We start from the raw sequence: 72,089 nt of genomic DNA on the forward strand, positions 1-72,089 counted from the left end.
TTGGAAATGCCATCATCAAGAAAAGGAACAGAAGGGAAGAGGATAGTGTTGTGTCCTGTTATTACAATGATGATGCACATAAATGCTCATGAGTCTGGACAAGAGAGGGCACTTGTAAAGAGGTGGAGAAAACAGCATAGAGAGAGGGATATGGTGGATTGAATAAAGGCTGTTAGCTCATTCCTGTAATGAGGATCATTGGCTAAGTGACACAACAAAAAGGAATGGAGGTACCTCTTTATTATGCATGTACAGTACCGATAGAAAGTCTACACCCCCTTTCAAAAATTTCACCTTTTGTTGCCTTATAGCCTGGAATTAAATTGCGTTAAAATCAGACTCTTTCTTAATTCACACATTCTTAAACAAATTTCAGAAAATTAATTTAAAATACAAAACTAGAATATGTTGGTTGGTGGTTGGACAAGTGTCCACCCCCTTCTAATAACAATTGTACATTGTCTCTGGTGTAACCAGTCACCTTCAAAATCGCACGCCAAGTTAATTGGCCTCCACCTGTGTTAAATTGTAGTGATTCTGAAATAATCAGAATAGAATCAGCTGTTGCTACAGGTTTCCTCTGCTGGGTTGTGCATTTCCCAGCAAAGACTCAATCATGAGCACCAAGGAGCTTTCAAAAGACCTCTGGGATAAACTTGTGGAAAGGAACAGATCACTTGGAAGTTGGGGGTTACGGTGTGTAAATAAAGGTGGAAAAAGTCTGATTTAATGAAATCTAATTCCAGGCAATAAGGCAACAAAAGGTGAAAATTTTGAAAGGGGATGTAGACTTTCTCTGGGCACTGTATAGGTAAGGAGTAAATGAAGTTAAAATTGAGAAAATGAAATTAATATTGAGGAAAATAAAAGAATGTATGATGGAAGGAGAAGGAATGGAGCTGAGGAGTTTGGGAGAGAATGGAAGATTGGGAGGAGAGAGGAGTATGGGTTTCCAATAAAAGGGAAGGAACAGAGAAAGGAGAGAGGGTAAAGAAAAATTCTGCCATGTTGGCATACAAAATAGATGACTCCAAAAGTGAAGGACAACAGGGTAGCAGAATGTCTGAATGGAGACTGAAGGGATGGGAATATTGGACGGGAAATTAAGGGAACTCGGAAAGGGATTTGTACGAGATATATCGTTGAGAGGGGAGGAGTGGGCGTCAGTGGTTCCCTGTGTAAATGCCCCTCAAAAAAAATTCTGGATGCTGAAGTTATTGGCATCCAGATCGGGAAAAATAAAGTTTCACAAGTCAGAAAAAAACATTTTTTCACAAGAATGGCACTCTGACGGTGCAACATCACCAGATATGCCTCTGCCCATATTATTACATCATGATACATACTTGTTCGAAGTTCAATTGAAATTCCCGAACCAAGATTCACAATATTCAATAATTCTGGCTGCCAGACCATGCGTCCGATCAGGTTGAAGTTCAAAACATATATTCCATATGACCGCTACATCATAACTGTGATGTTTCACATTGATTGATGAAGTGGTTCAAGAGAAATAATTTTTTCATTCAAACCAATATGGCTGTCAGAGCATTTGACCTATTAATTATTCATGAACTTTGAAACATGATCTCTGCTCTGAAACCTGGTATCTATTCCGGAATTTTATTAATTTTTGATCAGAGCTCGACTTAATTTGTCGATGTAATGTAATTGTGCATCTTCTATGTTTTTGTGCTGGGTTGATGTATCCTTATCCAGGTCGCATGCTCTTGTGGGTCTCATTTCGGGTCTGTTGCCATTTCCTCATCAAGTTTGCCACATAACTCATCAATTGCCATCCTTTGAAGAAGAGTCAAGCTTGGGTGCCATGGCTGGTATTCACTGGGTGGACATTAACTCTCCCACCATGTCTTTCATAAGAGTAGGCTATTGTGTGCTCCTGGCCAAAATCTAAATTCCTAACCTGACTACAGCTGTGAAAAGGCAACGGTAACCCGTGCCATCTATTTCTTGCTGTGAGACTGCTGCTATAAACAGCTGCCATTATGACAACTTTTTCAATATTGTACACTTCTCAAATTTTCCCTGCATGCCTGTGTCACAGACACACATGTACCCCCACCCCCACTCCCAAAAGTAGGGATAAGCAATTGGTTCACTTTGGCTCGGTCTGTCTGTCCACAAACATCAGTTTATGATCGAGGAACAACTTAATTTCAATTGAATGTTATATTTTGATCAAAAATCGTCTCCGAATTTGTCCTGATCACACATGTGCAGAGGAGTGAGAAAATTTTTTTTTAGTCTGTCTGCCTGTCTGGCAGTCAAACAAAATTGAAAATCATTCCAAACAGGAAACTGTTTTTATAAGGATGTCATAAAGGACACAGAGGCACAAGTAGCTAATTTAACGTGTTAAATAAGGTGGTGTAAAAGATTCTGCATAAACGGCGGTAAACTTCCAAAAAAGTTTTTCTAGAACCTTTAAAAATACCCATTTATTTCAAATGAATTGTATACCTCAACACTGGACCACAAATCACCTTATTGGCACTTTCAAAAACCTTCTGTTTAGCAGCACTAAGACAAAAAAACAATTGGTTAAAAAAATGACTGCCGTCATTTCGTGACCAAAAGCTTATGTATGTACTTGTACGTTGTTCACCTGCAGGTTCGTGACATAATCGTGATGGAGGCCCACATTCGCCACTTCAAAGCCAACATGGTATGACAGTGGACTACCATTTTCATCTGGACCTTTGCATACCTGGTGGCCTTATGATGGATAAGAGAGCTGCGTGTCCTTCAGTGACCACCAAAACCCTGTAGTGCTGCTTGTGAACAAACACACTCAGTGAAAAGATGGCTGCACGCAATATGCTCATGATCCTTAATAAATCCAATAAAATAAATAAATTTTAAAAAGCAACAATATTACTCACTGGCTGTCGTGCCAGAAGTTTTACGGAGTATAACTTACGACCTTTATGAGTATTCTTCATTCAGATTCCATATTCATGTGAAGTACATATTAGAGTTGGCATACAGACCTACCAAGGAGCTTCATCGTTGCCACACACTATCAATTACTCCTCCGACATGGTATGAAACATCCGTGGCCAAACTTGAGGTTTGGTGCCTGATACTGCCCTTTATTTTAACGCATTCACAGAAAGCGGCTGGCATTTGCAGATACAGAAGTGGCATTTCAGTTCTTTGGTCATAAACAATTGAAGCAGTTGCAAATAATTAAATAAATGAATAAAATAAAAGAAAAAACCTCCACAACAGCAGACTTTACACTGATAATCCAAAAATCCAAATCTTCACAATCTTAAAACCAAACCTGAAAACAGACGTAACTAACCTAAGGTCTGTGCATTAACAAACACAAAAAAAAAAGAAAGAAAAGAAGCCGTTTTCCAAGTGTGTCTGAGATTTCCAAAATTTGCAACATATACCTTTTGACTGTGTACGAGTAGTAAATGCAAGTCGTTAGAAAAACGATGACAAAATATGAGCGACCATCAAAAAAATTTGCATTCATCCATTAACATTTCTTGATTGATCCAACTTTTCCAAAAACAAAGGTGGAAATAAACCAAGGTTTACAGAACAGGAAGAACGTGGGAAAGCCCGAAATGATGTGCTTGCTGTTAAATTCATCGTGTTGCTTCATTGATTTCCTGTTGTATTCTGGATAAAAATACGTTTTATTATATCCTAGGACAGGGGTGCTATTTGAAACTAGGTGCTTTTATTAGGATATAATAAAACGTATTTTTCTCCAGAATACAACAGTAAATTAGCAAAGCAAACACACAATGAATTTTAATAGCAAGCACATCATTTTTGGGCTTTCCCACGTTCGGGGAAGTGCAGTTAATTATTGTATTGAATTATATAACAAATAACAAGCTCTCTCTGGAAGCATTTAATTACAAGTAATAATAAAAAAAAACATTTGAAACTAGAATGGCAATCGTGGAGCACATAGTCTCATCTCACTCATTAATTGTTAACAAAAAATACCATCGTTAACTGAACATGCTCCTACTACGATGACTCACCGCTATTATGACCCATATACCCATATCATCCATGCACCCTATTATGTGAGTTTCTTGGGATGGATTATGAACGTCGTAAATATAATTATTCACTCAAATCGGGTCATAGGTCAGATTTTTCGGATAACAATTTCAATTCAACCGATTATGGTTGGCATACAACTTCACCGATAAGGTCATCGTCATCACCCGATATATCCCGTGGGGAGTGGATGATGTACATCAAGTTTCAACTTGTTTTCTTGAGCGGTTTTTGAGAAAATTATGTCCAATATTTTTCCTTTAATCCAATACTGCTGCCATACCATGTGACGTATGACGTTAGAGTTAGCAATAAAATATTCTCCATGGGGAGTCCCTCCTATGTTTAATGTTTCGCATTGATTGGACAAGCAGTTACAGAGAAAACCATTTTAAAAGTGAAAATATATGAGTGGGCATGCACACACACACACCTCGTTGTACAAAAAAAAATTTATCACCCCTGTCCTCCCTTATGTGTATGAATTTCTCAAATTGTAAGACATTTCTTGTAAATTCACCAACTATTATATAGTCGACGCCATCGTGTAATGGAGTAAGTGAAATCACATCGGTGTCTGGGATGAGTGTCGTGGGTTATAATATTGCTCGCAACATGCTTTGGAGACGGCCAATAAAACCGACCCATGAGCACTCGGCACGACGCATGCGTGAAAAGTACGATGGAAGCACAACGTGGCCTCAGGAAGAACGGGGGTGGTACTTTGAAACCTGGTAAGTCTCCGTTCTATCTCCTGAAACCCACTCACATGTGGATATCGCAGTCAACAAGAGCAACATGCATGCATGTGCACGCACGCACTCCAGGGCGAGACTAACAGGGGAGTGACCCCACACAGTGTTCAAGTACAGGGTGAACCAAAAGTTACTGAAGGTTTTCTTTTTTATTTTTGAATTAATTATTCATTTTTTTTAACGGATAAAGAAGACCAGGGAGATTCATTATGAATAAATTTATCAATGAGCAGCACATGAAAATTGTTGAATTTTATTACGAGTGGGAAATCAATAATTCAAACTCAAAGATTGGCCTCCATGTTCACCAAATTTAACGACCACAGATTAATTTTTCTGTGGGGGTACCTTAAAGATTGCATATATGTCAACAAGCCACAGACACTAGAGGAATTGAAAAACAGCATTTCCAAGGAAATTACAGCGATTGATCAGGGAGTTTTGGCCTCTGGAAGGGATCACTGAATCTGAACATTAACCAAAATCTAATCGGCTTGTTCTCGTCACCTAACCAACTCATCCACTGAGTTTTGTCATCACCATTCACAACTTTTTAAATATTGTTTAAAGCCCCATCACTCAATGAAGAATCACTTTAAAAATTCTCGGATCCGCATCCGGATGCAGATCTTCACCAGAATCAAATCAATTATTGCATATCACACCCAACCTGTCCACCAAGTTTCGTCCAAATCCGTCCACAACATTTTGAGACATCTTGTTCATAAACAAACAGATAAAGGGGTAAAAACAACCTCCTCCGCCCACCATCGGCAGGGGAGACAAATAAAATATGGACGATGGTCCAAACAGCAAAATAGCCAAGAATTTGAATTGCACACAGTATAAATGTTTTATTTTTCAAAATGTTCTTCTGAATAAGCATAGAACGAAAGCGTCTGCCCGGATTGCAGCTTTTCAAACAGACCATTCAAAAAGACTTTCATCAGTACTAACATGCATCGCCTTCCTTTTCAACGCTCACAAATATAGAGACTCCATACAGATTGAAGGTCCACCAACTTTAAATGCTTACGTAATGACCTTTCTCAGTCTTCAATTATTCCACTTCAATTCAAAGATACTTCAATTTAAATGAAATAATGACTTTAAAGATCGCTAAAAAAAAATAATCCGTAAGTTTAGTGCTTTTGAAGCAGTCTTATACACCATTCTCTTTAACATGTCCAAATACTGCTAAACGAAAGGGTGCAAGGATGGTGATTTGTGTTTTAGTGTTCAAGTATACAATTCCATTTGGATAAAACTAGCCGAAGTACCCGGCATTGCATGGAGACAAATTGGGGAATGTTGGCCTTATGGTTTCGTATCAATTACCAATCATTTTTTGCAAAATGTGCTTGGACCATTTTCTATTCTTTTTCTTTTGAAATTCAACAAATCACAACAACCTCAATACATGATCTGCATAAAACACATGACTCGATCACTCCTGAGGAAAATCCCAGGCAGTGTTTAAGTCATATTCACTCGAGGCCTGAACACGGAAGTGTTATAATAAGCCTGTGTAAAGCAATCTTTTTATAACAGGGGCACATGTAAACACTAATAATTACCCTCGCCAGAGGAGACGGTATTGCATTCGGGTCCGTTTGTCTGTGTTACTTGACGAAAAAAATATTTTCGCCAAGTAGATTGGTCTGTTGCGTTTCTCTTTGTCTGTCTGTTTGTTTGTCACACGATTTTCAAGCAATCGTTCTGAATTTTTTTGTGTATGTAGATGAGTAACCAAAGACAGCGTCGCATAATTTTGGTGAAGATCCAAATCCAGATCTAGATACAATAATTTTATAAGCGATTCTTCACCATTGAAAGATAGGGCCAAAAACGATATATCGCACAATGTTTCAAAATGTTACGGATGGATTCCGACGAAACTTGGTAGACAGGTTAGGTCTGCGACACGAAATAATCAATTCAATTTTGGTGAAGATCTGAATCCACTGCAACGATTATTTAATTCCAAGTGATTCTTCACCATTGAGAGATGGGGTCAAAAACGATATATAGCACAATATTAAAAAAAAGTTGCGGACGAGTTTTGACAAAACTCGGTGGATGAGTTGGTTTGGTGACAAGAACAAGCAGATTCAATTTTGGTTAAGGTCCGGATTCAGATCCGACCCATCGGTGGGATACCAAATGTAAACTGTTCGGCCTGGCGGAGGTATGCGCTCTACCGAGTGCCATTCCGTTTCACCATGCGTCACTCCACGAGTGATTTTTCATTTGTTTGTTCCTTGCGAAAATCAAAGATTTTTCAAGTTCAGTATATTGGTTGGTCTTGTACGCTATTCTGTTGTCTGTGTTTGTTTGTCAATCTCCTCCAGGTCATAATTTTAAGCCAATCTTCACCACATGGGAGAGTCCTTAATAAGCAAGAAGCATATTGTTTTTTTGAGGTCAAAAGGTAAACATAGGCCAAAGGTCAACAAATTTGTCAAATTTCTAAAATCCCCAATTTTCATCCGATTGACAAGAAATTTGAACAGGATTTGCACATCAGGTGCAAGTCATATGTCATATGTCAAACACCCTACATAAGGTTTGCGTCTGTGAAATATTTAGTGTCCGAGGAAGTATCTGTGCCAACCCAACATAAGAACTCCAGCGACTTCCTGATGTAGATGCATGCATTCGTAATCACGATTACACATTTTATATCTGTATTCCAAACATTTGCATCATAAATTGGGGGCTTGTACTGTTTTCATTCAAAACAAAGTTCAACATTTTGATTTTCATGTGACCAGTAAGCAGTACATTTGGTCATCCTCAAATCAAGTTTCAAACCCCCCCCCCCCCAAAAAAAGCCTTTTCGGATGGCAAAACAGAAAGCATTTCTGCCGCATCTTTTATATTCGGCACCATTCTTGGCTATGATTCAGTTATTGCTCGTAGGTGGAGCACACAATGCAGGGGGGGGGGGTAGAGGGGGAGCAGGAATGTACAAGTTCGGTGTGGCTCTTAGCAATAAAGGTGTTATTTAGGAAATAACAAAAAACTTTTTTGGAATCATTGCACTGATTGCAAAACTTGTAATACTGTACTTTTAGTAAGTTAAAAGGTTTAGGGTTTTCACCATGTATGAGCTATTTACATTCTTTACACTTAAAAAAAGAAAATAACTCCAAAGTAAAAAGACGAAAGTAGACCTCAACGTTTCGGGCAGCATGCTCCACCCATCGACAGGAGTTATCTTTTTTAAAGTATTGTTAAGGATCTGGAAACCATTTGCATTCAACATACAGATGTCCCAAAAGTCAGTTACGTCGTAAAGTATGTGTGTCGTCAGATCCCCTTCCTTTTGCCTCGTGGGAGAATGAAAGGGGTGCGTTGCGATTTCTTTAAGTTAGGTTATTACATCAAACAAGCCATCTCACAACCATCCCATCTGCACGACCCCTTGGCCCATCACGATCCACCACCAACCAGCTGCCTTCTCGCACCCTGTCGTGCCAAGGCAAGATCTCGCAGTTCCGGTTTCTCGGCTCCCACAAACGTTGTAGCTCTTTCACGACGACTTTTTGCAACGTTGATACTGTTACTTGTCAAGTATGAACCCGCGTGTAAGAGTGGCTGGGGTTTCCCGGCAGGGGCAGAAGCCCCACCCCAGAAGGGTGGGCCGTAGGACCCTATCCAATCAAAGGCGGACAGCGAGGTGCGTTTCACCAAGGGCCCCTCCCCGTTGAGGGAGGTCGATAAATCCCTGAGCACTCTCTGAGAGCAGAGTTTTGTTGTGTTTTTGCTGTCACGAAAGGGTTTTTGCTGTCCCAAAGGGGTTTTTTGCTGTTACGAAGGGGTTACGAAGAGGTGGTAACAGTGGTTGTTACGAGGGCTGTCACGAGGGTTGAGCAGAAGGTCGTTGAAGTGGCGAACGTGTGTCTGCTGGCCCTCTACAAGGAAGGAAAGAGCGACCCCGACCCCCCTCCGTGGACCCCGGCCATTCACCACCCGAGCTCCGCCACGAACCTCGAGTCCTACACGTGCGACTGGGGACCAAACCAGCGACCATTGTCAGGTGCCACAGCACGGAGTACCCCCTTTCTCCGACGGCCAGGTACCCATCCAAACTCTGACCCCCAGCTTGTCTCTCTCCCCGGCTACGATGGTCCAATAAATAACTCTGGGTTTATTTTCATTTGTGTGTGTGTGTCTGCGTATGGGCCCATCTGTAAGTAGAACTGAATAAGTGTTTTTGGAACATTGTAAATACTGCTTGCATATTCGCGTTAAATCTTGCCTTTGTCTTTTACTGTAAATAAAACTTGTTAGAAATGTCCCCAGTTCGTTTCCGTCCTTTCTTGAATTGGTCCAGCATGGTTCGGATCTGAGTTTAGGTGGGGTTTTATCCCCGGTAATTGGACAATTGTAGCCGGGATGTCCTGGGCAAGCCTGCCCGACTGCATCCAAGCCGGAAAGGTGGGTGGCAGAGTGGTAGTCGGTAGGTGTAATTTTACCGCTGCCGGAAGACTGGATCCGGTTCGGCCAGGCGTTCGAGGGCGTGGATCCCCGGTAGCCGAGACCGCGTGGTTACTTAGGTACATTGGATCGAGACAAAATAACCCAAAGCCACACGGTTGAAATATTGGCGACCATGGTCGGTTAAACGACCCGCCAGCTCGCGGAGTTATCCGAGCGACAGCCTACAATTCCGGGGAATTTGGTGAGAGACGACGCAAGCTTTCCCCACCTTGTGGTCGTTCTCGCCACCGACCTCCGGCCGACAACAGTATAAAGAATGTAAATAGCTCATTTAAGAGCTCATACATTGTGAAAACCCTAAACCTTTTAAAACTTATTGTTGTTCCACCATGGAAACTTTTAAACAGTACTGGTAATATTTGTTGAAGAAAAATGTAGATTTAGTAACATGATGCCAAAGGCTAATTTGGGATCCAAATACATTTATTTTGTCTTGGAAGGCTAAAAGAAGCATTCAGTTGAAACAAACAAAAATAAATAAAAATAAAAGCATAAAAGGCCAAACAATTAATTTGTTTAAAATACATGAGAAATCTTTACAATTCAAAAGACTGACAATGTACGACATAATTGTAATGACATTTTAAAGTATAAACCTAAGAGGACAATTTTCCAAGAAACGACTGCACATCATTAGAAGAAGAAGAAAAAAAACATGGAAAAGCTGCCATGAGAGCGGATGCAAGCAGGAACAATGTCCAGCAAGACTTAGTTTGTGCAAAACGCTGACTTGTCAAATCGTACAATAGAAGGAAAAAGAAGGATCAATCTGAGGGGAAAAATGTACGTAGATGAATATTAGTAAAAGCAAGAGATTATAAAGTGTGAAACACAAAACAAGCAAAAGTTAGGCAAGTTACATGTCACCGGTTGATGGATCTTGCATCGATCTGTGGAAAAAAATCATTGTAAAACAAGTAGCTCAAAGTTAGCAGCAAGATCGCTTTGATAAGGTGGTGCAGCAGGAACATTCAATTGGTAGCGTGCTTGTCTCTAGATCTCATGAAAAGTGAAATCGGCTAAAAACTGCTGTTCTACTACAATGCAATCATTGGAAAACTGTTTTTTTGGAATGGGCATCAATCCTGATGTCCCATCTTGGGGGGGGGGGGGAAACAATAAAAGCCCATGATATAATTTGCAGGTGTAGTCTTTGAGGGTGGTACCAAAGCAATAAATTGAAATGTGGCTATTGGGTTCTGTTTGCAAATGGGGTGTGGAAATGAAACAAAATAAGAGCGAATAAATGGATAGATTTGGTTAAAAATATAAATTAATGATCAAGTAAACAGAAAATGTCTAAATCATGTACATACAAAGTGGGTGTCATAGGCCACAAGGCTTCTTCTTGTGTCTACGTTTTGACGCACAAAATGCAGATCGGGGGAAATCAAAGTCATCGATTTACAAAATCGAGGATTAAACAAGCACACTTATTGAAGCAAAAACAATGCCCACAGTCATAAAAAATATGCAATTCCAATGTGAAGGAAAGGACGTCAAATGGACATCGCCTGCTCCACGGGAAGAAGAGAAAAGGAAAGGATGCATTCCACAAGCCAAGATGATGGTACTGTCCACACTTTACCACACCTGACCACACCTGCTGATCCGCCCTTATCATAAACTACATAATGAGTACAAAAGGTTGCGTCAGAACCAGGTGGTGCATGATATGCCACTGTATTCTCGCTCTGGGTTACGTCGCTCTCGGGTCTTGGCCGCCGATTAAGCACTTTGCCACTGCCGGCTTTCACCAGAGCTGCCAGTTCATGTTTGTTGTGGGTGTTGAAGACACCAGTGAAAAAGAAGAAGCAGCCATCAAATAGACCAGGAAGCTGTTGGAAAAGAAATGAGACAAATTAAAACAATCACGTGGTAATTAAGCACCCACACAACATTACTGATGTTGGGAAAATTGATTGCATTTTCACAGGGTTGTCCTTCGGGACAGCTTTGTGCAATTCCTATTCACATTGTATTCAGCGTCTAACGACTAACATGTGCAGAACCTGAGAGAGTTTTTATTAAGAGAAAAACAGAAAGTCTTTTCAACATGCCGCAGTTTTGTTTTTCATTCTCACAAGTGATGCCATAATAAAAATGACAAAATAGAGTTGCGAGCAACTCTCAACTTTTCCAAAGCAGTAACACATCCACTCTTTGATATTGTTGCGGACTCGAGGTATGGGGATTACCAAGAGAGGAAGCACTCAGGCTCCTCCTGAGCGCCCATCTCTATAGGCCGACGTGCCACAGACAATTCCGCGATCTGGCGGGTTGCGAAGCAACCATGAACGTCAATTAAATTGTCAACTTAATAAGGTTACCATACGATACAATTTACCTGATGAGACGGCTTAATCAATCGAGGTCCTTGCCCATGGTAGGTACCCGTCTATATATTTAAGTACGGCCAAGCAAGAACCATGGGGAGGTAGTGGCTATTGAGAGCAAATCACGTGGGGTAAAACTTCCCATTTTACAATAATGCGGACTGTGCTGGACCAGTGGAGGAAAGGACATGATGAGCAGGTTAAGATGAACAATTAACATGGCTGTATTCACAAGGTGAAGAGCGAGGAAAAGAATGTGGCACAATGAAGACAGGTTTATTCACAGGGGCATTCATAACAGCAGGGACTTAAAGTATTCATGTGGTGTGGCAAGACATTCATGTAATAACAAATGGATAAAGAGCAGTGTTACCCTGATCTATCTAGCTTCCACAATCTTACTTATATAAACATTGCAGGTGCCATCAGGGTCATTCCGTGGAAGGGTAGATCAGAAATAGAGAGAGAGAGATAAGAGAAGCTGAGGCATTGGCGATGTCCTTGCTTACCTGGCATGAACAGGTGGATATTTGCTGGTCCAAAGTGCGGGGAAGGTGAGGGACTGAGGGTGGTGGCAAATGGAGTAAAGGGGTGTCTGGGTGATTGTTGAAGAGATGCGAGCAGGGTGCAGTGCCAGTGTTTTAGATGAAGAATGGACAGGGTGTGAATCAGTAATCGCTCTGAAAAGAACGCTTGGTCTGGCATTGCCCTCGTTGATACTCTTTGTGCATCCACAGTAAACGAGTCAGAAGAGAGAAAGAACGTGTAAGAAATAGTACCATCTCATGGGTGGCGTGGCTGGTCTCTCACTCCACACTACGCCCGGACTCGATGGTGCTTGGACCACTTGCTCCCCCAGCGTTCCTCTCACCAGTGACCAAACAGCTCACACACCAGCGAACAACCTTACCACCTCTTCAACCAGCACTGCTATTTAAGCATCTCTGGAAGGGTGAGCTTGGCGGGGGTCAGAGTGGATTCCCCGCCTCTCGTAGGCATGGTTGCTGGGAGCAAGGGTCACACGTCGCCTTCTTGGCTCCGAGCACAGCATGCCCATTGGTCCGGACATGTTCTGGTGTGACATCACCCTCTCCACGAGCTTGCTGGTTTGGAAGCATTCCGAGTACATCCCAGAATGTGCCAAGCACGAGCTCCTGACTTAACATGGGGCCGTCATGCAATGGTTCCCATTTGCCACCCAAACACCCAGGAAGGGCGTGGATGGCATGCTGGATAAAACGGTGGTTTTTACTGGTACAGGAACATAATGGAAAGATGAGCTCACACTTGCTCCCATGGGTAACAGGCTCCGTTGCAGCGGAGCTGGGCTTGGGTATGAACATTATCTAAGGGCGTCCTTTCAAAAGGTGAGATCTGGAGGTCTGGAGGTGCAGGAAGGCGATTGCAGTGGTGAGGTATATGGAGATTCGTGTAGTCGTTATTGAAGTGGCACTGTCGGGCAATGGCGATGTGTGCTGGGGGCGAAGGCTGGAAAGGCGAGCTTGAATGGTGGGTTTTGAGTGAGATGGAAATAAAGTCCGATGAGTGTTTGAAGCAGGCAGGGTGATTGCTGCTGGCATTGAGAAATAATTGAACTATGAATAGCCTATTTTGGTCGAAGTGACGGTTTGATTCTTGCGCACAGTTTCAAATGTAGTTTTGGCACGCATATGCAAATGGGGTGGTTAGCAGAGAGTGTTTGATTGTGTATGTGTAGAAGATAGGGGGGGGGGAACCTAACTGATCAATCAATGCATATTCCCTTTGTAACCCATTAGACACAAAGTAGGATCTTATGTGAAACATGTAATAACTGACTTGGGAACTGCTGTATGTTGTGTGCCATTACCTTGGGGGTCTCGGTTCCCAAAACCGTCACACGATAAAAGGAGCTGAGTTTCTCTGTCCACAACGCTTTATTTTAGAGGGTTTCGCAGTCATACAATAATACAAATTGAATGAATTCAAGCACCAATTATTTTTGGTCAAATTTTTCTGGATTTTGTAAGTATCGTGCTCTGCACGACGTCTTCTTCTTTGTTTGTTTGCTTGCTTGTCCACACAGAGCTTTCGTGTTTTTCTCCGCAACCGCTTGTCGGATTGAGACAAAATTTTCACTATTGCTGCGACTATTCATGTACAATGTTTTAATGATAATTATGACGTCATTGGTCACGTAGTGTGGCAGCCATATTGGAAAAACGGAAAATTTTTGGACCTCTATCTCTGAAACAGCAAGAAAAAAAAAAAAACTTAAAACTTGGCACATAGCAAGTTCTCCTCATGGGGAATGAGGGAAATTTTATGATGTCATAGGTTCCCTCGTTATGACGTCATAATTGCATATGTAGAACGCCACATCCGATCATTATGAACATTTTTGAGGGTCATCTGGGGATTAAGGGTCATCGGACACGTGATTCGGCAGCCATATTGCTTCTTTTTTTTTTTTTTTTAACTTCAAAAATCTTCTCTGAAATGGCTGAAAAGATCGAGGCGAAAATTTACACGTGACCAGCTATCCATGAAGAACAAAAGGGTCACACATATGATGTCATAGGTCACACGGTTTCGCAGCCGTAATGGATTTACCCAAAAACCTATAAAAAATACATCACTCAAAAGAAGTCTTGGCGAGGGTTTGCAATCTTTCATTGCTCTTTTTCTTGTTAAAAAAATGTATTTGGGCCGATATGTTCTCGTGGATCAGGCATTACGTGGCGGAGGTATGTGCTCTACTGAGTGCCCTTCTATTTTGATTTGGTACATCACAGGTGATGAAAGTTGTAGTCAAGTTTCATCAAAATCATGTGTAGTTTCAGATAAGAAAGCAAATACCTATTTTGAGGTAGGCAAGTAGGCCCCCTTGAATGAGCGCAGATTTTTATGCAGTTGATACACTTTGGTACATTACGGGTAATGAAAATTGTGTGTAGTTTTGCAGAAGAGAGCAAATACCTATTTTTGTGGGGAGGGGCAACCCCCCCCCCACCCACCCCACATCCCGGAAGAACCCTTTAATAAGCGCAGATTTTGATGCGGTCAATAAGCCTTCGTTAGGCATCAGATATGAAGATTGTGGCCCAGTTTCATCAAAATCATGTGTTTGGTTCAAGCGATGATGACTGAAGTGTTTACGGACTGACGGACTCACTCACTAACTCACCTACAGACACCGCTCGATCGCAAAAGTTTATCTGACTAAAGTCCAGGTGGGCTGGAAAATGGTATGGTTGCAACACGAATGATCAATTTACTGGTGTTGGTCAACTAATAATCTATGTACTTGGAACAAAAATCAGTGTCTGTTTCAACATGACATCAAATTTTTTGCTGTGGACCATTATATCCCTAGATGACCCCCAAAATATTTCATACTGATCAAATGTAACATTCTACATATGCAATTATGACATCATAACGAAGGCACCTATGATGTCATAAAAACACTCATTCCCCATGAGGAGGACTCGCTATGTGCCACGTTCCATTTTTTTTCCTTGGCGTGATTTCAGAGACAGAGGTCCAAAGTTTTTCCAACATGGCTGCAACACCATGTTACCTATGATGTCATAATTATCATTAAAAGATTCTGCATGAGTAGCCGCTCCTGCCTCCTATGGTGAAAATGTTGTTTCAATCCAACAAGTGGTTCTGGATAAAAACACCAAAGTTCTGTGTGGACAAGCAAACAGGCAAACAAACACAAATACAATACCTTCTCCTTCGGGCTTCGGCGAGGGTAAAAATGTAGAATAGAGTACATGGAAGGAGCACACAAATAATAACAGCCACAGCCACCATTGCAGCAGTAGCAGCAATAATGACTTGTTAGAAAAGGTCCTTTTGCATCTTTTACTCCATTTTACATCCTCATTGAGACACAGATAGACATGGAATATGTTTGTGGAATGCAACATGCTGACTTTTGATTAAACACGTCAGTGAAGCGACAGGTAGGCATGGCTAGTATTGGCGATGACAAATATTTATGACAAAGACTAGAAGGGCAACATGGCTGGACAGGGTGATAAAGTCAGCAATAACCTGTTGTGTACAACCTGGCCATTGATTTGATGAAAGTGCGACTCACTTCCTGGATAGCATGCTCAATAACATCAAAGAATTGTCATTGAGGCATGACATGCCATAGCTGTGGAAGGTTGAACAGTGTAACTCGTGAAAGAATACACACGTCCAAGGTAAGCTACAAAAAAAACATAGGTGCAAAAGGTGCAAGGTGCAAAAGAAAGGTAAGATTTTACAAACACTGGATCTCTTATAAACTTCCACTCAATCCCAAAAATGGCATGCGTGTTCACTGCTGCCCAACTCTCCCTCCTCATCACATGTCGTCCAGCTCACCACGAGTCTCGACCTCTAACGTTATGAATAACTTCAACAACAAAAAAACATCTGTGAAAAACTATGACAACACAATGATCCGCTGTCTTGTGGAGAGCCAAGGTCACCCCACATACAAGATCTCACATGTATTTCTTGGGAAATGAATGTTGTTTAGGAATAAGAACAATATTTAAAAAACGATTAACAGTAAACAATGCAGTACCTGATGTAGCTTGTTTAATCGACCCCTCTCTGGGCCTCCAGACAGAAGCATTCCGACACCACGAACCTCATATTCGTCTTCAGGAAGCCTTTTTTTATTTGCGAGGCAGTCCAAAACCCCTGGAACATAAACATACAAGAAAACAAACAAGCCAACCATTCAACTCACCTGTACATAGTCATAAAGAGTGCCAGCAAATACATGTGATATTTAAAAATAAACAAACAAATAAACAAACAAACAAACAAACAAACAAACAAACAAACAAACAAACAAACAAACAAACAAACAAACAAACAAACAAACAAACAAACAAACAAACAAACAAACAAACAAACAAACACACACACACACACACACACACACACACACACACACACACACACACACACACACACACACACACACACACACAAAGTGCTGGTGAACAAATAGAACACCACTTACAAATACAACTTGTCGCTTCGCTGACGAGGGTGTGAAGAGGAGGGGTGGAGAAAAAGAGGGAGAGGGGGGAGGGGAGGCAGAGAGGATGAGGGAGGGGAAGCGAGGAATGGGTGAAGAAGGGGTAGGTGGGAAGGGGAGAAGAGCAAGGAATGGGGGTGGAGGTGGGAAGAGCAACCCCTCACGAAACGTTGCTATACACTGCGGGAGGGAGGGGTGCAAAGAGAAGAGAAGAGAAGAGAAGAGAAGAGAAGAGAAGAGAAGAGAAGAGAAGAGAAGAGAAGAGAAGAGAAGAGAAGAGAAGAGAAGAGAAGAGAAGAGAAGAGAAGAGAAGAGAAGAGAAGAGAAGAGAAGAGAAGAGAAGAGAAGAGAAGAGAGATATATGGACAAACAGAGAGACAGCGGTGTGGGAGGAGAGTAATGCATTTTATTTGGAGGGTGGAGCGAGGAGGGGACAGACAAAGAAAGTTAAAGGAGGGGAGGAGAGGAGGAGAAAAAAAATGGGAGGTGGGAGTTCTATGTTTCACCTCCTGAAACCCACCCACATGTGTGGAGATAGCAGGCAACAGCAACTTGCATGTGCACACACACGCACGCACACATACAGAGGTGGATACTTTGAGACCTGGGATGGCTCCATTCCACTTTCTGAAACCCACATATGGAGATAACAACCAATAACATACACACACACCAGTGCAAAGTGCCATTGTGGTGATGCAGTTTACACACACACACACACACACACACACACACACACACACACACACACACACACACACACACACACACACACACACAGTTACCTTGAAACGGCATTCTTTGAAAGAGGATTTAAAGTGGGTAATTAGCGAAATTCAATTCAAAAATACATCAAGCCACAGAACACAAAATGTCGATCTCCACTCGATGCCTTCACAGCAATACAAGAACAAACGTGGCGAACACCTGGTCGGATGGACCCTATTGGTTTATTTAATATGTATTGATGTCGAAGTGAGAAGTGGATTACAAATGGAGATCACACAAAAAGGTTAAACAAAGTGTTGTCATGAAAAACAAAATTGGACATTTTCAGTGGATGAGACACCTCCCAAGGCACCCACCGCACGGCACCGCGGGACCCAACAAAGGTGGAAACACGTCAAATTGATGTGAGATTGAAAGCACGTGTACTTTTTCCTGAAATAAACAACCAAGCAGCTTGGAGAGCACTCGCCAAGTGGCTGAAGCTTCCAAGCAAGCACTCCAATGAAACAGTCGATCAGAAACGGCTTCCTTAGCACCACAATTGGCAATCACCGAACCGTCACGTTAAACATACACCTCCCGGACACGCCCGAAATGTCACGCATGTCCGAATTGGACAAATGAACACTTTTCTCGGAGTCGGAACTGCTTACAAGTTCGATTCTGGAGCTTAAATTTCATAATTCTTCTTAGTTTAAGATACTCGTGGCGATCACATGTGCGGAAATGAAATAAAACAACAAATGCTGCAATGTCTCCAGGTGTTAATAAGCATTGCAATGTACCCAGCGATTCATAGCTATGATGAACAGATTGTTCCAAGATTCAGCCTGTTCCAAGTAAAGGTGTGGTTGAGCAAGCCAAAAAACATGGAGGCTTCAGACCCCAGCGAGGTTACCCAGGAAACACCGTAAAACCCCAGACAGCGAGGAGGCCGAGGATCACCTGATAAAGGATATAATTAAATAAGGGCATTAATTATCTTGAAAAGGGGTGTTTTAATTAACCCAAACACCCAATTTTCACTCGTGCACTTCCTTGGAGTTTTCTTAGTATGCAGGCAAAGTTTCAGGCTGCTCGGTTTTATAGTTTTGAAGTTATGGAGAGGACACACACACACACACACACACACACACACACACACACACACCCACACACCCTTTTATTAGTAGAGCTGAAGACATGATCACATCCAAAGTAAAAACAAAGAAAAAAAATAAAAAACAATCACTGTTTTTGCTTGCCCATACTTTGTTGGTACTAGTTAATACTTTTTAACCTCCGCCATCAAAGATGGACGGAGGTTACTGTTTTCACCCTTGTTTGTTTGTTTGTGAACAGTATTACGGAAAAACTCCTGGACGGATTTCGATGAAACTTGGTGGGGGGGGGGATTAGCTATGGTCCAAGGATCATGCCATTCGATTTTAGACTTGGTCCAAAGTGCAATATGGCCGCTATGGCGGGCATTTTGAAAAAATATTTGAATTTTTGTTTTTGCATTTCTACATGTTTTAAGTGATTTCCAACCCAAAAAAAAAATTGTTAGAGAAAAAAAAAACAACAAAATATTGCAATTTTTCCAAAAAAAATTCGATTTTCTTTTTTGGGCATTTCTACATGCGCGTTGATTAGTTTAGTTTATTCAATCGTGGTTCAGTAGAGTCTGATCCGTTTTGACCTACAATGAATAGGATATCAGGTTCACTTAAGTGACCTTGCAGTATGGCGGCAGAGGTTTTGCACTCGACCGAGTGCTCCCCCTCTAGTTAATACTGTACCAATCTCAGTCATTCTCAGTTCCTCCAATTTTATCCAACTTAAAACACCCGCTCCCTCTGAGAGCATTGGCAAGGTGACTCTCCCCTCACCTCCCCTCACAGGGGGGTTACCCTGAGTACCAGCAACATGTACGCAATAATTTAGTGGAGATTGGGCGAAAATCGAAAGTCGACGCCCCCTCCCCTCATGGCAGGGGGTTCCTTCTGCCTACGATCTGGCCATGGGTACTACCAACACATATGGTCTTCATCAATGATCTCTCTGACTCTGGAAAATCCTTTGTCTAATTGCTGATGACTCCACACTATGCTGTGGCATCCGCCATCCTTCAGACAGGCATGCTGCAGCCTCTTCCCTATTCAGACCTTGAAAAAAAATCACGAGCTGTTCAAACACTTGGAATGTGTCTTTCAATCTTGACAAATCACACACTCACTTTCTCTCTCCAAAGGGACCATCTTTTCAAACACTCCTTTCTACTTTCTTAACAATCCTCTTGAGGAAGCTCAGTCATTCAAACTTCTGGGTCTCAGTGTCAGCCATGATGTTTTTTGGGCAAACCATATTTCAAAGTTGGCCTCCAAAGCCAGCTGCCATCGAGGCATCTTCCCTCACACAATGTCCTTCCTTGGCATATCTGAACTCCTATCCACCTAAAAAGGCCTTCATCCATAGCTTGATGGAGTACTGCTCTCCCCTCTGGGCTCTCTCCCCTGCCTCACATCTTGCTCAGCTTGATGCCATGGAAACCAAGGTCTTCAAGATTATTGGAATCTCCCATGATGAAGCACAGTCTATGGGGTGATCACTTTGCTGTCACAGACAGGTCGGTGGTCTCTCCATTGTCCACTGTCTCCTTTCTAGTCGTTCTGTGCTTTATCACCAATCAGGTTTTTTCAGGGCTCACACAGTCCACCATCAACCCCATTCTGCTGAAACTACCTAAATCCAGGATCATTGCTCACCTCCACTCATTCGCTACTCTTTTTTCCCCCACGTGTGGAATCAACTTCCACATCCACTTTTCTCCAGGACAAGACAGCTTTTCACCACAATCTCAGATCGTCCCCAATCCAAAACCATGATCATTTCTACCCTTGTTAACCCAACCCAAATCCCCCCTCCTTCCAATATTCCAGTTTTCCCTCCTTGAAGTTTCCTTCTGTATCCATCTTGTCCACCCCATGTGTGCGCGTTTTGTGTCCTGGTCTCTTCTTTTATGTCCTGATTGATTCAGTGTACAAGCTCTTTCAAGAGCCTTGACGAGGCATACAAAAAAACAAAATAAAAGACTAATTTTTTCATCCAATGAATAGATTATCAAAGACAAAGTCACCGTTTTATCCTTTCCACAACAGGATATGCAACAGAACACCTTGACAAAGTTTTTGCCCAATACTCAGAGAGGAAAAAGAAAAAAAAGAAAACGCGCTTGATTGTTGAAACAAGGTTTGAACATGTTCCAAATGAACACATACGTTGCTCCGGCTGAGTTTTGTCATTGGCAAATGGAATGGATTCTCCTTCCAGTTAGGATATCTTTTACCTCCATTGCAGGTACCCCAAGAGAACAATGTTTTTTTCAGCTTTGGTAAACTAACTCCCTCAATAAATGGAAGATTTTTTTGCCAGCTTGGTCACAGAAAAAGAGCCATACTTCATTGTCAACTGAATGAAAGCCTTCCTTGCACAGTTCATGAACTGACACAGCTGAGAAAAGTGTTAGTAAAAAATTAGTTTTATCCATCATGTTTTGTGTGCTTTCAAACACAAAGCCATCAAGCTTTGTCACACATATTCACCATCGAGTAGAGTGTCCTGAGAGATGTTCTTTAAAATCTATCGAAGCAATACATTTATAAAAGTGAATAAAAATAAATATAAGCAAACCATATATAATGGGGTCTCTTAAAATGAAAACAAAATGCATCCCTTACGTACAAAAATGGAAAAAGGTAAAAGGGACAAAAATAGAAGGTAGAAAAATGGAAAAAGGGGGGGGAGGGAAGAAAGTAAATAAGAACTAAACTGAGCCATGAAGGATTTAAAGTGAGAATGTGAAAGGAGAGTAGACCAAGAAAGGATGACAATCCTGGTTGGACTACAGGAGAGGCGATGGCGACACAGGACAGAAGAGAGCAGTCTTTATAATGTCTGATCATGCTAATTAGTTCAAAACATGGAGAAGCAAAGAGATTGTCTGTATACCAATTGGAAAAGGAGCACATGCACAGGTACTGGATAATCATCGACCAGTAGCTCACAATATCGACCAATACCTATTCCCTGCTACATGACCGTTTTAGTTTTAAACAAATAAGCAAACAAACTAAACCTTTACGAGGAACCTCGTACGACAAGTTGCTTAGCTCGTCACCTTCACAAGTGTACAAAAGTAAAAGACAAAATAGTATCACTCACAGTTGTAATTGACAATCCAGGATCCAGCCAGAATTCCCCGCAGGCATTTCAGAGTGCAAGGTGGATGCAAACGTGAGATGACGACGACGTGTGTGACTGCAAAAGAACAATTTGTACATATCACACAAAAAGCAGAGGCAGAGAAGGCCACACAGGCAATCTTAATACGCAATTGAAAGAACAAAGAGATGCAAGTTGGGAACAACAAAGTTTCCAAAAAGTAACACCGAATGATAAAAGAAGGAACCATGAGACATTCATATTTATCATTTTTGAAAACAGAATAACCACACATCAATTAAATACTTTTTTTCTTGTCAAAATAAGCAGGAGTGTCTTGGTTGCCAAGGACACAAGCACATGTATATTATATTTTATATATATATATATATATATATATATATATATATATATATATATATATATATATATATATATATATATATATATATATATTGTTACGGTTGTGGAAATTCGCATTACACCATAAAGGGTCCTCAGGTGAGATATATCGGAAAGTTCATGTGTAGTAAGCCCAAACCCGTTGTATAGAGGGAATATGTGTGATTCATCCGGGCTGCGACGCTTTGAGTTAGTCATTTTTCTTTCTCTATTGTGATTTTGGACCATTAAGCCGCCAACAACTCAAACACCACCACCTTTGCCTCTTTACCTCCACAACTCCATCCCGCAAACATTGCTTCACCGCCATTCCCAAACGACACCCGCCAATCACCAAACCACCACAGCAAACCCCCCACCACCTTCACCTTTCTCCTTCCACAACCATCGACCCCACACCACCAGTCAACACCAAACGTCGTGCTGTCCAGGCCCGTTTGGTAATTGATGCTTAACGCGTCGAGCCACGTGTACGAATGCGTTCCTCTCAGGGAGAAATTCGGATAAGGAAGGGTTCACGCCCCTTTTTCTCCGTCCAGTGGGCGAGCGTCGGGCAGTATGGCCCCGCCTCCGAGCGCGATGAATGTGGATTCTTCACGGGAGAGAATTCGAGTCAAAAGAGGCTCACGTCCCTTTTTGCCACGCCAATGGCTGAACAGAGGGTGGCGTGGCCCCACCTCCAATCGCGTTTTGATCCTAATATTTGCATATAGGCTCCTCTTCTGGTCTATAAAGACGCGAGCACAAGGCGACTCGCGCTGTTGCAGTTGCGGTGGCGGTTCGGGCTGGTCGAGTGAAGACGGAGGTTGTCATCGAGGTTGCAGTGTGGGGGGTCGCTCGTCTCGTCGTTGGTGCCGTCTCGTCGCGGGATTCGAGCCAGCCAGCCATTCCCCTCGCTCGACCCTGAGCATCGACAATTCTCCCCCCCCCCCATCCACGCTGAGATAGTGCCGGTGGCCTCGTTCCTTCCCCACCCTAACCGTGGTGCCGACCCAACCATGCTGGCGCGGAGCACGCCGGAGAGGGCTCACCGACCACGCCAGGGGCACGGAGTAGGGGCACAGCTGCGCGGACATTGCGGCTTGCCCACCATCGAGTCACGAGGACGCGGGCAAGACCTTTTCGGTCTCGTGGACCTGGCCGCTCCTCCAGGCTCCGAGCACATTTGGTCCACAGACCTGTCTACGTCCCTGCCTATGGGCAGGTCTTTCCTGGTTATTTTGAATGCATGATGTGGCGCCGAGTCCCGACAAGTATAATTGTTTAAGTGTTGTAAATAATTATAGTCGGTTGTAGATCTGTTTGCTTTTGTTGCATTTTGTCTTGACTTATATGTGCATTACTGTATGACTGTGAATACGTGTTTGTCTGTGTGTGTGAAATAAACGTGCATTGTGTGAACTGTTTCCCGCTTCGTTGCGTCTTTTCTCCCCTTATTGAAAGCTCCATCTTGCATCACGTAAGGGATTGATAGTGGGTATAAAACACCCGGTAAATAATCTGAACCGTCGAGGTCGACGATAACTCCGCTCGGTTATCCCTGCAGCACGGAACGAGCCGCTTAAGCGGTTCGTGTCCGGAGTCGACCTGCGGCGTGGTACAACGCCTTGGTACGCTACTCGCGCGGGTACTTAGGTATATCGACATTCGGCGATTCACCCTATTTCGCGCGGGTAGAATGCGGACTGGGTTGTGGTGAGGTTAAACCCCCACCCGTAGCTAGCTCCTTGGCGGTAGTTCCAAGAGGGTCACGACTGAATTGTCCGTTCCGGTGGGCGACGTGTCGCGATTTGAGTTACGTGGCCGATCGCATGCCGGCGGGCGCGAATTCGCAACAATATATTGTTGCGGCCACAGGTACCGAGACACCACCTTGTCACTCAGGGGGATTAATCCCCGGTTGTCCTCGGTAGAGCCAGACCTGGGGCCATCGCTCTAATTAACTTTATGGAACGGTTGGTTGTTTTAAAACCACGAACGTCACCCAGTCAACCACGAGTTCCAGTGTCCACCATCTAATTATTCCGTTTAACTAGAGGTCCCGTGGTTACCTGAGCGGGCAGCGCGCCATCGGCAAAGCATCTATGTTATCTCGATGAGATTTTAATTAGAGCGGCCGAGCATTTTAACCGCTGGTGCGTGCCGACAATGTTTGGTCAAATCTGTGGTAATTACTTCCCAGTCTATCTCGGTTCGGACAATGCGAAACCAATAGAAGGAAAGGACAAACACGGACAGGTTGGAAATCGACAAATAATTAATTAATAAAATAAATAAATAAATAACAATTTTATTTGCTGAGGTAAATAAAGAATGAATTTCAAAGCAAAATCAATCAAAATGCCAGGAAAGGGACACAGAGCAGATGCTTATCTGCTCTTTGACGACTTGACTTACAGCTAAACACAGACATGGGTACCCAACAGATCATTCAGGGGGAGGGAAGGGGAAAGAATGGTCTCGCTCACCAGAAAGTCGTCCGTGAAGTGAAAACATCCTAAAGCGTGCGTGCGTGCCACGTCCGTCGCCAGCACCCAGCTTTGCCGTGCACCCACTCACGGGGCAGCCTTGAACACCAGTCGAAGTCTGGAGGGCACCGAGATCATCTGTTGCGGGTTTAGACCCTGGTGTTGTTGGTGATCGACCCGAGCCTCACTTGTTGGCAGTGCTGCTCACACCCACACGCTCGCTTGCCGAAGCACTGGGAAGGGCGAATTGTCTCGTTGGCGCTGGTCAGACACCCACACGCGCACCACATACTCGCTTGCGGAAGCACTGGGAAGGACGAATTGTTTCATCGGCACTGGTCAGACACCCGCTTCTTGCTCGCTTCTCTCGCCCTATGCTTTTTCCTCTCTCCTTTCGTTTTTCCTCTCCAGAACGCTTTTTCCCCCCTTTCTCTCCTCACTTTTTCGCCTCAGAATGTACCTCTCGCTCGTTTTTTTTGTCTTTTTTATTTTTTTTATCTCCGGGCCGTCTCCGTGGGGTGCCGTCCGCCCCAAGCTCACCCCGCCCCACTGGCGCATGGTTACCATGACGACCCGTGAGCTCCCAAAAAGGCGGGTGTCGGAGCTCACTAAAGATTGCCACTGAGGAAGAATGGGGGCGGACTTCAGAGCTCGTGAAAGAAATGTGTGTAAATGTGTGTCGTAAAGAAAAAAGCTTCCCATGAGAGAGAGGATCTATCCTTTATCTTTCTCAACGCATCACATTTAAGATCCCATTAGACATGGGGATGGGGCTAATCTGAACATGCATTGAAGGAAATAACTGTCTGAGGACCTGGATGTGTGGATGCATTCACCAGACTGGATTCTCAAATCCGTAACAATATATATATATATATATATATATATATATATATATATATATATATATATATATATATATATATATATATATATATATATATATATATATATATATATATATATATATATATCTCTTCTTCTTCTTCTTTCAGCTGATCCCGTTAGGGGTCGCCACAGCGGATCATCCATATGATCCGCATAGTGATTTGGCACATGTTTTACACCGGATTTTACAAATACAAACAAGGGAACGGATGTTTTACACCCTTCCTGACGCAACCCTGGTCGCCTCTTGCGACACAGGGATCTGGTGCACCTATTTCAACCGGGGTATACACCGGGCCCAGTACACTGGTACTCATTTCGCCGACCTCGGAAGGATGACAGGCTGAGTCAACCCCTGGTGTATTAATTCAGTGGCCCAACGGGGCTTGAACTCAGGACCTTTTGGATCCCAAGCCGCTGCCCTAACCACTGCGCCAACACCAGGTATATATATACACACACACACACACATATGATCATTGTCTAGGGGGTTTGCCCCTTTCTGGACGGATGGCCAAACAGTTCTCCCTTGGAGGCTTACAGCCAAGATACAAGGAGATTATGGGGCGCGCGGGAAGGAAAGGGCGGCAAAGGATGGAGGCACACGGGTTGTACTCGAACCCACAACAGATACACGGACGCCAGCAAATTAAATAAATAATGATTTAATAAACAGAAAATCAACAGTTGTAATGGAAATAAACCAAGATGTGAAGTAACATAAATCTAATTTTGAGGTGCCTCCACACAGACTTAAATACAAACAAGGGAACAGAATAAAACAAAGAAAGATCCCTCTTTTATTTCGGGACTTAGCTTCGGTCCAGTAGTGAGTTTCGGGATCTTGAAAGTCACCAAACCACTTTGTCACTGCACAGGAAAATGCGCCAAAATGGCACGCAGCTGCTCTCTGGGGGGGGGGGGCGGGGGGGGAGACGTACGGGAGGAAATTCGGGCGGCGATACTCAACGTCAAGGCTCAGAGACCGTCGTGCAGCTTCTTGCGTCGATAGTCCTTGCTTTGCAGAATGGTGCCGTCTCTTTGCCACGACAGCTCAACACGAGGCTTTGGCACTGGTCCTACACGATTCAGCCCAACAGTCGATGGACGGTGTCTTGCTCCTCCAAGTGAGCCAATTCGCCTCAGCACGAACACAAAAATGGTGCTGTCTTATTCACCACCGAGGGGAAGCCAGCAGCAATGCCTTTCTCTTTTGACCGCCGATCCTGCCTCCTCGCTTCTGTCCCGCTCCGAGCCTTCGTCTTGACTCCTTTCTTGTCCCCCCACGTAGGACTGACGAATCTAACTCTTCTCCTGTAAGGAGTAGCCTCCCCGTTCTCTTGCCGAGACACGCTCTTCTTCTTCTTACTAACGTCATGCCCATAAATCATCCACTCCAGGGGCGTGGTTCACCAGCCGTAACCCCTGGAGGCAGGCAGCTCAGTTGTTGCTTTAAGGACGTGATACCCTTCATCGCCAGTCTTGAAATACAAAAACATAGGAAAAGGTCAAAGGGGGCAATTACATACTGGGGGAAATTATCTTTAATCCCTACCCAATTAATACAGCACCACCCCTCGTGTGGTGACACGTAACACTTAAACTCACAGTTTCCCTCCTTAATTTACATTGAGATGTCTCTTACACGTCCACAGACCAAGCAATTCTATACAAACCTATCTTTCTGATGAAATTCCTCAATCTACCCCACAAACATAACACTATATTCGCTTAATACAACAGAATTTAAATATTCATTTCGATAAAATAGACATTATCAAAGCTTTTCGACTTGCACTCCTCGGGATAAAACCGCAAGCAGATGAAGAAGCACGAAACTCACATTTATAAAGTTACAATGTAAAGCCCTCAACGTTGATAGGTTGAGAGAAAGAAAGAATGGGATTACCTGATTGGTAGAACTATAGAGCATCATGAATGAGTAGGCAGAAATGAACCATCATGAATAATGATTAGGTGGGGATGAATCACCAAAGTACTGGTAGAGAGGCTGACTCGGACAGGAGGAACGATTAAGCAGGGACGTTCGACACTCGGTTGAGTTTCCACCGACCATTCCCGTGTTAACTCAGTGCTCAGGATTGGAAATAAAGAAAGAAGAAGAGAGGAGAGAGAGAAAAATGGTGGACCATCTTTTGTTAGTCATAATTGGAGTCGAGTCGTGGTTCGACCGGTAGAGCTACGTGCGACATCTTTGCTGTGTTAAAAGAGCCAGTGTAACACGAGCCGAGAGAGTCGATCTCCAGCTGGGTTCATCTGCCGCCATCGTCGTCCTTCACCTCCCTCCTCGACCAAATGGTACCGGGCTTGTAAAGACGGAAGGAAGAGAAAGGATTCACTGGTGTGTGCGTGCATGTGCGTGTACGTGTGTGTGCGTGGCATGCCATAAAAAGGGGGTTTTCATTTGCTGTACTTCATTTATCATTGATATTTATTTCTTCTGGCCAATTTATCATGAACTGCTTTGTGTACCCTTCACCCCAGAGAAGGTCCCAACATTTGTCCCCCATAGTCCCCCCCCCCTTACCGGGTTTACTTCTTTATTGTTAATAAAAGTTATTGATTCCTCCGTGGACACTACAACATAAAAAAATTGCTAGTATCTGGATCTTTAACAAAATCTAATCAATTCGTCCTTGTCATACACCCAAGCTGTACAACAAGTTTCTACCGAATCAGTCCACAATGTTTTGAGATATTCCACTCACAGACAGACAAACAAAAATGAAAACATATTGTTATGTTTGTGGGTAGATGGAGGAATTTCAAAGGAAAGTTAGGACTGTATAGAGTTGCCTGGCCCGTGGACGTGTAGGATGCATCTTAATGTAATTACGTAGAGAAACTGTGAGCTTAAGTGTTACTTGTCACCACACGGGGAGTGGTGTGGTGTTAATTCGATCGGGATTAAGGACAATGTCCCCTAGAATGTATTCACCACCATATGATTTTTCCCTATGTTTTTGTATTGCAAACCAGCAATGATAGAATTGCGTTTTTGTAACTGCAACGGCCATTGCAAGAGCTGCATGACCAAGTCGGGAGAAGTTCCATCCCCAAGGGGGATGGCAGATGAAGTCATGCCCGGAGGCTGATTGATGGGCGTGACGTTGAAGAAGGGCTGGTTGGCAGCAATTGTGAGATTGGGAGCACACGTCAGAAGTCAGTGCGAAGAGGGGTTGAGTGCAGAGGAAAGGACGCACCTGGTCAAGAGACGAGAATGTAGTTAGGTGATGGCATGAACAATCAGGGCACAATGAAATGGCTTTCCTTCGATGCATGAAGACGATGGCACAATTATCGTATTCGTACCGAGGCGATTTTGGCTTGCATGGTGAAGCAAGACGCGAGCCTTTGGCTCTTGGTTGGGTCGTGAGGAACGGTGCCAGAGCCTCGTGTATGTAACCGAAGGGGACGGCAGCCATTCTGAAAAGCAGCGGGTCAGTGAGGACGATCGACGCACAAGAAAGCTGCAAAGGGGTCTTTGAGCCTTGGTGTTGAATCCCGCTCACGAATTGCCTGACGTACGCTCGTCCCGCTGCGAGAGAGCGGCCGAGCACCATTTTTGAGGATGCGTTTGCACGTGCACGATGAAGCGCCTTGATTCCACGTTCCATTCAGACCATCTCTGGCACACAGATAAATGCCAGGATAAAAGGAGGGATTTTTCTTTTCGCATTCTGTTCCCTTATCTGTATTTAAGACTGTGTGGAGGTGCCTCAATTTAAGATTTAGTTTACCTCACATTTTTCTTTCATTGTGATAATCTGAATTATTGTCATTGTACATATTTGATTATCGTTATTAAATTATTATTTGCTCAATTTCATTTGCTTGTGACCATGTATCTGTTGGGGATTGAGTAAAACTCCTGGGCCAGGCTACCGTCCTGGTGAAGCACCGAGCATTTATTCTCCCGCATGCGCATTAATCTCCGAGATTATCGGCTGTAAGCCTCCAAGAGAGAAACTTGGTCATCTGTCCAGGAAGGAGTTAATTCCACTGGACACGACAATATCCTCCACACACCTTCGGAAGCAGAGGTAATAAGATGTTAAATAAGGCAATCACAAGATTTGCACAATTGTAAAATCCTTCAATGCCCTCTGTCCCTCCTCCCCACCTCCTCCCACCCCCCCCGCCCGCCATTTATAAAAGGTGATAGAATTGATGGAATTCAGGCAAAACAAACCAGATAGCGTAAATTGTCTGAAAACTTGTGCATCAAGAAGCTGCGCAAGAGAGTAGAGGCTGGCACGCTGAGTCAAACTCAATCCGCTGGCCACAAATACCACAGGGCCAGAATCTTGGCTGCAAGGAGTGGATGGAAACTGTGTGGAGGCAGGAGTGATGAATCAATAACAATGACAGGCAACAGGTGAAAAAGCTGCAGTCACAGCTCGTGTGACTGAGGTCCAGATGCAGTAACAATGGCTAATATTTGCACATGCATGTTCTGCACAAGGAATTAAAGTTAAAAAGCAAAAACTGTACTGAGTGGGAAGCTTCCAATTCTGAATGAAGGCATGAAGAACTAGGATTTGAAAATAATACCCCCCCTCCCCCCACACACACACCATATCCTCCCTCCCACAACAGATAAACAAACTACCAGCCAAAACATGTATGTGCATGTACTTGTGAGCCATAAGAGTGAGCCCTCAAAATTACCATTTCAAACAAAGCAGCAAGCAGAATAGGAAGGGCAATCAAAACCACTATTACCATTTCCTCTTTAATGGCTCGAAATATTCCAATATTCTTAAGGGGTCGGCCGAGGAGATCTTTGGTCCAAATCTTTCACAAACCAGCCGACGACTCTAGGCCTGCCGTGACTGAGTCGGACAATTATACGACCACTCACCTGCGTTGGCAACATGTTGTTCTGTGTTGCAACAAGCCGATCCCAGGATGAGTGCAGAGGAAAATGCAGGTGGTTTGCATGCAGAAAAAAAAATGCAGAGATGGTTTGCTGAAAATGTGAAATTATATTTTCCACGACGGTTCCCCTTTTTGTTCTGCCATGAAATGACCCATCACTTCGGCGGAGATAAATACAAATAAAAATTAAAAGTTTCTTCAAACGTTTCGTGCATTGCAAGGTGAAGCCACTTAGCACGTGTTCTTCAAGTTTCAATTGCGATACTGCAGTTCTATAACGGAGGTAAGGTAAAATAAATATGATCACAATGAGGAAAAATATTTTCAGTTATGAAGTAAGGAATCTCCACATCACGGCAGGAAAGCCACGATGTATGCATGATCACTCTGTGTAGCCTGGATTTGAATCCCCACCCAGCTGTAAACTGTCTTCCTGGTGTTTCACAGGCAGGGTGATTCATCAATGTGTGTGCCGTCTCTCAGATGGATGATAAACTTGGCGTCACACCTGCCAGAATCCTTCACCCCTCTCCCTCCCAACCCTTCCCCTTCTCCCCCACCCCGAACCCTCCCTTTCTCTCTCTCAGACCCCTCCTCTCCCCCCCCCTCTTCCCTCCCTCTCTATCTATCGCTCTCCCTCCCAACTCTTCCCCTGGCCCCCCACCCCTCCCCCCCCCCCCCCTCGCGGGGGCTACAACATGTACGAATCAGATTTGGAGTGAGCCGACCGGTAGGATGAAAAAGTCGCTCCATCTATGAGCATGCATGCTTGCAGGCAGACCTTTGCCAGGAATATATTGTGGATTTTAAATACTCCCACCCCAGGTGGCAAAGTGTGTGTGTGTGTGTGTGTGTGTGTGTGTGTGTGTGTGTGTGTGTGTGTGTGTGTGTGTGTGTGTGTGTGTGTGTGTGTGTGTGTGTGTTGAAGTTGCTTGCTATATCCACATGTGGTGGGTGGGTTTCAGGAGGTGAAAGAGACATGCCAAGTCTCAAAGTATCCACCTCCACATGTATGTGTGTTGATTGGTAACTACATATAGTGTTTCATCATGTGGAATGGAGTCCTCTTCGGGAGGGTTCAAAGTATCCACCTTCATTTCAGTAAGGGGTCACGATTCATGGACCAAGCTGTGAAGTTTTTTGTTCTCAATGTTTTGTGCCGAGGGCTCTCTTCAGAATCATCACTGAACCTCGGACAGCTTCCAACTGTCATTCGTTTGTCGTGATATTTCCAGGGATGGTTGTTAACATCTCTGTGAGGTTCTTCGTCAACGTTCCTGTAGCTCCAACTCTCACTGGAGCAACTTTGACATTCTTCAGCTTCCAGAATCTTTCCACTTCATTCTTGAGGTCTTGGTATTTGGTGATTTTCTTGATTTCTGCATTGCTTAATCCAAAATCACTGGTATCAACATCTCAATGAGCAATGCCTTCTCTTTTTTTCTACCCAAGTATGATATCTGGTTGCAATGCTTTGTTTTCGATGTTCACACTCTATGGGATCATTAGGTCGTACGTGAGCGGGAGGTACTTCCATGTATTCAGTGATTGCTTTTGGTTCATGTTCCCACACATCTTCTGGAACTGGGATATCAAAGTTTTTGCAGATGTGCCAGCAGATTACTTTACAAACTCTGTTGTGTCGTCGTATATACAGCTGTTCTAGTGTGTGTGTGTGTGTGTGTGTGTGTGTGTGTGTGTGTGTGTGTGTGTGTGTGTGTGTGTGTGTGTGTGTGTGTGTGTGTGTGTGTGTGTGTGTGTGTGTGTGTGTGTGTGTGTGTGTGTGTTCGGCATACAGTCACGGCCAAAAATATTGGCACCCTTGCACTTTTTTTCAAATAACACAATTTTCTCAAAAAATAACTTGGAATTGACAAAAGTATTTTGTCTCCACAATTCTTGTCACTGCAAATATTACAGAACCTTTTTTTTATTCAGAACTTAATATATCCTTTGAAACCAGAAAATAAAAAGAAATGGCAGACAACATGATTGACACACTCAACTTAATATTTGGTATCACAGTCTTTGGACAAAATAACTGCAGTCAAGCGCTTCCCAGAGCCATGAATGAGTTACCTCCACCTCTCCACTGGCAATTTGGCCCACTCTTCTTGTGCAAACTGCTCCAGTTCTCCCAGATTTGAAGGGTGCCTTCTTCCAACTGTTTTCAGATCTCCCCACAGGTGTTCAATGGGATTTATATCTGGACTCAATGCTGGCCACTTCAGAACAGCCCAGCGTTTTGTCTTGAACCATTCCTGGGTGCATTTTGAAGTGTGTTTGGGGTCATTGTTCTGCTGCAAGAACCATGACCTTTGACGGAAACCCAGCTTTCTGGCACTGGGTTTAACATTGCGCTCCAAAATTCCTTGGTCATCTCCTGATTTCATGATGCCATGCACACACATTCAAGGCACCCAAGTGACAGAGGCAGCACAGAAACCCTAAAACATCGCTGAACCTCTTCCATGTTTGACGGGAGGGAAGGTGTTCTTTTCTTTGAAGGCGTCATTTTGTTTTCTGTAAACATGGAGTTGTGCTTTCCTCAAAAGCTCTAATTTGGTCTCATCTGTCCACAGGACATTCTCCCAGAAGGATTTTGGTTTGTTCAGGAGTGTTTTGGCAAACTCTATCAGGCTTTCTTGTCCTGTCTGTCTGTCTGTCTGTCTGTCTCTCTCTCTCTCTTTCTCTCTCTCGTGGAGTCCTCCTGGGTCTCCTACCATAGAACCCCCTTTCATTGAGTTTGCGACAGATGGTGCAAGTCAAAACTGTCGTACCTTGTGTCTGAAGGTCAGCTTGAATTTCACAGTTGATTGAGGTGCTTTCTCCACCATTCGAACACTCCTTCGCTGAAATCTTCGATCAGGTTTTCTTTGCGGCCAAGTCCAGGGAGTTTGGCGACAGTGCCATGGGCCTTAAACTTCCTGATAGCATTGTGTACGGTGGACACAGGAACATCAAGGTCTCTGGAAATGGACTTTTAGCCTTGAGATTGTCCATGCTTAGCTACAATCTTGTGTCTGACCTCCTCAGACAATTATCTGTTTTTCTTTCTTTTCTCTGTGCTCACACACAGTGACACAAAACAGAATGACTCCTTTTCTCTTTTCAAACTGGTTGAATGAGTGATTTTTAGATTGCTGGCACCTGCAACTCACCACAGGTGAGTTCAATTCCAAAGGAAAGGAGAATCACCTGCTTGAAATCTAATTATTTCTCAACTTCGAAAAGGTGCCAATAATATTGTCTGGGCCATTTTAGGATTTGTGTGTCGAATAAGCGAAGATTTAACAATTTTTTTTAGCCTTTTTGGTTTTGTTCCACTGCACACCAAAGAAATACAATTATAGATACCAAAATATTTTTCAATTTCAACAATTTTCTGGAAGAAATGGTGCATTATTTGAAAAAAATGTGCAAGGGTGCCAATATTTTTGGCCACGACAATAACATATCATTCTCTTTGTGAACGCCACCTCCACCCCCTCACCTTTTTATTTTTGTCTTTGTCCTCCCCACCCCCCACCCCCCACACCCACACCTTTCTCTTTGGCACGGTGTAAAGCAACGTCAGGTGAGGCGTCACTCTCCCCACCTCACTCTTCCTCCTCCCAAGCTTCCCCTCTCTGTGTCTCCGTCTCTCACCCCCCCCCCCCACGCCCTGCCTCCCCGAACCCTCTCTCCCCTTTAATATCCACGTCAGCGAAGTGACAGGTTGTATTTGCCAGTAACTAAATAAGTCCCGAAATTAAATAAGTTAATAAACTAGAATTACGCATCGGAGAAGAAATAAATAATTTGATCTCGAATTTGTCCTCAAACCACTCAGTGCAACAAATGGATACGATGACACCTGCAGGAAGCAAACATGATGGTTTTCCAGTCCACCCTTCTTATTCGGGTTGACACGAGATACAATATTGTTAATTTATATGTAGGGTATATGTCTTGTGCTGGCTTAATGATTAGGGTGGGGAGCCTTTGAATCTTAGGGTCCCGAGTTCAATTCCCGCTCGGCCATTGAATTGATAGCAGGTGGGGTTGACTCAGCCTGTCATCCTTGTGAGCTCGGCAAAATGAGAACCAGCTTGCTGGGATGATTGAGCCATTTGAGTATCCTGTGTCAGAGTGGTGACCAGTCCAGGATTGTGCCCAACAGCCCAGGAGACTTCTTCAGCAGCACCAATGCTCTGTACAGAGTATGGTTGCAATGGATGGAGGGATGGATGTCGGGTATGCGTGGTTATCGAAGCGTAAAACCTGAGCATAGACCGTGTTGTCTGTTCATGTTGATTAGATCATTTTCACCTGAGATCAACATCGGCCAAATTTCTAAAATTGTAAATTTTCATCCAGTTGACTTGAAATTTGAAGATCATGTCACTGAATTCAACTACTAATTTTTTTGAGCCTGAAAAGTCAAAAGCTCAACATAGGCCAAATTCACAAAAAAATAATAATAACAAGTGGTGCCAGGCACAACAAATCCCACCCATTTAAGTCATAAAGTTATTTTGGGGATCAAATTTAAATTTGATACATCCTTAACCTGAATGTTGATTATAAGGAATAGAATAAGGAATATTTTAGTCTTAGTTTGAAGTCAATTAAACCATTTTTTGACGAAGTTATGACCGTAAAATGATTTTGACCTTTCAAGGCCACGTAAGGTCAAAGGTCATGGTGTCAAATGAAAGCCAATAAAGGACTTGATATGTCTTCCATAGTAAACACGCATATTCCTTACCTTTTAAAATTTATAATGGAAAATTTGTAATTTTGACCAATGACCATGACCCCCAAAACTTCGGACCCTACCGATCTTCACAAATATGCATTTTTCACAAAAGGAATAGGTAGGATTATAAGTGACAAATAGAATAGGGTTCACTATAAGCTTAGTTTGAAGTAAATCAGATCATTTTTGACGAAGTTATAAGCGAAAAACGATTTTGATCTTTTCGTGACCTTGACCTTTGATCCAATTGGACCCAAAAGTTAATGGGGTCGTCCAAGGTTCATTGCCCACCTGTTGATTAAATTTGATAGTGTTTGCTAAAGCCGTTTTGCTGTAAAGTTGCTAACAGACAGATAGACAGACAAACAAACAGACAAACAAACCGGACGATTACAATATCCTGCTCCCTCCCTTCGGGGGGGGGGGGGGGATAATAAAATCTATTTTCATCCAATTGATTTGAAATTTGAAGAGGATTTTCATACTGACTCATTGAATTCAACCAACAATTATTTTTATTAAAGGTCAAATTTCTTTTATGGATTTTGCAAGTATAATGCAACGCATGACATTTCTTATCATTATTTATTTTAAATCGCTTCCATGTATATTTATTTTATTTATTTATCATTGAGCTTCAGTGTGTCTGTACCGGTCATAATTTTTTTATTTTTAACCATTTAGGCTTTTGTAATTAAGGTTAGTTTAAAATTTGGTCATGAGAAGATGAAAAACACTCATTAATAAAATGTACATTTTTTTTTGAAGCTGTTATCGAATTTGAAGTACAAAGGACACAAACGGGCTTTGCATTTTGTGACTTTTCTCGTTTACCTCCGCCGCCGAAGGTGTAGGAGGTTATGTTTTCACCCCTTTCTGTCTGTCTGTCTGTGAGCAGGCCAACTCAAAAAGTTGTGAACAGATTCGGACGAAACTTGGTGGACAGGTTGGATGTGTGGCAAGGACGAATTGATTCGATTTTGGTGAAGATCCAAATTCGGATCTGGAGACGAGACTTCGTAAATTTTTTCAATGATTCTTCACCATTGAGAGATAGGGCCAAAAATAATATGGTACTGTATAGCATGATATCTCAAAAATGTATTGGGCCTGATATGTTCTCATGGATCAGGCATTACATGGCGGAGGTATGCGCTCTACCAAGTGCCCTTCTAGTTTGTCTAGGTTATGCATGCCATGTGAAGGTAATGCTCTTTGCGGTGGAGGTTAGCTTGCTTTAAGACATTGCATGATCTCTCCTTTAAATTAGCAAGGGCAGGGTGAAGGGACACCCAAGAGTCATTTATATGAAGTCACCCAACACGGCATGATAATGTGACTGCCTTCTCCCCCTTCCCTCCAAATTTTGCATGGGCCCAAGGGCGTGATATCACCGCAACCATCAATGCCATCACACTGGTGGGAAAGGGAGGGGACGGAGGGATTACCCTCACTGATTTTTGGCTGCAAAGGGTGGGGGTTTTTGGACATTTTATTAAGGAAGCAAATGTAAAGCCTGGCCAGCTAGTTTGAAGAAAATTTAGACCCATCCCAGATACTCTATTGAGCTACCAACCTCAGCTAATAGGAACTTGTGTGGTGAGTTGATGCTGACGACATGAGCCCCTATTAGTTTGTATCCAGCACAAGGCTGTGGGGTAGCATCATTGTTTGAGGGCACGGATGCAATGCCCTCCGCTAGTTATGGCAGGAATTTGTAATTTGGGTATGGTGCCGGTGATAGCTCGCCTTTTCTTCGGGAAGGACACTGTGATATGAGCCTCTATATAAAGTGGACGACACCATATGATCCAAAGTTCAGGCTCCCATATATAGGGTGTCCAAAAAAAAAATACAACTTTTAAAATGCTTCGTTTGATCCTAAAAAAGCAGTAATTTTGTCACTAACACTTCATTTCTTGTTGCAGAGACCCTGAAGTTTATTTTGATACCAAGCAAGCGCCAGAAAAATGCCAAGACTGACCGTACAACAACGGACGAAAATTGTTGAACTTTAGCACCAGACTAAAAGTGTCATACAGGTGCAACGTCTTTACTCAAGACATTTCGGTATCCACTTGCGCCATGGGGGGGGGGGGACAATAAAGTGCACCATCGCAAAGTTTACCAATGTGGGAACCATCTGTGACTTTCGCAAGGGTCACAGTGGTCGGAAGAGGACATGTCGTAGTGAAGAAAATGTGGAAATGGCGAGACAGGCGGTCGTTCAGAGTCCAAAAAAATCGATTCGACTACTTTCTGCCGAGACAAACATTCATAAGAGCACCGTTCAGAGGATCCTTCACCAAGACATTCATGCCTTTCATACAAAATTCAAACGGAAATGGTGCTTACTGATCAACAGAAACGCAAACGAATAGACTTTGCAAATTGGTTCTCAGGAAAGTTGGAGGAAGATGACATCGAGTTGTGTGGTCGGGATGATGAGAATATGACTGAGTAGCTGGAGAAATGGAGAAAAGTGCTGGAATGGAGACTGGAAGATGCAGACTTCCTCAAAAAACTTCACATGACGGATGAATGCCATGCTCACTTGTCTGGGGAGGTAAACAAGCAAAGCTTTCAGTACTGGGGAACTGAAAATCCTGGTAATGCATCAACTGAACTGGTGCCTCGATCTGTTCTCAAAGTCACCATGTGGGTGGCGATTGGTTGGTATGGGATAATTGGTCCATACTTCTTTGACGATGACCAGGGATGCACTTGCACAGAAAACCAGAGGAACTATCACGAAATGATTCAGGAACTCTATCTGCCTGAGCTACTTGCTCAGGCCCGTAAGAGAAACAACCTGATCCAGATGAGAACTCAGTGGTCCCAGCAGGATGGGCCCCATACGGCCAGGGAAACAAGGCGTTTTCTCAACCAACATTTTGAGGGCCGCTTTATCTCCCTCTAGGAAGTCATTGAGTGGCCACCATATTCCCCTGACCTTACTCCTCCAGACTTCTTCTTGTGGGGGTATCTCAAGGACAGGATCTACGGAAACGCAAGGCCTCAGACTCTTGATCAGCTGAAGGAAAACATCCACTGAGAAATCCGGAACATTCCTCAGGAAATGTTTCCCAAAGTGATGGAGAACATGACAACGCGTTTGCAGGCAGTGATCAGACAACATGGAGCCAACGTCGAACATGTGGTCCAAAAGAAAATGACGATTCTCTACTAAAATTTAAATTTTGGTGGCAATTTTGACATTGGTACAATAAACTTCAACCTTTCAGCTTTCTATCCAGCTATATATCTTTTTTTAAAAACATATGTTATGACCATCCTCTTTGCAGATGAAAAGTATATTTTTTTGGGACACCCTGTATAATCCCATTAAACTCCCAAAGAACAAGCATCAGTATCAGATAGACATTTTGTGGAAAACTGCCATCACCACTAAAGGGGTAATGACCTCAAAATATTACTTTAGTACACCCAACTCGATTCACCCTGGGATGTGGGACAGCCTGGTCCACTTCAGAGGTGTCACATTTTCCCCAACAAAAATGAAAAGAGAAAGCATCTCAAAATGCAAAGCCATCCACATCAGTTTAAACTTGACGAAAACAACAGCTTTTAAAAAATAGAAAAAGAAGTAAAAGGATGTACATTTTTTGTTCGTTAATGTTCTCCATATTTTCATAAAGGTCTGTTGAAAATTTGATGGAAAAAGCTCAAATGGTAAAAAAAAAAAAAAAAATTATGCCCGGACACAGATGCGCGTGCGCACGCACGCACACAAAACCACATCTCTCGCTTTGCAAAGGACGGGCTGACTACTGCATTAAAACAAGTATATTTATATATTCATTACCATTTGCAGCGTGGAAAGATGGAGTGGCGTCGGGCTGACTTCAGTGCTGATGGATAAAACTGTTCTCATTTCTTGTGTGACAGCACAATCGATAGGGCGCAGGCCATGGCTGTTTCTAAACAAAATACAGTTAACATTGTATGTTGATGAATAATGATGTAAATAAACTTCTGGGTTGAATTTTCAATAATCTCCATACATTTCCATAATCATCAATAAAATATTAAGCAGGAGTGTCTGCCTGTCCGTAACTGAACTACTCCCTTAGTTTTGGGGCTCGCCCCGGCAACCATTCTGTGGAACGTTTTGGGATCCTAGCGGTTGTCCTAAAGTGGGTGGGAGGTTTCAAAAATTTCTCAATACAATTATGATTTTCCACCTGTACGAAACTGCTCCCTCTCGGCATGTAAACTGCATTCACAGGTTTGGCATTAGCAGTTTTGCCATTTACCGCATTCGCAAACATTCATTGGTTCAGTAATATCGCGATTCAATCGAGATTTATGCGTTTCCTCATGTATGATGCCCAGCTTTCTCCGAGTGCAAACACATTCGCAGCTTCGACAATTTCTCAATACCATCGAGATTCTCGGTTTCCACCAGTCAGATGCCACAATTTTTCGCTGACATTCGCAGATTCAGCATTAGCAGTTTCGCCATTTACCGCATGTGCAAACATTCATTGGTTCAGTAATATCGCGATTCAATCGAGATTTATGCGTTTCCTCATGTATGATGCCCAGCTTTCTCTGAGTGCAAACACATTCGCAGCTTCGACAATTTCTCAATACCATCGAGATTCTCGGTTTCCACCAGTCAGATGCCACAATTTTTCGCTGACATTCGCAGATTCGGCATTTGCAGTTTCGCCATTTATCGTGTATAGAGGCATTAGCAGAGATGCCAACTTTTGGAAATCAGAATTAGGGAGGATTTTCAACCGACACCAAATAATGTGCGCAAAGCGCACATCTCGAGCGCGGAGTGCTCGACCCTTGCGGCGGGGTCCAGGGCCCGCCTTAGGGCCCTGGAAGCTCTGGGGTTCCAGACGCTCTCTCGTGCCCTCTGAGCCCTATTTTGGAGCATTTAACATGTTAAGAATTCCCACTTTTTGAACAAAAAAAGGGGAAAATTGTGCACTTTTTAATGTTACATGTATGTTAATATTAGTAAGTTAGAGGACAATCAAAGATTAACAAAAAGCACAAAAGAAGCAATATTTTTCTTACCTTACTGGCTGGTACTACTGCTGCTTGCTTTTTCCATGGCAGCTTTGCTGAGTGACAGCTGTGTGGCTCTTTTAGCCCTTCTGATTATGTCTTTGCTGTATTCTCTCTGGTAGCAAGGGTGCTATGAGCTAGTGTTTCAATTAAGAGAGCTTCCAGGGTTTTGACTCTCAAATTGGGACGTAGTTCAGTATGATTCGGCCGTACAAGACTGAGTGCCCGCTCACATGATGCGTTCGAATGAGGCATGACCAAGATTCCTTCATCACTTTGCTCAAATTAGGATACTTCTTGGCACCAGTGCAGGGATCTGTGAGCTGTGAAATCCGATGCCACTGCTCATCCACTCTCACTGTCTCAGTAGCAATTGTAGCTATGGAGGCGTCTGCCTGGTAGTGAGCGAATTCACTCTCAAGACTGTCTATGTCACTATCACCGCCACTGAACAGACAGGGGAATTTCTTGATGAAAAACTCCACACAGTCAAACCCCACTTCTTGGTGTAGCTTAACATCCAGCACCTGAGCATGCTTGGCTAATTCATCATCTAGCGGCCAGGTTTTGAAGATATAATTGCAGGCTTTCACATAATATGAGCGAACTGCACTGAAGAAACTTTGGATGTCTGACTCACTCAGAGTGAAGGTGGATTTCTTGAGACTCCTTTGTTCCCTTATATACAGTTTGGCATCGTTCCCAATCATGAGGTCCTCATCATTCTTCTGATGATTTCTGTCAGAGAAGGGTACATTTACCAGAGCAACCGATGACACCGATGGTTTCAAAACCGCAGAAGATATCTTTCAGAAGACCATTCAATTCTCCGTGCAGGAGATGAATACAGGGTCTGGCTCTTTGGAGCAGAAGATTCTCTTCTCAAAAAGCTTGTTAGCATATCGAAGGGAAGAAACGATAGAGTTTTGTTTGTGGAGACAAGAACATCCTGTTGACACGTTTTTCTCTAGATTCCTGCACAGTGTTTGAGGAAGATGCGCTTTTAGTTGTAGAACTCGTAGTACACTTAGCCGCAGGGCGATCACACTTGCGTTTACTGCCAGCAGAAGAGGTCAGACTCGTAGTACCAGATCCAATTTTACGTTTGAGGAGAGAGCTTGAGGTAGGTGCAGCCAAGGAAGAAGACCTCTGATGGGAAGGTTTTGCTGAGCTTCTATCAAGTGATTTGGCAAAAGCAGAACTTAACTTGGGTCCTTCTTTGCCTGCAGATGGGACTATCACAGTCTTTCTCGACTCTGAAGGGATCTGCTTTGTAGATGAACGTGATGAAGGGCCGGTGATGCTACCTGCTCTCAGCATTGGTTTTGGTGCTGTCCCTGCTGTCTTCTTCGCAGCAGATACTGCAGTGGTAGTGGTGAATGCTGCTCCACTAGTGCTTGATCCTGCAGTGCCAGTACTGGCAGTAGATACAGTGCCGTCCTTCTTGCTCGTTGTTAGAGTCTTGGCTACAGTTGGTTGCATTTTTCTTCGTACTTCTTCTTTGAAGAAGAGGCGAAGTGGCTCCCCACTGTTCAATCAGCCTGTCTAGGCACTGACCAAGGGACAGCCACCTTGTTGCGACATGCTTCAGAATCTTGTGTGTCGGGGCATCACAGAGTTCTTGCAGTGCTTTCACTCCTTTGACGCGTTTACTACTTTTGTCCAAGTAGTAGTAAATATCGATGAAAAAGTCATCTAATTCAATGGGGAAGGCCTGAGCCGCCTTCTTGGCCGTATTGCATCATATGGCAAGGGCATCCCATGATGTAGCACTCTGGATTTTGTTTGTGGATATAAGCAGCGACTCCTTTGTGCTTGCCCACCATGACAGAGGCATTATCAGCACAAAAGGAAACACAATTTCCCACGGAATTTTCCTGTCACTGAACTCATGATCAAGCAGTTTGAAAAATGTTTCTCCAGTGGAATCTTGTTTGCACGCAGGCAAACTTAGCAAACCTTGCTTCACAATCCCAGCACTGTTGTCATAGTACGAAATCAGGACAGGATATAGCTGGGCCTCACCACTGTCATTGCTACCGTCTGTAGCTAGGCTAAATGGAGCTAGTCTAGCAATATCGGCAATAGATGAAGCAGTAACATTTGACAACTCACCAATTACACTGGTCAACAACAAATTTGTTGTCTGCATTTTTTAAGCTGATTTAGGACGAATCTGATGCGCTGAATCCAAAACTCACATTAGTTTTGTTCAATCAGGTCAAGTTTTTGAGATATGGCCACATGTCGTTTTTTACATTTTTGTTCACATGTACGCATGTGTGGAGCATTTTAGAAGAAGTTGGTGGGGGTAAAATGTCATGTCAAATAATTGTTTTAATTATTTTAATGACAAGAAGTATTCAGGTACGATAGTTCTAGGTGATTATGTCGAAAAGGGATCAGTTTGAAGTCATAAAACCTCAAAATCTTCCAAAAATTGGTGAGGCAAAGCATAAAGTTCGTGGATCAAAACTAAAGTTAATGGGGCAGATTTTGTAATAATGTGATACAAAAAAGTTGTATTTCTTGAAATAACGAACTCTGAAGAATGTACAATACCTACATGCGCCAATTTATGACATGCGCTTCTGCTCAAGCTTGGAGTGCCACAGTACGAACCCAAAGATTGGAGACTGTTCATTGACAGCAGCAAGCGATCACTGAAATGTGTTCTGCTACACAACGGCAACCAGTTTGCCTCTGTACCCATCGCTCACTCGCCCACACTGACGGAGAAGCAGAAGCGGTGAAGCACGTGCTGGAGAAAATTGGTTATGATCAGCATAAGTGGTTTATTTGTGTTGACCTGAAGATGGTGAACTTTTTGTTGGGACAACAGTCTGGCTTCACCAAGTACCCATGTTTTCTGTGCATGTGGGATAGTAGGGACCGTGCTCAGCATTACACGAAGAAGGACTGGCCTGTGCGGGAGGAATGGTGGCATGCAAAGAAAGGAACGTCATCAACGACCCTCTGGTGGACAGAGACAGAATACTCTTCCCACCGCTGCACATCAAGCTCGGCTTTATCAAGCAGTTCACCAAGGCTCTGGACAAAGATGGTGACTGCTTCACTTACTTGTGCCAGGCTTTTCCAGGATTGACCATGGAGAAGTTGAAAGTTGGCATCTTTGATGGTTCTCAGATCCGTCAGCTCATCAGAGATCCAGAGTTCAAAAACTCAATGAACGAAGTGGAACTGGAAGCGTTGAAGACATTTGTTTTGGTAGTGAAGAACTTTCTTGGCAACAATAAGGCCAGAAACTACGCAGAACTTGTCAACAACATGCTGACTGCTTTCAGAAACCTGGGCTGCAACATGAGCATCAAGATGCACTACCTATTTTCACATATGAACCGGTTTCCTGAGAACCTGGGTTCAATGAGTGACGAGCAGGGGGAGAGATTCCATCAGGACATGAAGGAGATGGAGACCAGGTATCAGGGTCGCTGGGACGCAGTCATGATGGCTGACTACTGTTGGAATCTGAAGAGAGACCTCCCTGCCGCTGAACATTCCAGGAGTTCGAAGAAACGGAAGTTCAAGCCCTGAAGTTTGAACAGTGGTGACGCAACATGCAATTTACTTGTACTTACCTTTATCAATGCCCACCATTCAGATGACAGTAATCGATGTTTCTATCATGTAATCAATAAATGTTGTTGGCAAAACATTTTTTTTTTCTTAAAAACATGTTTAGGATGATATGTGTTGACAAAAATCAGCTGATAATGCCACAAAAATGTAATTGATTTTGTCACAAGATCTGATTTTTTTCAAATCAACTTAGCACAAAACCTGACCTGATGGAGAGAAACGGATGCCATTTCCTGATTCAGCAGTGCCCGAATACCCTAATTCACTTGTAGAAATCTAGACAACATTCAGAAAGTAAAAATTGTTGACCAGTGTTCTTTTTTCTTCTTTGTTCTTTTTTTTTTTCTTTTCTTTTTTTTCTTGCTTTTTGTTCTGCTTTTTTTTTTTTTTTTTTTTTTTTTTTGTTCTTGCACGTCTTGCACATCTTGCAAGTCTTTGTTCTTACACATCCATACTTTGAAGCAACTTTTGAATCTGGAAACATCGTTTGAAATAGAGGTCCAGCATGATCTGAGACTGATATGGGCAAGTTATGTCCCACAATAAATCCACGAAAGAGAAGTTCCGCTCGGGTAACATCCTCTTCCTCGCTTGTCCCTTGTTTGGTGAAATAATTCAGAAGTGTACCGGTACTCGTGCTCGAAGATCTCTCCTTTGCAATGTCTGTGTGCCGTTTGCTTCCAACGTGCTTCCGAATATCATCGCGACCTCCGTGCTCAACTGAAATATCAACGCTGCATACTGTACAATACGCATGATGAATTCCTCTTTCAGTCTTTCAAATACACGGGTATTGGAGAATGTATTCGGTCTTGTACTTCTGAGACCATTTCTTGGTCTTCGTAAGCTTCTTTTCTGCCATTTCGTAATCAACATCGAGGGCTTGAAGCATCGGTAACTTCGAAGTCGATGTTCCACAGCTGCAGCGCGACTCGTAGAACTCTAGCGGCTGTTAAATTAAACACCGCACGGTGGTCGCGACCGCCGGGCTGGTACGGGCCCAGCTGCATACAGTGAGCGTATCGCATGCATATACACTGTGCATACATACCGCATGCACTGTATTGCACACATACCGCATGCATATACACTGTGCATACATACCGCATGCACTGTATTGCACACATACCGCATGCACTGTATTGCACACATACCGCATGCACTAAATCTCAGTGCATGATCGCATAAGCGAGATCCAGACCCAATGTTTCGCTGCTCCTCATTTGAATTTGCAATTTTTTACGTACAATTTGGAAGCAGCGAACGTTATGGAGTTACCACATGCTATACGTAGCAGACGATGCTTTTCATTCAATTCTCATACTAGTACATTCTGATTAGTGAACAGTGCAAAAATATCAAAATTTCGGGAGGATAAGGATAGTGATCGTAAGGGCGGGAGTTTGGGTGAATTTTCGGAAGCCTCCCGATGAAATCGGGAGGGTTGGCATTGCTGCATTAGACACACGTTCTGGTGACGTCAGCTGCAGTAAGTTTTTTGCCGAAGTCCTTCACGAGTTCACAGTTTCTGCATTGTCCGTTTGCTTTCGGGCTCCCACCCGTGCGTAGCACAGGCACCTCACTAGTATCTGATTAAAGGGAATGGGCTGGGTGGGGAGAGGGGTGGATGATTCAAATACCACATGTGTGCCTTTCTTTCCCCACTGCCCTCCCCAAATGATGCATCTTTTCCCTCAATTAAAACAAAAAAGGGTACCATCTACAACATGCAAATCAAATTCAAAACAAAGTACCCCTTTAACCCCGCATCAAATCAAACGCTAATACTTAATCCTTCAGCAAACCATCACTGATGAGAATTGAATTTGTTTGACAATCGAATCCTGCAAAACATGAAATGGCTTCACATTTATTAGTGCAAAATATTCCATTCCAGCAGTGTATATCATGTCAGTCAAAGTTAATCGAAGTGATGAATATAAAGGAGATTTTTTTTTTTTAAAACATGATAAAAAAATAAATTAAGCAACAACAAAATGCGTCGAGACTTACCTGGCCTCGAGGCTGGCGCCGTGCTGCAGCAGAAGGGTGGCAATATGAAGATGACCGTTGGTAACAGCGTCGTGCAGTGGCGAGTCGTTGTTGTAGCCCGGCGTATTGACTCGTGCACCAGCCTCCAGTAGTGCTTTTACAATGCTCATATGACCTAGGTTGCAAGCCTCATGCTGGAACATAAGGAAAGACCACCACGTATGTATTTTTTCGCTTTCCTCACTGCACTCAGCAGGGCAATTCTTAAAGGAGGAATTTCCTCCTCCCCGTGGAGGCCAATCTGTTGGGATTGTCCATGCTCTTAAACTTTCTAAATGCTGGAAATTAAGCAAGGAAGCAGCACATACAAGTTTTAAAGAAAGCTTGAACTGCCGACCTCCCAGACTCGGGAATGGATGCTCGAAACATTACACCACAGAGCCAAATCTTCAGGAAGTAGAGCTAGTCTCAAGAATTGCCACATCCCAACTGGATTGTTGGTAAAATCCAGCAGACTCAACACCAAACTTTGGGGTGGGATAATCGACCTGTTCCACACTTTGTCCAAACTTCCTATGATGCCAAGTCAACTCATTGTGGTTGACTCTTTTTCCCTTCTCCTGTCACAAATTGCTCTAATAACTATGGATCCTCCCCCTTCTCTTGTATTTCTGATATGAAGTAAATTAAGCTGGGGAAAAAAAAATAAAAAATAAAATCGCACACAAGTCCAAAGGAAGCGGTGCAATTTGGCATTTTAAATATGAAATAGTCTAAACCAATAGGTGAATGAAACCCATTAGTATTACCCTTTCGAACCCTCAAGAATTACACACGGTGGGTTAGAAAGTTTCTTCTTCATTTTTGACGACAGACGGACGGAAGGACATACCAAATATTGAAGCGGCTACACTGCATAAAAATGTTGCCATCAACAATGATGACCCTGTGATGGCTACGTACTCGTCATAAAGAATTGTAGACTTCAAGGCACATGAAAGCTTCAACTTCGATGGGGGGGGGGAGTGTGTGTGTGTCCAAAGCTGGAGAACACCTTGAAAGTAATAAAAGTATCGTGTTTGCAATGCAGATATTAGCTTAGTTACCTCCGCCACCGAAAGTGGATGGAGGATACGTTTTCACCGCCGTTTGGCTGTCTGTTTTGCAGGATATCTCACGATCTCAATGGTTTGCAGGATATCTCAAAAAGTTGTGGACGGATTTGGACAAAACTTGGTGGACAGGATGGGTGTGTGACGAGGATGAATCGATTTGATTTTGGTGAAGAGATCCGGATACAATCATTTTTGAAGCGATTCTTTACCATTGGAGAGATAGGGCCAAAACCAAAAATGGATTATAGAGCATGATATTTCAATACGTTGTGGACAGATTGACGAAACTTGGAGGATGAGTTGTGGACGGATTCGGAAAAGGAACAAGCTGATTAGATGTTTTGCAGAACTGGCGGAGGCATGTGCTCTACCGAGTACCATTCGAGTTCCGAGTGTAAATGAATACGAAGGTCAAGTGTGCATGCAATTATGAGCGTGTAAGCATTTACCAGTGGGGTCCAACCAGCATAGTCCTTTACGTTCGGCTCAGCACCATTGCAGAGTAAATCCTTCACCTTCACCAATTCGTTCTGCAAGCAGAACACATGACAATAATCGTGATCATATCAATCTGAATCGCTGAAATCCATGTTAACATGGTGACAGACTAGTGAATTGGTTGTTGAAAGAACAAACAGCACAACTCTTGAAGAGGCACAAGAAACCGCCCACCCTCAACAACAAAAAATACACAAAAGAGAAGTAATGGGCATGACAGGATGAGCATGGCAAGATGAAACACAGGGATAATCCACACTGCAAACCTTTATTGCAGCAACATGCAGAGCAGTCTCTCCATTTTTGTTTCTTTTCGAATCACATTTTCGACCAGATAAATTCAATACTTTCTCAATGCTCCGAGGCGTAAACGGTGACCATCCGGGAGACAAAATCCCTGGCCTTCCTACGCACACTTGTTTCTGCAAAGGATCATTCAAAAGCAAATACAAAACTCAAAATCGTGTATCCGTGCTCGAACAATAAATAATAAAGCCGGGTAATTGAGAGGGAAAAAGGAAAGACAGGGGATATTCAAAATTATTCACAAGCATATTAAATCAACAAAATGCATTTTTAAATTGAGCAATCACAAGAAAAATCCAAGAATCCTTGTACGGTAAACAACAATAAAATAAAACACGAGTTCGACTTCCTGAACATTGGGATCCAAACCCTGAATGCAAATCCGCTGATTGGAAAAGGTCTGGCACTCCTGGGAGCACGGAACACGTGATCAATCGATCATAGTACGTTTCTGAAAGCAGCGACAAAATGTTAAACTTCCAACAAAAATTAACTCGAATGACGAATGACGTATGACGAATGACACAAATTCATCACTCAGAACAAAGTGAAAGCAATGCGACGTGCATTGGCAAAGAACGAGTGGTCAGTGTAACAAATCTCGTCGTGATGCTCACAGTTGGATTTGGCACCGCAAGGGACAAGAAAAGGAGGATGGAGTTCTTGAGGAGAATGGTTGGTATTTTCCAATATATATGTATATTGTTACGGCTGAGCCTGGTGTTGGCGCAGTGGTTAGGGCAGCGGCTTGGGATCCGAAAGGTCCTGAGTTCAAGCCCCGTTGGGCCACTGAATTAATACACCAGGGGGTTGACTCAGCCTGTCATCCTTCCGAGGTCGGCGAAATGAGTACCAGTGTACTGGGCCCGGTGTATACCCCGGTTGAAATAGGTGCACCAGATCCCTGTGTCGCAAGAGGCGACCAGGGTTGCGTCAGGAAGGGCATCCGGCGTAAAACATGTGCCAAATCACTATGTGGATCATACGGATGATCCGCTGTGGCGACCCTTAAAGGGAGGAAGACGAAGACGAAGAAGACGAAGACGAAGAAGACGAAGACGAAGAAGACGAAGACGAAGAAGACGAAGACGAAGAAGACGAAGACGAAGAAGACGAAGACGAAGAAGACGAAGACGAAGAAGACGAAGACGAAGAAGACGAAGACGAAGAAGACGAAGACGAAGAAGACGAAGAAGACGAAGACGAAGAAGACGAAGACGAAGAAGACGAAGACGAAGACGAAGAAGACGAAGACGAAGAAGACGAAGACGAAGAAGACGAAGACGAAGAAGACGAAGAAGACGAAGAAGACGAAGAAGACGAAGAAGACGAAGAAGACGAAGAAGACGAAGAAGACGAAGACGAAGAAGACGAAGACGAAGAAGACGAAGACGAAGAAGACGAAGACGAAGAAGACGAAGACGAAGAAGACGAAGACGAAGAAGACGAAGACGAAGAAGACGAAGACGAAGAAGACGAAGACGAAGAAGACGAAGACGAAGAAGACGAAGACGAAGAAGACGAAGACGAAGAAGACGAAGACGAAGAAGACGAAGACGAAGAAGACGAAGACGAAGAAGACGAAGACGAAGAAGACGAAGACGAAGAAGACGAAGACGAAGAAGACGAAGACGAAGAAGACGAAGACGAAGAAGACGAAGACGAAGAAGACGAAGACGAAGAAGACGAAGACGAAGAAGACGAAGACGAAGAAGACGAAGACGAAGAAGACGAAGACGAAGAAGACGAAGACGAAGAAGACGAAGACGAAGAAGACGAAGACGAAGAAGACGAAGACGAAGAAGACGAAGAAGACGAAGAAGACGAAGACGAAGAAGACGAAGAAGACGAAGAAGACGAAGACGAAGAAGACGAAGAAGACGAAGACGAAGACGAAGACGAAGAAGAAGACGAAGAAGAAGACGAAGAAGAAGACGAAGAAGAAGACGAAGAAGAAGACGAAGACGAAGAAGACGAAGACGAAGACGAAGACGAAGACGAAGAAGAAGACGAAGAAGAAGAAGAAGAAGAAGAAGAAGAAGAAGACGAAGAAGACGAAGAAGACGAAGAAGAAGAAGAAGAAGAAGAAGACGAAGAAGAAGAAGAAGAAGAAGAAGAAGAAGACGAAGAAGAAGAAGAAGAAGACGAAGAAGAAGAAGACGAAGACGAAGAAGAAGACGAAGAAGAAGAAGACGAAGACGAAGACGACGAAGACGAAGAAGATTGTTACGGCTGTGGAAATTCGCATTTCACCATAAAGGGCCCTCAGGTGAGATATTTTCATAGGTACATGTGTAATTAGCCCAAACCCGTTGCATAGAGGGAATTTATGTGATCCATCCGGGCTGCGACGCTTTGAGTTAGTCGTTTTTCTTTTTCTATCTTTTATTTCAAACAAACAGCATTTCAACAACCACGCCAACCCCATCACAGCGCCAACCACGCCACCTCCACCATCTACACTACTACATCTTCGCCACTACGTCTGCTTCCGAACGGCAAACAAGGGCGCCAAGGAAGGAGCTGCGAGGACGCGCGGGTTTTCCCACCTGTTTTTCCCCGCGCTTTGGAGTGGAGGAGGGGCGATGCAGGTCATTGCTTTAAGTGTTGCCGTGTGTATGTGTAAAGTCGATTGTAGCTCTGCATCGTTTCTTTTGTTTTAATTGCTTTATGTGCATTTTGATTCTGTATGGCTGTATATACGTGTGTGTGTGTGTGTGTGTGTGTGTGTGTGTGTGTGTGTGTGTGTGTGTGTGTGTGTGTGTGTGTGTGTGTGTGTGTGTGTGTGTGTGTGTGTGTGTGTGTGAATAAAAATGCTTGCTTGTTGACTGTTCCCGCTCTGCTTCGTCTCTTTTCCTTTTTATTGACCCTCCATCTTGCATCACGGAAAGGGGTTCGTAGTGGGTGCAACATCGCAGTAATTAATCGGAACCGTCAAGGCCGACGATAACACCGCTCGGTTATCACTGTAGCACGGAACGGACCGCTTAAGCGGTTCGTGTCCGGAGTCGGCCTGTGGTGTGGTACGATCGCCCGGTCGACCATTCGCGCAGGTACTTGGGTAGATCAAATTTGGCGAGCAACCCTATCCTGCGTGGGTGGGCAATTGGCACGATCGTGGTGAGGTTAAACCCCCACCTTTGACTAGCTCCCGGCGTTGTTCCGAGAGGGTCACGACAGAATTGTCCGTCCGGTGGGCGACGTGCCGCGATTCGAGTAACGCGGACGTTCGCACGCCGGAGGGCGCGAATTCGCAACAATATTTTTTTCCAACCAGAAATACCAAGTAGAAGCAAGAACAGACTCGTCAAAACAGAATAGGTATACAGAAAATTGTGTAAAGTCAAAACCTTGTAAAACAGGTGTTGACTGCACAACAATCTGCTGTTGCAATACCATTGATCCATCCTCAGAACCTCCCCTGTCCCCACTCCATCCTCCATCCTCCTTTTGTATTTTTCTTCAGTGCCAGACTGTATTTTTCTTCCTCCATCGTGGTGTTGGGTGCACGAAGTGGCACTGCTGCATTGCGGGTGGTAACTGAGACACGTAGTGCATACAGTACTGAGCTGCACCTACGTCTCCACGGCAACACTGCACTCTGTGGAATTGTAATCAATTCCTTTAATTTTGGTTATTATTGCCCTTAGTGATTATTAACCATTACTCCCAAGAGAAAAACTGTTCCAAGCGGTGAACCAAGTGCACAAAAATGTCGAGAAACGCGAGGTCTTTGATACAGACAGTGGAGGTTTTGGATAAGCTTGATCAAGGCGAGAGTGCAGCGCTACTAGGCAGATACTATGCTGTTAACGAGTTGAGTATCCACTCAATAAAGCAATGCGCACAAAATATTTAAGGGTAAGTGAATGCTCTGGTTTTACGCAGCGCACGAGGGTAACTCCCCCCGTAAACATGGTGCGTGAGTTTAAGGCGAGAGGACTGAGCCTGGAACCTAACCCCTTTTTTCCCCATAGACTCATGGTCTTGCTTTACACTAGGGTTTCCAGGAATGTAACCCCCATGTAAAACATGGGTTTCATGTGATCTAATTAGGTTGACGAGATGATTTCATATGCCTGAGCATACATTACAAGCTTGACAAAATGAATGATCCGATTTGTTTCACCAATCAGCCTACTGTATATAATTATCCTTCAGGATTGGGTCATCAACAAAAAAGGGGGGGGGGGGTGGAGCGGGGAAAAAATGTATGGAAAAGACACGTCTCGGCTACACACATAGATAATAAGAATAATAATACTAATAAAAATTGTTAAATTATTAGGAAGGAAGATCTTGAGAATTCAAGTCATTTCAGCTGAAGAAATCATCTTGAATAAAGGAGGGAACAGGGTAAGAGAAGATGTTCTGCTGGTTGCGTGCCTGAAGTCACACGTACCCACAGATCACAGAAAAGGCTCCATTCAATCAAATCAACAACCACATTTCCTTCAAGAAAAGCAACAGGTATGAAGCAAAGGCTCCATTTAATAGTTTGTGTCTAAATCGTTCACATCTTATTCAAGCAAATTGTCACAATTACCCATTGAAGTCGTTCGCGGCTTTCTACACTCAATGGGTTTAGTCTTGGTCATTTTAACACTTTTTTTTTGTCTGTTTAAACACAAAGGCGAAACTTGTGGAAGAGCTAGAACACAGCAGTAAACGGTTTTGCAATTTTGGAAAAGTTTGAGCATTCCTATTTCGACAAAATAAAAAAAATAAAATAAAAGCCATGCTTGGAGGAAATATTTAGTAGGCACTTGGTTCTGGTGAGTGAAAATCCAGTTTGGTCATGAAAGGAGGGGGGGAGAATAAAAGAAGTCAATGTCGAGTCCTGTTGAGACAGCACAGATACGACTCTCTCATCACATCAAATCATTACGGCATGACAGAGTTCTGAGAGTTATTGTGATTTCTGGCAAGCACCAGTGGAGTCGATAAGCTTTGCATTCAAAAGAATACCACAGAATGCCAACTGTGCAACTATCTTATCAGCATGGTTAAGAGCACGGTGTTGTGCAAAAGAAGAGTTATCCGATGGCTTCAAAATGTGAAAACGCGTTTCGTGGCCTGAATAAGCTCTACGCCATTTGGCGAGATAGCACACCTGCATCAAAAGCGGTTGGATACTTAAAAGAATATCAGAGGAAACTCCTGAACATGGTCCAAAGATCCCATATGTCCACTGTCAAGTTAATTTGGTCGAAGCTTCAACACTGTGCAAAATCTCAAAGACGTTCACACACCACCATGCAAGGAAAAAGCCAAGATTACTCGATTTACCTTCGTGCACACATTTTTTGTGTCTTGCAACGGAGCAAATGGCTCAAGGAAATTGGTGTGAGCTTGAGTTGAACAGTTTTCCTTCCCCATTGTTGTCGGTTCCAAGATAACTCCACCAGAAGTTAGGCCTTCTTTCTTTGATGCAGAACCATCCTCAACGAACTCATTACCACCGTGGGTATTTCCGTTTCCATCAATAGCACGCAACATGTCGATGATGAGAACAGAGTCAGAGTCAGACACCAATGAAACAGCCTTGGTCAATCCATCGTCATCATTACCCTTCTTTGCATCAGCATCTTGCCCCTCATATCCACTCGCATTTCCTTTCTTGTTTACATTGCAAGACTTGTTTGCAGAAACCAGCTTTCGTCTGATCGACACGCGTCGGCTTGCAGCAGAGCGACATCGTGTTCTTGCTCGCAAAGGCTTCTGTGGAGAAGGCGAACCTTTGAAGTCAAACACCGATGGTGGTGTTGGTGTTCCCAATTCAGCTGCGCTTGTGCTGTCAGTGGACTCATTCTCTTTGCCTTGAGGAGGGGTCAGTTTGACATAGCATTGCAGTTTGCCCCCCTTTGTGCTGAAGTACTTATGAAATGGCTTATTTTCGGGGCATTTCTGCCCGGTTTCAGTTCCGCAGTTGTCGTGAGAACCGTCTGCATAGGATAAAACAAACAAGCATGTGGGATCAGCAATCTCGTGTTTTTTTTTTTTAAAAACAAAAAGTTTATTGAGGAATAACATTCTGGATTAAACTTGCATGCAAGCAAATATGAGCTGCATGAATATAAGGTTTTCCTTCCACCTATAGGCACAAAGCAAGCATCATAAGAGTATTTGAAAAGGATTGCAAAACAATTTGGGACAAAAAAAAAAAAAAAAATCAGGAAAAGAAGAAATTCATTGATTGATAATGGTATCTCAAAAGTGAAATTCATCAAACAACTCAACAACTTCAGCAGAGTATAGCACAACTGAACGAATGAACAAGGACTCACACCCACAGATTATTTTTTTCCCCTATAAATCTGTTCCTCACAATTCAATCAATTATTATTGACTATCGACAGCCATTTCGAATGGAAGATATTAACATTTAAAACACGCACACGCATGTACGCAAAGTATTAAAGTTAAAATGTGTTTTATTGGGTTTTCTTGATTGCTGCCCCAGTGCACCTTTTTAGGATCTCTTCAAATGAATAGTGAACCTATGAATGATTTATGAACAGCGAAACTTCAGTAAATCCACATAAAGTAAAAATAAAAATAATAATAATTAGAATGGCACTTGGGAGAGAGAGCATATTCCTCCGCCAGACTGAACTGTTTACGTTTTGAAACCCACTGATAGGCTGGATCTGCATCCGGAACTGAACCAAAATCTAGAGTGGTTTTTGTCATCTCCCCGAACATCCACCCACAACTTTTTGAGATAGTGTGCTATATATCGGTTTTTTTTGTCCCAATCTCTCAATGGTGAAGAATCACTTAAAAATAAAATTCGTATCTGGATGTTCAACAAAAATCTAATCAATTCATCCTTGTCACACACCCAACCTGTCCACCAAGTTTAGTCCAAGTCTGTCCTTAACTTTTTGAATATCCTGCTCACAGAGGCAGACAGACAAACAGGGGTGAAAACAACCTCCATCCACTTATGGTGACAACGTAGAAATATGTGCATCATACTCCAGAAGTCAATAATATCCTGAATGGAGCATGGGAGGTGGGGAAGAAGGGGGCGGGGAGTGGGGGTGGTATAAAAATAAAATAGAAAATAAAATAAAATAAATAAAAGGACCACATTTCAAGTATTCCAACAATAATCTTAAAATGCCAATCAAGTGATCACAAACACCCGACAACAAGCAAGCGGTTTCCTTGGCTCTTCAAAGCCACTCAAAACAAGTCTTCACCCACAGTACAAAGATAATTGGCTTCTGAAATCTGGGCAGGGGCTCTTTAATTATACCTGGCCTCCCGAGATGTTGTGGAGTACAAAATATCATGGAACCCAGGTTTAGCACACAACAGCACCTTACCCAAGTTGGCTGGTAGCCAGTGTTCTGGGAAACGACATCACTTTCCCCAAGCTCCACGGCTATGTTTGTGTGAAAGTCAAGTCTAGTGTTGTCTCGTGTGTCTGTCTGCATATGTGCGCAATTTGTGCCACAGCTCCTCCACGAGCATGAGAGACTGCATTCAAAAACAAACAAACAAAAAACCCAGAAACCAAGGCATGATGGCAGACAGGGAACCGGTCTGTCTGTATTTCCTGTCAAAGGCCTTGTTCTTGCTGCTCTGCCATTTTCTCCCATTACAACCCTGTTCGGCCAAACATGCTTTTTAACAAAGCTTTTACCGATCCCTCCCCTCCCCCACCAAATCCAAACTTCACTCATCTCTGCATACTTTTCCCCTATGTTTCAAACAAATTCTGATTCCCACTCCACTGGCAGGATGGTCACCTTCTCTCTCTCCCCCTCTCATCACATCTCTCCTCAATTTGTGATCTGTTTAATTTCAAGAAAAAGCCTCACTTCAACTGCCTATATTACCGTATAACAACCCCCGCTACCATCATGCTACACCCAAACCACTTTTTATTCAGAAGTCTCAAATTTGAATAAAAAGTGCAACAGGTGAAATCTCACCAAACTAATTCTATGTCAGAGCAAAACATACAATTTTGTAACTCGCCTCCGCTCATTAGTTCCTCTTTTGCTCACCTGTGTAACCAACTGCCACATTCTCCTGCATCCAATTATTCGCTCCTTCCCACCCTCCCACTTCCAAATATCAAGTCTTTCCTTCCCAAGTTTGCTTCTGAATCCATTTTGTCCAGTCCCTGCGTTCTCCCCTACCCCTTATGCTTACCCTTATCCCTCCTGTAGTCTGTTTTGTCCCTCAGCTCTGCTGTTGGCAACCCCTGCCCCTCTCTTTCTGCTGTTTCTTTGATGTTGCATACTGATCCGTTGTTCTAGTTCTTCCACAAGCCTCGACTTTGCATACAAAATAGATTTTTTTTTTAATCTAGAGGAAGCTCAAAAAAAAGAAAAAAAGAAAGTGCCAATCCTGATGAAGGTTAATCGAGCTGTTAGGGTCACAATAGCCACCAACCATATCCTTGCTGCACGTCTCAGATACCAGCATCAGGCTCACCTTGCAGTATTCCCCGAAGCTGTACACACAGCTGCACTATGCTATCCACCTGCCGATTTGGGCAGAGATCTCGAACCCAACATGGATTCTGGCACACTGGGCACGTTTTGCCCACATGCTCAGCAACACAGCTCCTGTGAAGTTAAGATTCAGGTGGTTAAATAAAATAAAATAAATTCCAGCCCGATACAATATCAAAAAGGAGGATTCAACAACTACATTCATTATGACAATGTGACAGGGGTGAAAACATAATCTCCTTCCACCTTCGCTGGTGGAGGTAATAAGTGGTAAATTATTTTCAGTCGTCGGAATGCTCAGTTCGGTCAACGAAGATGTATACCGTGTTCGTGTACATGTGCAACTCGCCAGCGCTCACAGCTGCCGGGTCGCACACCGCTCTCCATTTAGATTAAAGGGAGTGTCCACTCTCCAGACAACATAGAGCACACAATGTCCAAGTGACAAGCAGCACTCTCACCAACATAGGAAGCAAAAACTTTATTCAAACCTTGTCATGGACATTCGTGTCAAATTTGGAAAACTTAACGCTGTGCATGTCGTGACCCAATAAAATGATTTTGTGAAGATTTAAATAACATTTGACTGACATTATTTAAACTTGGTCAATAATTGCAAATTACATCACGGCAACAATTGAAGTTAATAAGTTATACGTTTCATTTTCCCCAGCGTCCCCCAATCTTTATTTACGACATGGCCAAAACAATGTGGACACCGGCTCATACAACATCTCATTCCAAAATAATGGGCATAAATATAGAGTTGGTCCCTTTGCTGCTCCAACAGCTCCACTCTTCTAAGACTTTCCACCAGATGTTGAAGCATTGTTGCAGGGATTTACTTCCATTCAGCCACAAGAGCATTAGTGAGGTCGGGTACTGATGTTGGGCGATTAGGTTTGGCTCGTAGTCAGCGTTCCAATTCATCCCAAAGGTGTTTTATGGGGTTGAAGACAGGGCTCTGTACAGGCCAGTCAAGTTCTTCCACACCAATCTCGATAAACCATTTCTGTATGGACCTCACTTTGTGCATGGGAGCATTGTCGTGCTGAAATAGGAAAAGGCCTTCCCCAAACTGTTGCCACAAAGTTGAAAGCACAGAACCGTCTAGCATGTCATTGCATGCTGTAGCATTAAGATTTCCCTTCACTGGAACCAAGGGGCCTCACCTGAACCATGAAATACAGCACCAGATCATTATTCCTCCTCCACGAAACTTTACAGTTGGAACAATTCATTTCGGCAGGTAGCGTTCTCTTGGCATCTGCCAAACCCACATTCATTTGTCAGACTGCCAGATGGTGAAGCGTGATTCATCACTCCAGAGAACACGTTTCCACCGCTCCAGAGTCCAATGGCAGTGAGCTTTACACCACTCCAGCCAACACTTGGCATTGCGCATGGTGATCTTAGGCTTGTGTGCGGCTGCTCGGCTCTGGAAACCCATTTCGTGAAGCTCTTGACGAACAGTGCTTGTACTGACGTTACTTCCAGAGTCAGTTTGGAACTCGGAAGCGAGTGTTGCAACCGACGACACGATTTTTACACGCTACGCGCTTCAGCACTCGGCGGTCCCATTCTGTGAGCTTGTGTGGCCGACCACTTCGTGGCTGAGCTGTTGTGGCTCCGAGACATTTCCCCATAACAGCACTTACAGTTGACCGGGGTAGCTCTAGTTGGGCAGAAATTTGATAAACTGACTTGCTGGAAAGGTGGCATCCTATGATGGTGCCACTTTGAAAGTCACTGAGCTCTTCAGTACGGCCCATTCTTCTGCCATTGTTATCTATGGAGATTGCATGGCTGTGTGCTTCATTTTATACACCTGTCAGCAACGTGTGTGGCTGAAAATGGCTGAATCCACTAATTAAAAGGGGTGTCCGTATTCTTCAACAGCGTCCCGCCCCCTTCCCAATTCTCAGTTTCATTTTAATGGACATAATAAGTATACAAGTGAATTATTAAAATCTCCTTTCCTGTTCCACATTTAATGCTTTGGGTTTACGTATCAACCATTTAAATATAAACTGAGGTTACTGACAAATTTCAAGTACAGCACATGTGTGTTGAAAGTAGGTACACTTGATCCAAGAAGTAAATTTTACATAAATTTATTTTTGTTGGAAACAAAACAAACAAAAAAAATATTCATTGTATGAAGTTGACAAATGAAAACTTCAGTTCAACAGCTTTTCAGAACATATATTGCAATAAATGAAACCCGGTGTCTCAATTCCTTGACAGCTTGTACTTGGGACTTCACAAAAGTTGAAGTGATAAATACTACGGTAACTTGAGACTTGCCCTCAAAGACATGAAACTTGGATGAAGTGACTTGTTGACTTCTCTGGGAATTTGAGCCGCAGAAGTTATGTGGCCAAGGTGCCAACGACAACTCGCTTACTCTTTGTGGAAGATGGTGGGATCTTTGATGTCCACCAACTAAGGCTAGCAGCTGAGTCACATTGCTCAACATCCATCTGAGAGTCGGCACACTTTTTGGAAGCAGCATCAATCCCACAGCATATGTTTTAGGATGATAATTGAACCTTGCTGCTGCTCCTGTCCCATCGTATCAGGAAATATTTTCTACATGCTGTACTCTTATCACGACGTCAACGTTTTGCTTGGGATTTTTGTGTTTTTTTTACCTGCAGAATACGTGTGTACAGCCACCCAAACAACATGGCTCTTGCAGAAGATCGTTGCTGCGGACAGGAGAGATGCAAGTCACACAAGCAGCCATCACATCGATAGAAAATACATTATGATGAATCAAACTACAGGTTTTTTTTACAACAATCACATTTTACATTTTAAATGCCCGTGTGCCGCAATCACTGTTGTAGTCTCAGACATCTCATCAAAAGCGTTGAAATGACGCAACAGAGGTCTTTCAGAGATATCCCATAATGCCGTGCGTGCCGCCATGTTGGTTGTATTCACTTCCCTGGCAACGATAGCATCAGTAGCTCACCAATCTAGCACGGTCACCTCGTTATTCTGACTTACTGCAAATGAAGATGACACCAATTCTCTGGCTTGGTTTACCTTTTCTCGCTTGTTTAGCTTGCCAACCAATATGGCGACCAATATGGTGCCAACCAATATGGCGCCAACCAATATGGTGACCAATATGGTGCCAACCAATATGGCGCCCGAGCGCTGACATCATGAGTTCCGAAACCCCTCGATAATTTCGGAACCTCTCGAATTATTTAGCGAATACGTTATAAGGAAAAAAAAAACTTTGAAAACAAAAATCAATGACCGAAAAGTCGATATTTATCATGTTTAAAATAATAAACAACTAAAACGAGTGCATCGCCTTATCAGGAGAATCTCTCTCTGACCATTCCAGGTACAACCAGCGCTTTTCCTTTACGTTCACGTCTTCATCAATGATCTTCACCACAGAACCCACCACAATCCGCAGGACAAAAGCTTCTCCAACCGCGCCAATGCATCTTTGGTTGCATCCCACTGCAAAGGACGATTTTCCATCGGCTGTGGAACGCAGCTTCCCATGATCACGAATCCCGCCAAAACACCTGAAAAAAGCCCCGGAAGTTGTTTGTTGTTGTTGTTGTTGTTGTTATGAAGTGGGAGGTATAGTTTTGTAGCGTTTACTTTCCATAGGATCAATCTAAACGAGAAAATGTAAACGTCTAAACGTAGGATGTATTTCCAACAATAAACAAAAATAATAAGCTTCAGCGAACGGAACTGAGCCGATACACCGCTCTAATCCTTCGAAACAAAATGGGATGTTCGAAGGATTAACAAAATAAGGCATTAAAATCACCACAAAAAATAATTACCTATAATCGGTAAAAAATAAAAAGGAAATAAGACAAATAATCTGTTTGTAAAACGAACTCTGCGTGTGAAGTGATCACAACAGCTTGCTCATTTCATTGGGTTTCGAGCGACTTCGAAGCGAAGGGTGTGTTTCGTTAGCAAGCGGCTTGCTCGATTCAAAGCGATCAAGCAAGCACTCCAACGGAACGGAATGCTTGGCACTGCTTCATAACATGGCGGTTGTCATCCATAAATATATATATATATATATATATATATATATATATATATATATATATATATATATATATATATATATATATATATATATATATATATATATATATATATATATATATATATATATATATATATATATATATATATATATAGATATACCACTAATAACTAAAACTCTCATCATGTATGTATGTATGTATGTATGTATGTATGTATATATGTATATATGTATGTATGTATATATGTATGTATGTTTATATGTATGTATATAAATTATGTATGTATATATGTATGTATATATATATATATATATATATATATATATATATATATATGTATATATGTACGTATTTATGTATACATGTATATATATATATATATATATATATATATATATATATATATATATATATATATATATATATTACTAAAACTCTCATCATGTATGTATGTATATATGTATGTATGTATATATGTATGTATGTTTATATGTATGTATATAAATTATGTATGTATATATATATGTATATATGTACGTATTTATGTATGCATGTATATATATATATATATATATATATATATATATATATATATATATATATATATATATATATATATTACTAAAACTCTCATCATGTATGTATGTATGTATGTATGTATATATGTATATATATACATATATATATATATATATATATATATATATATATATATATATATATGTATATTTTATATGTATATATATATATATATATATATGTATATATGTATATATATATATATATATATATATATATATATATATATATATATGTATATATGTATATATATATATATATATATATATATATATATATATATATATATATATTACTAATACTCTCATCATGTATGTATGTATGTATATATGTATATATGTATGTATGTATGTATATATGTATGTATGCATGTATATATGTATGTCTATATGTATGTATATATGTGTATATGTATATATGTATGTATATATGTATGTATATATGTATGTATATATGTATGTATATATGTATATATGGATACAGTATATGTATGTATTTAGGTATGCATATATTGTTACGCCTGTGGAAATTCGCAGACCACCATAAAGGTCCTTAGTTCAGTTGGATCGATAAGTCTGTGTTCAGTTAGATTTCCCCACCGTTGTTTAATGGGAAATTATTCGTGTAACAGGGCTGTGATCCTTTGATATACTGTTTTTCTTTTCCTCTCGTTATTTTGGACCAACCACATCTCAACCACCATTACAATAACCAACATCGCTTCCAAATAACCAAACGCCAACCACAATTACACCCATCACCTAACCGCCTTCCCCGCTACGCCAACTGCCGATCCGCTTCTCCACAAACCAAACCATAACTCTCAATCGGTGGCGCGCGGATTTTCCCGCCTGTTTTCCCACGCTTTGGTGTGGGGGAAGTGCGATGCGGGTCAAAGGTCAAAGGTCATGTGAAGGAGGGGCCTGATTTTGGGGGAATGAATCTCCCTGGACCTGTGGCAAGAATGATTCTCTCAGCCCCTGTGAGGCGCGCGGGGAGGGGGGGCGAGAGGGCATGCCCCTTTTTCTGGAAGCTTCCCGCAGGAGCTGGAAGGGGGGCGGAGTGATAAACGGGGAGGAGCGAGGCGTTGGAACTGGGGGGATATAAAGGCGCGCAGGACGCCAAGTTGTTGTTGTTGAGGGCTTTTTGACTTGCTCTTTTTGTCGTCTTCGGGTTGGTGGTCATCTTCGTGGTGGTTCGCTAGTGGTCTTCTTCGTGTGCATTGGTGGTTTCATTGTCGTCAAGGTGGTGCCTTCTCCTTTGGCGCGCCAAGTCATGTGTGTTGTGTGCGGTGGTCCCGGTCGAGGCGCGAAGGACGCGGACGGGAGGTGCCGCTTTGCAGCTCTGCCACGCAGCCTGCGCACCTGGGAGGAGAGCGCCGGAGAGAGCTCGCCCACCATCGCACCACGAGGGTGCAGGTAACCTGCAACGGTCTCGTGGGGTCTGTACGGTCATCCAGGCTCCACGCCATAAAGGTCTATGGACCCTGTCTGGCGCCCTCGGCTTTGGGGGTGGCCTTTTCTTTCCTTTTGAATGAATGTTGGTGGCGCCGTATCCTGTAAGTAAAAACTGTTAAGTGACTAGATGATTGCTTATAGACGGTCGTAGTGCTTTCACGTTGCTCGTGTTTTTGCCCCCGTCCCATGCATGACTGTTTGCCTGTATACGTGTTTTTGAATACCTGCATCGATTGCATGGTCGTATATGTGTGCTGTGAAAATAATAAATGTGTTTGTGTGAATGTTACCCATTCGTCGTGTCTTTTCCCCCCATTGGAACATTATATTGCATCTTGGAATATTAGTTGGGTTTTAAATACCCGTTAAATAGAATCGGATCCGGCGAGGTCGGGCAATAATACCCGCTCGGTTATCACTGAAGAACAGAACGGACAGCTTGAGCAGTTCGTGTCCAACCCCGTGGTGGGGTTGAAGAGCCACCCGTGACAGGGTTCTGGCTTTGTTCCGGAAGGTCTTGACTGAATTGTCCGACCGGTGGGCGAGTGGCTACTATTCGTGAAAAGCGGTCGATCGCACACCGGTGGGCGCGAATTCGTAACAATATGTATATATATATATATATATATATATATATATATATATATATATATATATATATATATATATATATATATATATATATATATATATATATATATATATATTACTAAAACTCTCATCATGTATGTATATATGTATATATGTATGTATATATGTATGTATGTATATATGTATATATGTATGTATATATATATATGTATGTATGTATATATGTATGTATGTATATATGTGTATATATATATATATATATATATATATATATATATGTATGTATGTATATATGTATGTATGTATATATGTGTATATATATATATATATATATGTATGTATGTATATATGTATGTATATATGTATGTATGTATGTATATATGTGTATATATATATATATATATGTATATATATATATATATATATATATATATCTATATATATATATATATATATATATATATATATATATATATATATATATATATATATATATATATATATATATAAATTGTTGCGGTTGTGGAAATTCGCATTACACCATAAAGAGTCCTCAGGTGAGATATATCAGTAAGTTCATGTGGAGTTAGCCCAAACCTGTTGTATAGAGGGAATATGTGTGATTCATCCGGGCTGCGACGCTTTGAGTTAGCCATTTTTCTTTCTCTATTGTTATTTTCAACCATTAAGCCACCAACAACGCAAACAGCCACTACCTTTACCTTCACAACTCCATCCCGCAAACATCGCTTCACCGCCATTCCCAAACGACGCCCGCTAACCACCAAACCACCACAGAAAACCCACCACCTCCGCCTATCTCCTACAACCACCGACCACACCACCAGTCAACACCAAACGTCGTGTTGTCCAGGGCCCATTCGGCGATTGGTGCCGAACGCATCGAGCCGCGAGTGCGAATGGCGGCCGTTCTGAGGGAGAAATTCGGATCAACAAGGCTTCACGCCCCCTTTTTCTCCGTCCAATGGGCGAGCGTCGGGCGGTATGGCCCCGCCTCCAAGCGCGATGAACGTGGATTCTTTACAAGAGGAATTCGGATCAAAAAGGCTTCATGCCCCCTTTTTGTCGCACCAATGGCTGAACAGAGGGTGGCGTGGCCCCGCTTCCAATCGCGTTTTGATCCTGAAATTTGCATATAGGCTCCTTCTGCGGCCTATAAAGACGCGAGCATAAGGCGACTCAAAGAGTTCGCGCGGTTAAGTAGCAGGCGGCGGTTCAGAAAAGTTTGCGCGGTTGAGTTGCAGGCGGCTGGTCGGGGCAAGTGAAGAGTTCAAGTTCGAGTCAAGTAAAGACGGCGATCGGCAACGAGGTTGCGGTGTGGGGGTCGCTCGTCTCGTCGCGGGGTCCAAGCCAGCCAGCCATTTCCCTCTCCCTGAACATCAGCAATTTCCCCCCCCCATCCCCCATCCGCGCTGAGATAGAGCCGGGGGCCCCGTTCCTCCCCCACCCTAAATGTGGTGCCAACCAAACTGCTTGCGCGAAACATGCCGGAGAGGGCTCGCCGACCACGCCAGGGACACGGAGTCGGGGCGCAGCTGCGCGAACATTGCGGCTTGCCCGCCATCGCGTCACGAGGACGCGGGTAAGACATTCTTGGTCTCATGGACCTGGCCGCTCCTCCAGGATCCACTCACATTTGGTCCACGGACCTGTCTGCCTCCTTGCCTGTGAGGGTGGCTTTCTCTCCTTTGCTTTTTGTATGAGTGATGTGGCACCGAGTCCCGACAAGTCGAACTGTATAAGTGTTGTAAATAATTGCCCTTTTATTCGGTCGTATTGCATTTGCTTTTGTTGCATCTTGTCTTGACTGTAATATACGTGCCTTGCGTGTTTCCGTAATAAATGTCATTGCTTGTTGAACTGTTTCCCGCTTTGCTTCGTCTCCTTCCTTTTATTGAATCTCCATCTTGCATCACGTAAGGGATTCGTAGTGGGTTTCAACATCCCGGTAATTAATCGGAACCGTCAAGGCCGACGATAACTCTGCTCGGTTATCCCTGTAGAACGGAACGAGCCGCTTAAGCGGTTCGTGTCCGGAGTCGACCTGTGGCGTGGTTCAACTCCTCAGTACGCTACTCGTGCAAGTACTTAGGTAAATCGACCATTCGGCGATCGGACCCTATTTCGTGCAGGTAGAATGCGGACTGAGTTGAGGTGAGGTTAACCCCCCCCGTGACTCGCTGTAGTTCCCGGAGGGTTACGACTGAATTGTCCATTCCGGTGGGCGAGGCGGCCGCTTTTGGCTACACACGGTCGATCGCTCGCCGACGGGCGCAAATTCGCATCAATTTCTTCTCTTAATTACTAAAACTCTCATCATGTATGTATCTATATATGTATGTTTGTATGTATGTATGTATTATGACGGTTGTGGAAATTCGCATTAAACCATAAAGGGTCCTCAGGTGAGATATATCGGTAAGTTCATGTGTAGTTAGCCCAAACCCGTTGTTTAGAGGGAATATATGTGATCCGTTCGGGCTGCGATTCTTCAGTTAGTCGTTTTTCTTTTGCTGTCGTTAATTTGGTGCAAGAACAACAATGAACATCGCCACAACCAACATCTCAATGATCACGCCATACACTACACGACGCCAACAATCACGCCATTCACACCACGACACCACCTTCCACAACTACGCCACTCCATCTTCGCGACCCGCCATTCAACGAGCACCGTGCGGTCACGATCTCCGGGGGACGGATGGGAGGGGCAGAGTGGCAGCGGCGGCCGGGGTGCGAAGGGGCATCTCCCGCCCGAATATTCCTTCCCTCGTCGTACGGCGCGTGGGGAAGAAAACCAACAACGTCTGTGGGATTTTACATCCTGCTTTTCCCACGCCTTGGCATGGGGGACGTGCGATTTGAGCCGGAGGTCAAAGGTGAAAAAGGTGGGAGCCTGATTTTGGGGGAATAATTCCCTGGCCCCGAGCCAAAACTGACTTTCTTCGTCCCCCGCACGGCGTGGGGAGGGGGGAACAAGCGGGCACGCCCCTTTTTGGGAAGCTTCCAGAAGGCAGGTGGAGCCAATAACGGGGCGGGGCAAAGGGCGGGGCAAAGGGCGGGGCAAAGGGCGGAGCCCCGCGCTACAAAAGGGGCGGACGAGGATGGTTCGTGTGCGTCTTCTGGTTCGGCTCGTCTGTTAGTTCTTCCTGCAAGGTCTTCTTCTTGCTCCTGTTCTTTGCACGAGCCTTTTTGATCCTGGCGAGCTTGTTGTTCCTGCCGAGCCCTCGATCCTCGCGCGAGCCATGGAATCCCATGAGCGAGCGCGGAGATAGCGCAGGAAACCCCCGTCCATCCACTAAAACCCCGTCCGTGCTGTCGAGTGGACCACACGTGCGGCGCGAGGCACGAGCTCGCGGACCACGCCGGAGGAGCTCGGAGTTGTGGTGATTGCTCCTGGTCGGAGGTTCTGTTCGTTCGTCCCTGTCGGGCGGACGACATGTGCAGGCGCGAGGCACGAGCCATTGGACCATGCCGGAGGGACTCAGAGTTACGGTCTCCAAGGACTCGACGTGCTAAGGGAAGTCGCGACTCCCTTTTCTTTTAGGGTTTTGTATAAATATCTGTGGGTGGCGCCAGTCTTGAAAAGTAGAACTGTTATAAGTGTTCCTGTGTAATAATTATATTCGGTTGTAGCTCTGCATTGTGTCCTTACTTTTATATGTGCATTACTGTATGACTGTAATATACGTGCTTTGTGTGTGAAATAAAAGTGTGCTTGTCCAATTGTTCCCCGTTTCGCTGCGTCCTTTCCTCTGTTTGAATCTCCATCTTGCATCATGTAAGGGATTAATAGTGGGTTTTAAAACACCCGGTAACTAATCTGAACCGTCAAGGTCGACGATAACTCCGCTCGGTTATCCCTGTAGTACGGAACGAGCCGCTTAAGCGGTTCGTGTCCGGAGTCGACCTGTGGCGTGGTACAACTCATCGGTACGCTATCCACGCAAGTACTTCGGTAAATCGACCATTCGGCGATCGGACCCTATTTCGCGCGGGTGGAATGCGGACTGGGTTGTGGTGAGGTTAAACCTCCACCCGTAACTGGCTCCTGGCGGTAGTTCCCGGAGGGTCACGACTGAATTGTCCGTTCCAGTGGTCGAAGCGGCCGCCATTCGAGTCAAGCGGCCGGTCGCACGCCGGCGGGCGAGAATTCGCAATAGTATGTATGTATGTTCCTGAAATACAGCCAAAACGGTGCACGATAGCATAAACATTTTAGGGCCGTCTTACTCACCATTTTCTTCCGGTGTGCAGTATCAAGTTTCGTTCAAATCGGGCAACGAAAAAAATTGTCAAAAAATCAATTCTCGATTCAGTCAAGTACTCTTCGGGATTATTTGATCAATGCAAACAACCTTAGCGGTGTAGTTCGCTGGAGCTATCTTTTTGTTTTTTTCATCAACTGCTGTCACAGTGGGAACCCGACGGGTTCACGGGTCGTCTTGTGTTCTTTTAAGCTACTGCCATGCGCAAGCGCAGTGTGCACCTCCCTGGAAATGAAACGTGGAGCTTCGACTTGTATGGTGTCTGGCATTTCACCCCGCAATCCTTCGGATCCGCCACAATTCGCGACTAGTTTAGTGCTTTGCCAAGTTGGCATTGCTCACTGTGGCGTCTGTAGGAATTCTGGTGGAGTACCAGACAGATGAGGACTGGGAAAACTTTCCTGATCGATTGGGACAATACTGTTACGGATTTGGAAGCCATCTGCACACAAACAGCCAGAGTCCCTTAGCTTTGTTATTTCGATAAGTATGTGTTTACAGTTAGAATCCCCCCTTTGTCTAATGGGAATTACATGTGTGTGCTACGAATTATTGTATAGTCAGGTTTATTACATCTTTCAGAACAGCGACATCAACTACAACAACAGTGCGCCGTCCTGCACTCGACCCGGTCGCCATTACTCACGTGTTTTTGGCTGAGGACGTGGGTGGAGCCTTCGTCGCCTCGGGCTGAAGCTCCGCTCCGAGGGGGAGCAAAGAGCGTTTCCTCCAGCAAATGAGCGGAGGGCGAGCACCACACGCGCGCCCCAGCCAATCGGAAACCCGCCACGAGTCGCCTGACAACCTACCGTCCAATCAGGAAGCGAGTGGCGGGGAGAAGAAGCCCCACCCTCCTCAAGAGGAGGAGTATGGTTGTCTGGACCAGTGTTCAAGAGACGGTGATCGTGGAGATTGCGGCGCGGTCTGTGGTTGTCTGGACCAGCGTTCGGGAGACGGTGATCGTGGTGATTGCAGGGCGGTCTCTGGTTGTCTGGACCAGCGTTCGGGAGACGGTGATCGTGGCGATTGCGGCGCGGTCTATGGTTGTCTGGACCAGCGTTCGGGAGACTGTGATCGTAGCGATTGCGGGGCGGTCTATGGTTGTCTGGACCAGCGTTCGGCAAACGGTGATCGGGGCAATTGTGGGGCGGTCTGTGGTTGTTTGGACCAGCGTTTGGGAGACGGTGATCGTGGCGATTGCGGAGCGGTCTGTGGTTGTTTGGACCAGCGTTCGGCAGATGGTGATTCTGGCGATTGTGGCGCGGTCTGTGTCGACGAGCGTTCTGCAGAAGGTCGTGGTTGTGGCTGGAGCGGTCTGAGACAGTAGTGATCGTGGTTGAGCGGCCTTGTTCATGGGCCGTGGACTTCGGGTCGTGGGTTCGGGTCCCACCGTGGTGGTTTCGGAGTCTGTGTGGCCGCACGAAGCGGACAGCTACCCCGGCCCAGCTTGACCGAGATAGACCCACCGGGTCCATTTCTTTTGGGTGTTTGTGTTTGTGTGTCTGTGGGCCCCATCTGTTAAGTAGAATTGTGCAAGTGCTTTCCTTTGCTTGTAAATTACATTAATTTTATTCGTGATAACTCTGCTCTGTCTCCCCTCCCCGATTATTTTTTGTAAAATAAGCCCTTGTTAAATGTACCAGCTCGTTTTCTGTGCTTTCCTTCATTGGCCTAGCATGGTGCGGGTTTGAGAAGTAGCAAGGCCGTTCGTGCCGTAAATTGTTCATTTGGTCCGGCGCGGCTTTGGTAACTCCGCTCGGTTACGCCGGATCCGAGTCGGTGATAGCGACTCGATTCGGACAAAGTCGGCCGAAGGTGTGGTTTCCCCCGTAGTTGGATGACGTGGATATTTAGGTATATTGAAATTGGTCAATTAACCCTACCCCACGCCATCAAAATATTGGCGGCCACAGTCCGCTAAGGGACCCGTGACCTTTGGAGTTATCCAAGGGTTACGACCGAAATTCAATGTGTTCGGTGGGAGACGACTCCACTGCTCCGCCTCGTGGTCGTTGATCGCCACCGCACCCCGGCCCACAACAATATTTCATCGGTAACTAGATGGCGGCGGCAGAAGATGCTGATCGTCGCCGGGCCGTTCTGCTCACAGTGTGTGGCAAAACAACATAAGCTCTGATGAAGGGTCTGGTTACTCCCGATAAACCGAAGGACAAAATCTTCGATGAACTGATCGAGATTGTGGCCAGACACTACTCGCCGAAACCCGGGAAAATCGTGTCCCGGCAGGGTTCATTCTAACGTGCAGTTGTAAATTCAAAATGTGCAGTTGTAAATCCAGATTTGTGCAGTTGTCAATTTGTTCTTAGTTTGAATTTGCATGGCTCGGGTGTCATAAACGAAGAAGGAACCACAATAGACGTCACATAGTCTGAGAGCTGACCAAAACTTATATTTTTTATTAACCTTACAATATAATGCAATCAGACATATTACATAAATCATAATATATGACATAGACGACCACATTTCACATTACAAATTATATCTTAAACAGTGAGGATAATTATCAAACGTATTTACAGTAGATGTGAAACCACAAGTGGTTGCTCATAGTCACACAAAGAACAAAATCATAAACATGAGCCTGAGGTTGACTATGACTAACATTAGAACCAAGTTTCAGTTAAGTCCAACTCGCTAGCTGTCTCTGGCATGAGTAAGATTAAACAAAATCTGTAGAACTTAACGAAAATGAACATTTGAACCTGTCCAATTAAGCAAAACTGTAAGAAGTTAGAATTTCTTGACCTTCTTAAGTGGTACCTCCACCTCGTCAGGCTCGTCATCCTCTACTTTGTGTTCTGCTTCTGTGAAAACTCCCTTGAAGTGGACTTGAAACTTTGCTTTGTCATGGCTTTTGTTTCTGCGTGCCTTTGATGACAGCCAAATCATAACCGCCTCCCTTGGATCAAATGCTTCCAATGGTGGCATGTTGTAATGTATGTACAAATACGGATTTTCCGTCTCCACTGACATTCTTGATCTTTCACATGTTTTCAGAGCATTGCTGCTACTTATAAGATGCTCAACATCTGCTGAATGAGGCTTGGCAGCCACAACTCTGCTTAATGCCTTCACCAGATTTGGAAACAGTTCTTTCGACACCAGATACTTGACCAGCTTGTTGAGAGTTAAGTCTTTTCCTTGTCCAGAAGACACAAGATCTTGGTATTCCATACCGAGTTCCTCAAGGTCCAAATCTGGACATAACAGCTGATGAACAGCCTTGATGTCAGCATCTTGTAGCTTCAAGAATGGCACCAGTACCTCCATCATGTACTTGTCAATGTCACTGTCAAACGCCGTCGTGCTCGGCTGCTTCGCGGCCTCCATTTTTTCCCGCCCCTGCCTCGCATCAGAGTTTGTGCAGTTGTAAATTTCCTTAGAATAAACCCTGTGTCCCGGTACAAGTTCTACACTCATGGGAGGAAGGAAGGTCAGTCGGCGTCCGAGTTTGTTGCTGACCTTCGCAGATTGGCTGAACATTGTGAATTCGGTGCCACGTTGGATGAGATGTTGAGAGATGTTTTCGTTATTGGCATCAATAAGGAGACGATCCTCCGGAAATTGTTGGTTGTTCCCGATCTTGATTTGACTGATGCTGCGTCAATCGCAACTACAGTATCTGTGTGACTACGGATGAGGGGCTGCGTGTTATCAGCGCCAGAGAGCGAGACTCCCAGGCGACTTCATGCAATGATGTGAACAAACTGAACTCATCATCATCAGCTGTGAAGCCCAGCTATCCTCAATTTCACAGACCTGCTGTTGTAGAATAGAAACAAGCCGATTTCACTATCGAGGCTTCAATTCACTCCATCAAGGTGATATCTGAAAGCATAAACAAAACACAAATATAAACATGAACAATCGTAATAAGGCAGTAAATGGCAAATTAAAAAAATCATTGCTTTTTCTACAGACCGAAACCTTCAATAGGCTGTTTAGCCAGGAGACAGCGAGACCGGTACTCAGACCGGTGAACGCCAAGTTGCGAACTTACATCGATGAACTGATACCTGTGATTGGCAGTGCGGAGGTGAAGGTCACCTTCAATGATGTGTCACGGAAATTACCCTTGTGGATCATTTAGGAAAATGGGCCGACATTGTTTGGGTGTAAGTGGCTTGAATTCATCAAACTTGATTGGCCTGTGATCAAATTGATGGCTTGTGATGTTAATCACAATGCCATTCTTGACAAATACCCCTCATTGTTTGGAGGTGGTGTCGGCACCTTTAAAGGTGTTCAAGCCAAAATCTATGTGGATGAGAGTGCGAGACCAATCTTGTGTAAAGCGAGGTCTGTACCTCACATGATGCGTCCAAAGATCGAGGCAGAGCTCGACCGCCTGCAGATGGAAGGTGTTATCAGTCCTGTTGAGTTCAGTGATTGGGCATGTCCAATTGTTCCTGTATTAAAGTCAGATGGTAGTGTTTGGATTTGTAGTGATTACAAAACAACAATCAACAGGTATTCCAAACAGGACCATTATCCTCTACCCAAGGCAGATGATTTGTTCACTACGCTTTCTGGTGGAAAGAAGTTTAGCCACCTGGATTTGGAATCTGCTTCTACTCAGATGTTGCTTGATGAGGACTCCAAGAAGTATACATGTTGTAACACTCACAAGGGGTTGTTTGTTTATAACCGCTGTCCTTTCGGAATCAAATCAGCCGCTGCTGTATTTCAACGCAACATGGAGAATCTGCTGAAAGCAATTCCAAATGTTGTAGTGTTTCAAGATGATGTTTTTATCACCGGCTGCAATGATGCTGAACGTTTGCGTAACCTTGAGGCGGTTCTCAAACGTCTAGTTGAAGCCGGAGTTTAGGTGAAACGTGACAAATGTCGATTTATGTTCCCCCAAGTGGAATTTCTCGGTCGTATTATCAGTGCTGATGGCATAAGGCCCAGCACATCCAAGATGGAAGCTATCAAGGATGCTCTGACTCCTGCGAACACGACCGAGCTCAAAGCTTTCCTGGGTATGTTGAATTATTACTGAAACTTGACTACTCTATAAGGTATCGTCCTGGCAGCGAGAATTTCTGTGC

General features: G+C 43.6%; 1 protein-coding gene across 1 annotated transcript; it reads right to left on the bottom strand.

Annotated features, from left to right (window-relative positions):
* Window positions 1-5,636: 5,636 nt before the first annotated feature.
* Window positions 5,637-59,619, bottom strand: BARD1 (BRCA1 associated RING domain 1). Its single transcript, XM_085872618.1, has 12 exons — window positions 59,477-59,619; window positions 58,704-58,760; window positions 56,030-56,163; window positions 52,865-53,520; window positions 47,536-47,691; window positions 47,221-47,301; window positions 45,678-45,850; window positions 38,845-38,959; window positions 29,589-29,727; window positions 21,618-21,713; window positions 16,221-16,339; window positions 5,637-11,152 (listed from the first exon to the last, which is right to left on the bottom strand). The coding sequence occupies exons 1-12, from the start codon at window positions 59,578-59,580 to the stop codon at window positions 10,814-10,816; spliced, it is 2,169 nt and encodes a 722-aa protein (XP_085728744.1). The 5' UTR covers window positions 59,581-59,619; the 3' UTR covers window positions 5,637-10,813.
* Between the last annotated feature and the right edge of the window lie 12,470 nt (window positions 59,620-72,089).

The sequence above is a fragment of the Eptatretus burgeri genome, chromosome 3 (assembly GCF_056783735.1).
Source record: "Eptatretus burgeri isolate ZD-2024b chromosome 3, Ebu_testis_v1, whole genome shotgun sequence".
Lineage (NCBI taxonomy): Eukaryota > Metazoa > Chordata > Myxini > Myxiniformes > Myxinidae > Eptatretus > Eptatretus burgeri.

Bases quoted from the DNA above. Each gene is read 5' to 3' on its own strand.
- BARD1 (XM_085872618.1), bottom strand. From the start codon at position 59,580: ATGGGAAGCTGCGTTCCACAGCCGATGGAAAATCGTCCTTTGCAGTGG. The intron at 47,692-52,864 runs GTAAATCGAGTA...GATCCTTTGCAG, and splicing joins CAAAAAATGTGTGCACGAAG to AAACAAGTGTGCGTAGGAAG. The intron at 21,714-29,588 runs GTTTGTTTTGCC...GTTCTTTTGCAG, and splicing joins CAGACAATTTACGCTATCTG to TCACACACGTCGTCGTCATC.